Here is a 72089-nt window from a genome sequence, read left to right as displayed (position 1 = left end):
CATTTGCACCAATATAATTTATCTGCCCGTCAAATTTAAGGAACTGTGCTCACGGAGAATGGTCTGTCTCAAGTGTACAATAATTGATTAGCAAGATACGGGCATAATATCCCTCCTGAGAGATTATTGCGTGAAAGATCGCATTTCTCAGATTCTCTGATGCTTTCCGTTGGAGTTTCATACGAGATCTTAATTCTATGGACTATTTTATATGGAGTAAACTACAAAAAGCAGTTTACTACAAAACAAGAATTCGTAATATTGAACATTTCAGACAACGCCTTCTTGAATGTTGGGACCGGCTTGATCAAAGACAGATATCCAGTGCTACTGTATAATGGAGAAGACGCCTACAAATGGTTGTGCGGGCAAATAATGGTCACATAGAGCATCATTTTTAATTTTGATTATCTGAAAGATCATTAATTATTATTAACTTTACCAACATTCAGTTTCAGCATTTTGAAGTAATAAATTGTCTTCAAAAACTACATTTTTCTCATCATAGTGTATTAACCCCCTTAAGGTTTTAATTGATCCTAAAAAAACATTATAAAAATTCCTGATCAACTTTAAAGTCTACTCTTTCCAACAGTGTATTCGTTTTAAATTAATGTTGTGTATTTCCAAAAATTGAGTATGTCTAATTTTGCACCTTTTTTGGCCCACACTGAATAAAGGCTATATGAATATTATTTCAAAATAAATTGTAGAATTTGTTGAGTTCTTTCTAACTTAATTTTACAACATTCTGACTGTAGGTCATCATAAGGGGATGTTTAGGTTCTTGAGAACTTGAGTATTCATACCTGGACAATAATAAGTTTGTAATCATTTATAATTAAATTTTTGTTTAGGGAATTTGTATTTTTCTATGAACATAATCATAAAACGTTCGCACACTCCTAAATAGATAGATGTATTTATTGAGCAATATTATACATAAAATTTACTCTGTCACACGTTAAAAGTGTTAAAAAAGTTAAAAAGGTATTTACCTTCGACAGACGGCCCATTTCGACGCTATGTGTCGTCGTCTTCAGTGTCTCTTGAACCACTCAAGAGAGTGACGTTTCGCAACTGAAGACGACGACACATAGCGTCGAAACGGGCCGTCTGTCGAAGGTAAATACATTTTTAACAATTTTAACGTGTAACAGAGTAAATTTTATGTTTTTAACAAAGTGTTAACGAGAAGTTTAATCAATCAATATTATACATACAGATGTACTATATTTTCAGAATTTTCTCTTAAATGCAATGCACGGCTCTTCTGACCGTACGAGCTGTGTAAAACAAGTCTTACTTTGTAGGTTTCACCCCCCCCCACCTATGATTAGATCCAACCACTCTCCAAAAGAACACACAGATAAAAATGAAAATGGTACAAACAAAACACATTATATAATATATCCTAACCTAAAATAGGCATAAACGTGTATAACTGAGTAGTTATCATTATCCCTTCATCAGTTCGCATCACAAACTTCAACAACTGAAGTTCTAATCTGTCTCGAGTGCAAAAGGAACAATCCAGTCTTTTGTTCGCATTCTCTATTGCCCATGAGGTCAAGACATGCAAGCAAACTCCTATTCTGACTTAGCATCTTGGGTGGTAGATATTTTCTCCGAATATGTTCCGATTTCAACACACTGCAATGAAATAAGTATCCGGGAATTCTTTTCCCGCACAGTGGACAAAGGCACTCTCCTTCGTTGACAATTTTATTACCCTTTCATGCCCCCAATCTTAGCCACGCTAAACCTGCTCTACTGTCTTTGTTACAGGAATTTATGTAGTCACACCTCCCCCAGTTAAGCATGAGATCTGATTGTAAATGTAGTGAGGACTTTTCCGAACATTGGAGCTCAATCTCTTGCCTCTCGATATCAATTAAACGCATCTTCACATTACGCCATACATTCTTTTTATTATTATCTCCTTTTTCCCACACCCATCCCATTCCTATATGATCCGGCCCTTTCTGCAGTTCATAAACCTACCCCTTTTCCCACTCCTCTCTTTGTTGAACTTTGTAGCAAATCGACCGTAAAAGCGACTGATCCCCAAATATAATTTTTAACCAGTATTTTATCACCCTAACTGCCATATGAATTGCTTCGTTTTGAAGCCCAAACTCCTTTAGTACCCCGCAATTAACTGTGCTTCTGCCAACTGCAAGTATTCGTTTCAGGAAATCCGTTTGTACCTTATTTAATTTTCCCGCATTTTTCCAACCCCAAAATTCCGCCCCATTCAACATAGATGATCTGACCACAGCTCCGTATAATGTAACAGTCTCTGCAAATTATTCCTATTCTTGGAAACAATGAATTAGTGCATCGCCAATTTGGAGACTATACGTTATACATGACTGTGTTATTCTCACTTCGTAAACTCCAAGCATTTAAAATTCTGCAGTACTGTCACCACATTGTAAGATTTAAAAAAAACGATGATCATTAACGAAGAAAGAATTTTTGTAAAACAATATTGTCAAGTGATGGCAATAAGTTTCCACAACGACGAACTTCGCCCGTCATACAAATTTGTGTGCACATGCGCCCCGGAAATAAAAAGCAGGTCGTGGTGGAATGAATGCTCGCTCATATATCCTCCACGTACCACAAGCGGAGTTTCGATTTTCGCTCTTATTTTGGACAGACTCGGGCCGTATTTTATTTTAATTCTTTCTCATGACATTCGGCCCTCGGATTCGGCAATTTCACTGAAAAAAAACTTTCACGTCCCAGCAATAACAACCCACACAAGCAAGCAAGCTATCAAAACTCGCTCTGGTTAGTATGTGGCTACGCCATTTCTCACGACATCGTAGAATGTTGCATTTTGGGCCATTTCGCACATACTTAGGTCTCCAGTCGGAGAAAACAGTCATAAAATATCCTGATTACTTATCTGATAGTAATTTTATTTCTTTTTTGAGATATATTTTTCTCATCGCAGTATGTCATATAGTCCATAGATCATCTCTGAACGTATACATCTCATACCCATCGGTTTTATGTAGGACATCATAAGAGTGTTGATGACTTCTCATATCAGTACATATCCGTACAAACATAGTATTCGCAATATAGAATGCTACAGCCACCGGCGAAGCTGAGGAATAATGAGACAATCTCGTAATTCGGACATGCGTTCTATTCCCGCTTGGAGTAATTATCTACGTTGTGATTTTTCCAAGGTTTTCTTTTTTTCCAATTGTAAGGCGAATGTCTCATCAGTGTCATCTTGCTATTACCAATTTATGGACGCTACATAATACCGCAGTTGATACAGCAGCGGTAAATAAAATAAACATGGATAATTCTGCAAGACAAACTATTACAGGCCTATTTAAAATACAGGGTGTTAAAAAGTATCCAACATTTTAGGAGGTGATAGTATGCATCAGTAGCGGCCCGCGGTTACAAAGGTTGGCAGTTCTGCATGAAAAATGGTGTATTTAGCAAACGCGTGCCAGTGACAGTTAATTACTTTTATTTCAATTATTTTAAACATTTTTGTATAATATTACGTAGCCACTAGACTTTACAGAGGAGCCAGATGAAATGGGTGGGGGAAACCGTGATGCGTCGTAACCAAATGACGTAACAGTACTTGTGAGAAAATACCTATGACTCAATAAATGAATGCTCTTTCTTCATTGAACAATGCGACCATATTTATGGAACGTACTATACTCACTCGGTACTGTTTACTATGACCGTAAGGCGATTTTGACTCCATATGTGGCTTTGGTTCTGTGTGGAGGACGGGAATGAAGTGCAATTAAAAACTCGGGTACAATAAAAGATGAAGTAAAAATAAAATTATGTCCCTGTAGAAGCAGAACAAGCAAGCCAAACAGCTATATTATAAGCAACTGTCACTATTTAATGAATGGATAAAAAGGAACGCAGTGAGTGAGATGTTAAAGGAAACGATTATGTAGTCCTTTAAGTGTCTTTCTTTCTTTCTCTTAGTTTAACCTCTCCCTTTTAGGTGCATTTACACGACCCACTCCATACGGGCCTTACAGGGCCGCAACCTGTCGGGAGAGGAATTAAGCTATTGGATCACATGATCATACAAGGACATGGAGGGCCTCCCCGGATGAGGGATCAGCTCAGTGCCAGGCCACCTCCGATACAACACAAACATTTAAGACATTACACAGCATTCACTCACACATATGAAAGGATTAAGGGAAGGATCGCCGTCTATGGCCGGACTTTCATGAGGTACAATCCCGGCATTTGCCTGGAAATAACTGAGGAAACCATGGAAAACCTCAGTTAGAATTGCCGGCCCCTGGGATTGTGTAGTCCTTTAAGTGTAAACTAGAAGGTGCTAGCCCATTAAGTCGTAGTTTACTTACATTGATACACCTCTGTTAAAGAATCTTTATGATTCAAAATACCATAAATAATATTATTGCACTAGAGAGAAATGTACATCTAAAATTATCACCTAATGTTTTGAAATGAAGGTAACGGGACGAGGGGAAGAAAACGAAAGAGAGAAAGGTCGATGAGGATGATGATCGGCATAATTATGTTTATCCTTAACAGGTACTAACACTTCTTGACCTTAGCAAAGCTTTCAACTCTGTAAATTTCGACCTGCTCACCCATAAATTGAGAAATCTGCATTTGTCAGAGACTGCTGTGAGTTGGTTCGAATCCTACTTACGGGAAAGACAACAATGTGTTGTATCCGGGAATCGAAGCTCTTCCTGGCTTAACATAACATCAGGTATACCACAGGGTTCGGTACTCGGACCATTGTTGTTCACAATATATGTCAGTGATATTACATCTCATGTAAGGCATTGTAACTATCACTTGTATGCTGACGACCTTCAATGCTACATCTCTTCCCGCTTAGATCGAATAAATGACGCTATAGATAAATTGAACGAAGACATTGACTCGATTGTGATATGGACAAAGAAATTCCATCTTAATATCAATCCTGGAAAGACACAAGCAATCATATTAGGACACAAACGGCAAACCGACGCTGTAAAGCACCTCGACATTTCCCCCGTTAAAGTAAGTACAGTGCATATCCCTTTCAGTTCTTCGGTAAAAAATCTTGGCATTCACATGGATAATAATCTCAACTGGGACATGCAAATCACAGAAACCTGCAGAAAAGTATATTCTATTATTCATGTGCTAAAAAGGATAAATGTTCATCTTCCCTCTTGCTTAAAAAAGTCCCTTGTGCAGACCCTTGTATTTCCCTATTTTGACTATGCTGACATTTTACTGACTGACCTTTCCAGCGACAACAAAATGAAACTTCAACGTGCTCATAATTTGTGTGTACGTTTTGTAAGCAATGTTCGTAAATATGATCATATTACCCCATCCCTGGAAGCAATAGGTTGGCTTAAACTAGATAAGAAAAGAAATTTACATTCACTTCTCTTTCTCTTCGAAATCTTGAACTCTTCTATTCCTTCGTACCTGTCGTCTCGCTTCACTTACCTTTCTTCCCACCACAATCTGAACACACGCTCTCGCCATGAAACAATACTAACAATACCATCCCATCGCACCTCTTCATACTCATCCTCTTTCACAATAGCCCTGCCAAGACTCTGGAACTCGCTACCTGCTAGCATCAGGGACTGTCGAAATAAAATTCAATTCAAACGCAAACTTACTAGGCACTTGGTCAGTAATTGAGACTCGTTCAGACATGGTTTCTTGTAAATAGTTCTTTTAATCTACCACAAAATATCTCAATATCCGGTAATTTCATCACTATAGAATTTTGTTATTGTAGGTTTAATTTGTAATTTAGTAAATACAAAAATATTCTTTGTTCTTAACTTCTATGATAAAATGTCTAGCTTTCATTAATCAGGTATTCTTGTCGTACTTTAATTTTTATTGTAATTGTAATTGTAAATTTAATATTAATTGTAATCTTATTGTTCATGTTATAGTTGTAATCCCCTGGTAGAGGGGCAGAGAAGGCCTGACGGCCTTATCTCTACCAGGTTAAATAAATAAATCTAAAAAAAAAAAAAAAAAAAAAAAAAAAAAAAAAAAAAAAAAAAAAAAAAAAAAGTATCTATCTGGTCTTTATTTCATCGCCTTAGCAACCTAAACAATGACTTTATTCACAGAAGTGAATTAAAAGTTTTTAATTCTCTCTCTCTTTGGCAACCAGTACATTAGCAACAACAAAGTCCATGCATTAATTTATTTAGAACTTCTTTACAAACAACACATTACCCAAAGAAGGAACGTAAAATTTAAAATTAAGTTCAGGTACCAGTAATGGAAAAAATATTGTACAGCACACAACAGTAAACATATTTTATGCGCCCGTAGATATTATCTTTCTACTCGAAGATAAAAGCTAATTTTACTCTCTTAGACTGTAAATTACAATTAAGAAGAACGGAGACTATGATTTGGAAGAAGTCGAAGAAGACAATATCAATTAATGTGGTGTTAAAAAGAAGAAAAAACAATTACGGATGGTGGCGTAGAAAAAGAAGCTGAATTGGGGAACAATTAAGAAAAAAATTATGATGTAGAAGAAGGCGATAACGATGAAGTAAATTATATTACATAATAATAATAATAATAATAATAATAATAATAATAATAATAAATTACCCTCTAGAGGAAATTAAACGCGGAATGAATATGTGAAATGCTTGCTATTATTCGGTTGAGAAGATTCTGTCATTCAGTCCGCTTTCATAAAGTTGAAAGTTAGGATTTTTAAAACAGTTATTTGTATAACCGGTTGTCCTAGATGGCCGTGAAGTTTGGACTCTCACTTTTAGAGAGGAACTGAGGTTAAGGGTAGTCGGGAATAAGGTTTGGGGCTAAGAGGGATGAAGTTACAGGAGAATGGAGAAAGTTACACAATGCAGAACTGCACTCATTGTATTCTTCACCTAACATAATTAGGAACGTTAAATCCAGACGTTTGAGATGGGCAGGGCATGTAGCAAGTATGGGTTAATCCAGAAATGCATATAGTGTGTTAGTTGTGAGACCTGAGAGAAAAGACCTTTGGGGAGGCCGAGACGTAGGTAGGAGGATAATATTAAAATGGATTTGAGGTAGGTATGGTATGATGCTAGGGACTGAATTAACCTTGCTCAGGATAGGAACCGATGGAGGGCTTATATGAGGGCGGCAATGAATCTCCGGGTTCCTTACAAGTAATTTGTAAGTAGGCCTAAGTAATTTACTGCAACTAAAGTTAAAAATAAATATATTTTTTTCAATTTGTTACATATCTCCCTCACTCTTAAAATATACAGTAGGTGTAAAATACATTAAATTTAACATCTTCAGATTTCACTCCGTGCCATGGCTGCAATTTCGTCGTAATTAAGCAATTTTCATTTTAACCGATACTGGTTCTGGTTTAATTATGTAAATCCTACTTAATTATAATCTAATATTAATATGTATACTAATGTGTTTATATTTATGTTTACTGTGTACATTGTTTTATTGAATTATCGGGTTCTGTTTTTATGTGGTTCGTATTTGATTCTAACAACATTAATATGTATTCCACTACGTTTATTTTTATTTTATGAGGTAAATTTTTATGTAACTACCTCTTTTGATCTCATTATGTACCTAAATTGTATCAGTATGTAATTACTTAATTCCGATCCAGTTTTATGTTCAACTATGTAAGCAAGTTTTAATCCTGGTTGAGTGTAAGAGAAGGCCTTACGGCCTTAACTCTGCCAGGTTAAATAAAGCCATTATTATTATTATTATTATTATTATTATTATTATTATTATTATTATTATTATTAGTAATTCACGAATATCTTGTGATTTCTTCTGCAATGTCAGTTTTTCTGAGCGCGTAATAGCCATTGAGTAATACTACGATGTGCTCGTTTACTTCACGACAGTAATTAACTGGAGTAACAGACTAGTCAAAGCCTGTTTTGTAAAGCGATACACGAAGAAGGTGGGCGGCTGGAAATTCTGCTCTCCTTTCTCCTGAGTCGCCTTCCTTAAAGCTTATATGAGGTGTAGTGGCGAATAAAGCGAACAGTCACATAGCCTACATGAATAGCGCTGCGGTTTCATCCTCAGAAATGAAATGACCACTAAGATGCTCTTTCTGTATGGAAAGTTTCCTTCGTTGGCTTTTTAGTAGAAACATCGACCTTCAACCTTTTCCTCTCCGTTTGTAGTCGTTACATGGTAACCGTTGAGACGACATCTCTTCATAAACTTCGGGATTTTCACACTGGCTACTATTCGTCTTGAAAATATTGGAACTGATTAATACAGAAACGGAAAAATTACAGTAGGGAAATAGATACATAATAATCAGGGAAATGAAGTTCATGCCCTAAAAACGTGAAGAATATATATATATATATATATATATATATATATATATATATATATATGCATTTATGACGTGAAAATAGACAAATAACTTATGCTACAAAATATTCATTATCAGTCTGAGATTATTTTAACAGAATAATAAGATATAAGTAACTTACCTTTAGTCTACGGATTTTGAAGTGCTTGCCTCATTGCTGAATGCTGTTACAGTTCACAACTAAGCAGTGACGTATGTTTTCTGATGTCATTCTTCACTTGTTGTCTCTCAGCATAGCTTAGTAGCGTATAAACTTCGTTCTACGTCACAAGAAGTAAGAGGGGCTTGCACAAAAGCTGTGAGCTGTTCTACAGAAAATTTTGTTGGTTTTTGGGGTGTTTTTCCTTCGAGAATATCTTGAATTTCTTTAAGTTGATAATAACCAGGGTTTCTGGAAAGAATATTTGCTGTTTTCTCGTTCACTTTATCTCCTACATTTCTTGGAACTGATGTTAAACTGGATATTGTTCTATCGAAATCTCCTAAAGACTACAGTAAAGGAATACCAATTGCTAACTTGAGAGGCTCCCTATGAGGGCATCATTGTTACGTTCAAAATTCATAAACATAAATTAATCGTGTTTACGAGGTTACACACTTTTAAAAAATGAGGGAAAGACAAATGAACATGTACATAATATGCAGTTTCCCTGCATAAATGTTAAAATATGATGCTTTTATAAATAAAGACAAAATATACACTTTTATCCCCAATAAAAGTAATAGCATTTTATTCAGAAATTTGTGATTCATGTAGATAATCTTTCACCATTTTCACACAACGATAGAGAACAAATGCAAATGCATGAACTTCCTTTCCCTAATAATTATTACAATTATTACTTATAGCACCTAAGTAACGTTAAAGGTATCGGGAACACAACGGTAGTTCACCGCTGTGGAGTAACGGTTAGTGTTCATGGCCGGAAACGAGAGGGCCCGGGTTCAAATCCTGGTTGGGACAAATTACCTGGTTGCGGTTTTTTCTGAGGTTTTTCGTCAACCACTCGAAGGAGAATTGCTGGGTAACTTTCGGCGTTGGACCTCGGACTCATTTCGCCTTCATTAGTATAACTTCATTAATCATCTTAATAGTTACACGTTACCAGAAGGATATAGCGGACGTGGTTCCGGAATCTGTCTATAGGCGGCATCTGTCTGCGGGAGCTGCACATATCCAGCGAAGCCGCAGGAGCTTTTAAGCGGTCTGTTGGCGACCAGGGTAGTGTAGCTCCCTGGGACAGATGGCGCCTTGATGAGTAGTGGAATCGTCTTCGACAAGTTCTTCTGGTTAAGGATGCAGCAGATTGAAGCACATGAATTGGGAACAGATGCTAACAGACGCTCATTCAAGCTACTATAAATTTACCAGTCACTCACCGGCAGAGATATAATAAAAGAAAAAGAAGTCGGCCTCAGTAGTGCAGATGGTATAGCGCTGGTCTTCTGTGCTCGAGGTTGCGGGTTCGATTCTGGCCAAGGAGGATAGCATTAAAGTGTGTTTAATTGCGTCAGGCTCATGTTAGTAGATTTACTGGCATGTAAAGGAACACCTGCGAAACAAAATTCCGGCACACCGGCGACGCTGATATAACCTCTGCAGTTGCGAGCGTCGTTAAATAAACCATAATCTTAATATATAAAATTGAATGTGAGTATGTATGTATGTATGTATGTATGTATGTATGTATGTATGTATGTATGTATGTATGTATGTATGTATGCGGGTGTGTATGTTCCCTATACAAATCTACACGCTTTGACCGATATGTGCCAAAGTTTGCACATTTAACCTTCATAACCAGGAGAAGAACATAGGCTACATTAAAATTGTGCAAATGGAAATTAAATTAATTAAAATTATAAAAATAAAAATTAATAGATCAAATCTTCATGCATAATATTAAAATACAAAATCTTCTACAGTCAATTGTTTTTTATTATTGTCTGTTGTATTCAACATCGACTTTCACGAGGCCTTGGAAATTTTAACACGAAATTAAATTACATTGTTGTTACAGATCATGAAGCCTTAAACTAGATCATTCATGCAATAAGTATCTTTACGCATTCCAGGACCGTATTATGAATTCCTCGATGCAGTTTTGTAGATAGTGAGCAAACTGTTTTATGCAACTGAATTCTAGAATTCTTTGAAACTACAAGGATTGCTACCACATAATTTACTTAATATTGAATAACCAATAGTACTATTGCGAAATACTGACCCACCAAAATTATTCACGAATAAGAATTGGTGTGAAAACTCATACGAAACGTAATAGAATTGATAATATTAACTGCAAAAATAAAAGGAGATGTTTTATTCCACGTATTTCTAGGATACTCATTCAATTTTAAGCAACTGCAATTTCAATGCCACTAGCATTTCTAATGGACATATTAAAATGAAGCTCAAGGACAGTCGCTCAAAGTTGCAGACATTAACTAAAAAACTGCGTGTTTTGCACATCCTCAACTATATTTTATACAAAGAAGTGAAAAAAAAGATTTTACACATATCAATAACCAATTCAATGATACTTTCGTCATATTACTAATGTAGTTGTGAATGTACATAATCCCACTGAAAATAACATTGTATTATTCTCAAAATATTGTTGTTCACGTTGCAAATTTAATATGTTAAGCGTTGTGGAAATAAAAATCTCTTAATTTCTAAAATACCGGTAGGCCTATACGTTTCTCAGAATATTAGTCTTTGTGTTAAAGAATGACTTATTGCGAGTTAATATTGCATCAGTATTCTGTGTGTAAAATTAAAATTAATATAATACACTCAGGGACAAGAGAAAACCGGACACTTTAATATTTGCTGGTATTTTGCAAAACATTATCTTCTCATACAATATTATGGTAGCCATCTGTTGTTATGGAGACGTGTATACATTGTTGATTGTTTTTTGTTTTATAAACAAGCTATTACAACCAAATATTCCAATTTTGCTTTCGGAGTCTCAGCTATAACAATTTTGTCTCAAACATTTTGTGCTTCATTATCGTTATCATTCGTTATTTCTTTATTTTTACATTTTCTGAGTTTAAGTGGGGTTGTAACATTTGTCTTAAAACAAGATGCGACCTGAAGATATGGCTCGAGCTGCAGTCCTTTACGATGATGGATGCAGTGTACGTTACATTGCAAATGTTATGAATATGGCTAGAAGCACAACCCATGATGCCATAAAACGGTATAGAGAGACCCTAGAATATACCAGAAGACCAGGTTCGGGTCGTCCAAGAGCTACAAATCCAAATGAAGACAGGTATATGGTGTTGAGAGTTCTTAGGGAGCGCAACCTGCCAGCTACTAGTGTAGCCCAGAAATTTGTTAACATGCATGGACGCCCAATTTCGGCCAAAACAGTTAGGAGGTTGAAAGCAAGTGGACTGATATCAAGTAGACCTGCAAGTGGTCCCAGACTTCTCAGGATGCATCGAGTTGAACGACTGCGTTTTGCAAATGATCACAGGGATTGGAGAAATGGACAGTGGAGCTGTGTTCTGTTCACCGATGAGTCCCGTTTCAATCTGTGCTCACCTGATGGACGTGAAAGAGTTTGGAGAAGGAGGGGAGAACGATTTTCACAGTGTTGCATTTCCGAAAATGTGCCGTATGGAGGTGATGGAGTGATGGTTTGGGCAGGAGTGTGTACGGATGCTCGTACAGAGTTGGTTTTTGTTGAAAATGGAAGACTAACAGCTGATAGGTATATAAATGAATGTTTGGCTGAGCATGTTGTGCCATTTGGCCAATTTGTAGGCGATATTTTTGTTTTAATGCATGATAATGCACGGCCGCATATTGCCCATGCGGTCGGAGATTATCTCCAAGAAGTGGGAATCCATGTTCTTCCATGGCCAGCAAGGAGTCCAGACATGAACCCAATTGAACACGTGTGGGACATGCTGGGACGGCGTGTTAAGAATAGACGACCGAGACCAGAATCGTTACAAGAGTTGAGGCGAGCACTTGGCGAAGAATGGGAACTTATTCCTCAAGAAGACATTGCTAACCAAATTGAGAGCATGCCAAGACGTATGGATGTAGTTATTCAAGCCAGAGGGGGTAATACCCGTTACTAAAAAGAGTTTTTAATGTTTAAGGCACCATAAAATGAAAAAAACAATTAGACCAAACGATGCCATAGTTATACGCCCTTTGTAATATTTTGTAAATTTTCTCATAAGAGATTTTTTTTCAAATGTTGTCGTATAAGGTGCTAAATGAAACATTATTTTGTTTAAATGGGTTTTGTTTCATTTTGAAATAATTGGCAACAAAATACAAGCAAATATAGAAGTGTCCGTTTTTTTTTTTTTGTCCTTGAGTGTATGTTCTGAATTTATGAGATATAGTTTTAAGTTATATTAAAAAAAACTGGATATGATATAACTGGGTGTACAGCGGTCAAGAGGTATAAAAATCTTCCAATATAAATTAAATTATATATGTATAATATTGATTCGACGATGAAACTGATCAGAAAGAGGAGAAGGAATTGTATTTTCGTTGGGTTTTACTTTATTTATAGTTTGATTTTTCTATTACTTTATTTGTATTTCTGGCGGTGTGGAAGAGAAGGCCTAATGAACTTAACTTCAACAGAATAAATAAATAAAATGAATAAATAAAAACAAATAAATAAATAAATAAATTTAAAACAACAGTTTAACGTCAAGCACATGATGAAATGTTTTCTTTTCGGTGGCTGATTTACAACTATTTTAAATTGAGTTAACCCTGGCAGGCATTTGGCTAAGTTCATTAATTCATGTAAGTGACGTCAAGTAAAGATTCATCTTTATGTGCGAGGAAAGCTTAGTAAAGACAATTCGTTTTGGTTGTGTATAGTTAGGTTTCCGAGATTTCCGAAAATGTAATAACCAGTTGAATTAAAAATAGAAGCAGAAAGGAAAACCCGGGCAACGCCGGGTACTTTCAGCTAGTTTTTATAATAAAATAAAGTATTTAAACTCAAGCCCGCTCACTAGCCACTGCACTACGCTGGAGCGAAATAAAAATTTTAAGCACTAGTCTTCATCATAAAAATGATATATCTTATAGACACGTCAATTGAGATAATGGACAAAATGTGTTGAATGTTTCAAAGCATAAATTTATAATGAGATCTGGAGATCTGTTTTTTAAGTTTTCTGTATTTTCTTTTTATAACATAGTGAAACTAAAAACAATACAGGCCAAAACCATTTTGAGATGAAACGGACAGTATCTGTCTTTTCAGTATGTTGGGAGAGTAAAATTATTATGCTAGTGTGGCTGCTTCAATATATGCATGCCGTCTAAAGCACTCACACCTTCGGGCGTGTATATGTGAATACATTTTTCAACTCCATGAGTCAATTTAAAAAAATAGGAAAACAAGCTAGAAATTGGTAGGAGGCAGAAAGCCGTGAAATGAGTTACCAAATTCTGTTTATAATCTCATGCCGTATGACTGCAAAGGATGCATTTTGTGTACTGCTGGTAAGTTAAAGTTATGAAATATTTATACGTGAAAGTTCTGTCAGGACGGAGCATTGTATACATCACGTTTTCTAGCCTGATTTTAAACGTGTACTGTCTGTGTGAAGTCCAGGGGTACAGAAGTAGCTAAGTCATCTGAAAGCTTCTTATGAAAGCGACAGGGATTCGATCACTGCTACATTCAAATGCTTCTATCTCTGCCGTAATTGTTAAATCACGATTGATTTGTTACCTAGATATCGTTATTTTCTTGTCACGGAATAGTCTATGTAGTTTAAAACACAACGAAGAATAAACAGATGTCGCTAGCTATGTCTATAGAGCAGCCGTGGCGAAAATGTAATCGTGCGCCGAGCCACTGTGTAACCTGCAACGTGCATAGCACCTATGGAGGGAGGCGGACACCCGAAAGGGAAGTGAAGCAACTACCTGACTTATTAACGGATTTTCATTTTCCTTACGTCAAACACTTAAATATATTTTATATAATATAAGGTTACAAACTAATGTTTAGTATGTGTAACGAAGAAAGAAATGAATAAGAAAACATAGTCCACATTATCACAGCCTAAAATTAACTGTCTTCAGAATGTCTCTGCGACAAAGTCTCAAAATGAGGAATTATGTCACTTACTGCCAGTCGTAGTTGATCACGAAGGTAATTGTCTGTCAGTCGTGATCTAAATTTGGCTTTTACTATTTTAATTGTTGAAAATAATTTTTCACAAACGTAAGTTATAGCGAGCATGGCTTCAACAGGGCAAGCGAAAGAACGAAGCTTCGGATATTTATTTTTTGGCAAAAATTTGAAAAGTTCAACATTTGTCAAATCCTTACATCTAGCTTTCATTTAATATCACATTGTAAATCTGTGACTTTAAATTGAAGATCTAACGGCATTATTCGTACATCTGCTGAAAAAGGATCGACGTACAGAGATGATGATGATGATAATAATAATAATAATAATAATAATAATAATAATAATAATAATAATAATAAAATAATAATAATACTTCACCTTTTAATGTTTCATGAGTGACATGTAGTATAATGCTGTTTTATGTTATACAACTGTTTTCCTCGTAATACTTATGAAAAAAATCATACATTTAATATTCTCATCATATTGGCAGCAAAAAAATGCGTCCTCCCATCCTCCTTAAAACTTTCGTTTTTGTAGAGGTACATTGGTTTCGAGAGAGACATTGGACGATACACCACTCGCAGATCAGAGACAGATACAAATGGAATGGAGTTTTATTCCAGTGAGTGAGAGGGTGGGGGTTGGGGAAGGCAGGAAGTAAGAGAAATGCACAGCTATCATTGCGAGCCAGAATGTACTCGTGAGTCACATTTTCGCCACGACTGCTATAGAGTATTATGTGTATTGAAATTGTTGTTTTCCTTTTTTTATTTATTGTGTTGATTATAGATATCTTATTATATCCATTTGTTGTCTTTCTTTTATTAAGATCCATTTTACTTGTGCGCTGTACTGAAGAAAAAACGCATTTGTACTGACCAGAAATATTGACAGTAATACTAATCATATAGTGTCGTCAAAATATTGATATGCACCGTGAGTATTATTTACTCATAGTTACTGATCAGTAGTACTGACCATGTAAGAACTGGATTAGGATCTGATAATGTCGGTATTTTTGCAGCGGAGGAATGCTTCAGATAGATAAGAATTGAAATCCCAAATAAAATAACAGCCCAAGTCACCTTTTTTTGCGAAATCGAGATTTCTTCAGATATTAACTCTGCTGACGCAAAGAGACCTTCCTCTTCCGCCTCCTCCTCCTTCTTCTTTTTCTTCTTCTTCTTCTTCTTGTTCTTCAGTCCCTTCTGCTGCTAAGCGTCGGGTTAACCTCTCTCCGTCCATATCATCCATTTTTCCTGTCTCTACACATTCTCTCCATCTCTACCATTATTTTTCCTTTCTGTTGCCCTATTCTTTCTATTGTATCCTGCCATTTAATCCTTGGTCTTCCTCTTCTCTTTCTTCCTTTATCTCTTATTTCCATCACCTGTTTAACCTTCCTTTCTTCTCCCATACGATATGCATGCCCAAACCATTTCAACTGCCTTTCATTAATCACCTCTGTTACTGCTTTTCTCAGTTTAACTTCTTCTCTTGTCCTGTCATTCCTTATCCTATCTCCTCCGGTCTTTCCTACAGCTCTTCTACGATATTTCATTTCCACTGCTGTTAATTTACTTCGATGTTTATCTAAGAGTGGTAAGCTTTCGGTACTATATTGTATTATAGGTTTAATTATTGAATTATATATCTGTATTTTAGTCCTAGTGGGTATTTATTTTTTCCCAACTATTGTATTACTTATTTGATAGTATGCTGGAGTTCCTTTCTTTACCCTGTTCACTAATTCTTGATCTACTCTTCCATCACTAGTCATTATTGTTCCCAAATATTGAAAACTTTCCACTCTCTCCAGATTTTGTCCTTCACATTCAATGTTAAATTCTGTTCCCTGTCTGTCTTCCTTAGAGATCCTAATTGCTTTACTCTTGTTGACATTAGTCCGCATCTATTTTCTCAGAAACTCTTCGTTTCATTCCATCAGCATGTGTTGTAGCCTTTCAGGTGTTTCTGCTATTAATATTATATCATCCGCATAGGTTAACATTTGTAGATATACTGGTCTTAATCTCAAATTCCCCGCTTTAGTTCTATGTGTCCTACGTTTACATATTTTAATTACTTCATCCATAAATACTATGAAGAGAAGCGGGCTTAGACTGTCCCTTTGTTTAACTACTATCTCCTTTCTGAACTCTTCTGATAATTCCCCATCCATTCTTATTTTCCCACTATTTCCTCGTATGTGCTTATAATAGCGAGAGACCTTCCGCCAACAAGAAATAGCCCAAGTCCTAGTCTTTAATCATGTTTGTGACGACTTCATCGTTCCTTCATCCCAAGTCTATCACTTAGGTCACTGTTTCGTTGTCGGCAGTGTCATCTTGGAATTGTCTATTGCTGCAAAGTCGCTGGGTTGGAAAGTCTGGAAAATGGAGAGCACTCGCCAGCTGAACGAAGTTTCGATGAATCTTATAGTGAAACTCGTCTGAAAAGAAGTGCTAAGCCTGCAGAATGGAGATAAAATAATCGTAAGATAACGAAAACGTGTGACGAGGAACAAAACTATACTAACAACGTCAACCAACAAGTATGCAGAACAAAATTTTGTGTAATGGCAGGAAGCTTTAAATATTTTCTTTTCTTTTTTTCCTCCACAATAATTTCAATTTTACTTTTGACCGTCCAAAATCTTTTAAAAAGGACAAGTACTTGACATCTCGAAAAGGCAGGATATTCTTCATCAACGAAAAGCAAACTACTAGGATCATTAGAGTATTTTTAAGATGTTTTGGAATTTTCTTACAATCGATGTTTAGATGTAGGCTAATTTGCTATTTTTGTCTGAAACATGTTTTGTGCAAACAATTTTACTGTTATGTGAATTTTTATTCATTTAGTACGAGGGTCATACTGAAAGTCATGAGCAACCCATTCTTATAAATCTTAATTTTTATTTTTTAGACAAACCAGGTACATCATCTTAATCTACAGATTTTTCTGTCACTTTTCAACATAGCCTCCATTTCTTTGCACACATTTTTCCCATCGTTCTGTAAGTTCGAAAATTTCCTTTGAGTAGAAGTCCGTTCCAGTTTTCTGAAGACATTTACGTAGCGTTGGCGTCGCTTGCCCTCGCAGCTGTTCCTTTAGAGAACCGAAAAGAGGTAGTCGAAGGGTGCCAAGTTGGGACTGTAGGGAGGATGCGGAAGAGTTTCCCACCCAACTGTCCTGATTTTCTCCTTGGTGACACGAACAATGTGAGGCCGCGTGTTATCGTATTGCAGGAATATATTCTTTTCAGGTTGTTTCTCGCGCAATGCACGACGAACCTTCAAAAGTGTCTGGATTTAGCTGACAGCATTTATGGTCTCTCCAGGTTTGGGAAATTCAATCAGAATGTCTCCCAGAACTCATCAACTCATTCCTTGATACGTTCCGTGAAGGCAGTTCGAGGACGACCGCTACGAGGCTCATCTTAGATGCACTTGTTCCCAACTTCGAAATGTTTCACCCATCTCCTAACATTGCTGGCGCCCTTGCACACATCTCCGTATGCATGCTGAAGTCCGAGGTGAATTGCAGCAGAAGATTTTTTCTCTTTAATAAGTAATTCAATAACAACACGCTGTCGAAACGAATCATCGTTGTCGACCATTTTGCAAACATTGCCTGTGTTCACGTGTTAGAAGCTAATGACGTCACAAGATGTCAACGCATAGTGTAAAGTCTGTAGATTATGATCATATAGTTGTTTTTGTTACATTGTTGAAATTGGAATTATAGTAATTGGTTGCTCATGACTTTCAGTACGGCCCTTATATTTATAATGGAGCACAAAATTTAATTCCGTACAGCAAAGAAGAGCTAAAATAAAACAACGAGTCAAGTCAAGCATAAACAAGCCCTAATTATTCTGTTTAGGCCTACAAGAGGCACACGAACATTAAAACTTGATGCTATATGCAGTTTAATTATGTAAACGTATAATCTGAAACATGCAACCCAGAAATGAAGAATTGAAATAAAACCTTCTCTTGTAAAATTTAGTTCTCTAAACTTGGGCTGTTGTTTTATTGGAGACCTCAATTATAAACTTTTCATATATCATCTTTGTACACAAAAAAATACTCGCAGTATCTTTCGGTAGTCGAATCTTTGTCCTCCTACTATATTTGGGTGTAGCTGGGACTTTTACTTCATTATAAAGATGTGCTAACTATAGTAGTAATTGCTTATAAATCGTTGAGAACAGTGGGTGATAGGAATAAATAAGAGTACATAGTATATACTAGACTTTTTTTTAGTAAATACACTTGTTAGAAACAATAAAAACATTTGAGTACCTACTCATTTTTCATTACATACTCATAATATGGAAGCATAGTAGAATATACTCAAGTGTCCATCTCATCTTGTACAGAATATATACTCATATTTGGTAAGAATAAACGCCAGTGCACTCTCATTTTTATAAGTTCTTTCTCAAGTTGTACTGAGTATGGTTTGTAGCAGGCTCAGTTCTTAGTATTTGATGATTTGTGTTTAGTTTAAAGTTAAGTCTGAAAAAGTTTCAGAATTTATGAACGATGTAGGGCCTCATGGAAAAATACAGTAAAAGTACGTGAACATGTAGATTCAAAAAACTTCAATCGCCTTTAACATTTCACAAAAGTGAAGTAAACTGGTTAAATACGTATTTGTTCTTCATAAAAAACATGATCTATAAAAATATGAATGAGTATGCAATTAGAGGGTTAGATTGTATTATTATTTATAATTAATAATTACAGTTTATTTTGTAAAAATATGAATTGCAAAATGCAATTACTTGTAACTCTAAATTATATAGTCTATATACGAGTATACATAACTGCTCCATAATAAAAATACTATTAACACACCTTGAATTCTAGAAATTGATTGTAATCTCAATTCAACATGCCGTTAATGAAGGTTTCCCAGTATTATTTTTTGTTTCCTGTTTTATTAATGTCACTTTTTTTATTAACTCTCCTTTTCATGTTATTCATTTATCTATTTACGGTACTTATTTATTTAGTTACTTATTTTCTTACTTATTTATTTACTTATTTATTTACTTATTTATTCATTTATTTAATTATTAATTAATTTATTTATTTATTCATTTATTTATTTACATATTTACTTATTTATTTATTTACTTCTTTAATTACTTACTTATTTATTTATTTACTTATTTACCTATTTATTTTTTTACTTATATATTTATTTATTTATTTAGTTATTTATTGAATTACTTATTTATTTATTTACTTATTTATTTAGTTATTTATTTGTTTGTTTGTTTGTTTATAAAACTCAAAACATAAACCACAACAGTATGTCGGCAACATGTGAAAGTCTATAAAAAATTGAGCATCATGGTGCGATGTGGTCAAAGAAGAAATATAAAACGAGTATATAATAATTTTTAAATGATCAATAAGGCTGTTGAGATGAATAAATATTCTGGTTAGGTAGAATGATTTTATTCTTACGAAAATGAATATGTTCTAGTGGTTACGAGTATAAATAGTCACAGAAAATGCTCACACTCATAAGTACAAATCTTGAGAAAGTAGGCTACTTCGGTTTTATTCTTACTGCCGAGTGAAACATTGTAGAATTGACTAAAGTGATGCTCATTCTGTGAACACAAGAGTTGCTATATTACAGCCGCGCTATAAAACAAAATAATAGATTCTATTTGTCATCTCATTAATATAAGAACTTAGCAGACATTTCTCCAAGTTAAGACACTGAACGCTAATTTCCTCGTAGCCCTAATACCAAAAACGAAAAAGATGAAATGAATGAAAACTAAGCGAGACGAAGTAACGTTTGAACTGAAATGGGTTGGGGGGGGGGGTTAAAAAGCGCAGTATAAGGAAAGATATTGACTGTTTAAATTAACGCTCCAAGAATCTTTTGAAACTGAAAGTTTCGATGATTTGAAGCGACATCTTTCCCCTCGTTTCTCCTTTAGTTTCCCCCTTCCACAATCCCTATCCTCAACAATTTCACCCCTTCCTAACTCCACTTCCGTATTTACTGCTATGCTATCTATCTCAAACGCGTCACTCAAATGCCTGATGGAATGTTTCTCGTTTCTTTCGCCTTTCACTCAACTCTTGTTCCCCCACCAACTGCATTCAAACTCTCTGCTCCCCCTCCCACAAAAAAAAGTATAAAAAAGTTAAAATCCATGTGAATGAACATATAAATGGCTATGAGGAACTATTGGTGGTGAGGATTCTTTTGAAATAGGGGTTGAGGGTGACTGATGATACTTTTTGAGGGTGGTGTAAGTGTTGTCACGCGGAAAAAGGCAAAATGTCTTATGTGTTTTTAACTCAACTTTGTGTTCTCAGATACAAATCGATTTCTTCCTTTCCTTGTTTCCGTTGTTCGCATCTAGCCACGTTGGCACGGTTAAAATTAATCTCTTTCTTCCAACATGTAAACAGAACCATCTTCTCTAGGGTTGTAAAACTTAGAGGGACGCGATTTGTTTACCGGCAAGTGCAATAATAAAAAAAAATTGAGATTCAACTATTGAATCATGTTATTTGTTATACCGCGATGAAAGTAATTATGTGCTAAATTGTGATTATTGTTAACCTTGCTTACGAAAGAATAAAAAGGCAAACATACAGAAAAATCTTATATATGCAGTGAGAAAAGGACTTTCTTTAAGATAATAATAATAATATAATAATAATAATAACGATGAAAATGTTATTGAAAATATCGAAATCAAATATCTGCACCATCATAATATTTTGTGAACACTTCGCATGTTGGCATCTGTTAGACACAACGTGATCAACAGAGCTGCGATTATTTTAACCAAAACACTGAAAATACGTTAGTGGTGTCTAGACCAGGGTTACAGAACTGGTGAGAGAGGAGTGGAAAGCATGGGAAAAGCGTTGGTTCCCCGTCCACAGTCCACTGGCGTTGAATGACGTCACTGTGCCCCGTACGCAATCACATAACAGACACTGGTTACAAATCCCCTCCCCTACCAAGTTAATGACGGGGGGTAGGAGGAAGGGATACATGACGTTTCCGATGAGTGACGCAACGCCACAATTGTCGACCTGTTCTGCAAGCCTGGTCTAGGCTATAGCTGCAATCTAACGTATAGAGTTACGACCTTACACTCGCAACGCGAATACTATATCAAAAGAAGTTGTCCCGTGAAGGTTTGTTTTCCTTACTCAGGTACATGAGCATTTAATTTGTTATAACCACAAGCGCTAGTCAGAACGTAATCTTACGTTGTTCAGAAATTTGCCGAGAATAAGAGAACACAATATAGAATAAATATTGGTGAACGAATTTCGCTGTGAGTACTTTTGTGTGAAAGAGTGTAATGTATTTTGCAAAGTACCTATGTAATGTGGAAATAAGAGCGGAAAAAAATACATTTCGTTCAATCACATTGTAATTCTAAAAGACATAGTGAACATATGAAAATTCATGTTAAAACACAACAGGAAGAACTCCCGTCCACCTCACGGGGTACAAGTACCCAACAAGATTTTGCACTCGCCTGCACCTCTTTTTCTATTGATGCAATCAGAATGTATATTATAATTTACTGTCATAAAGATCAGTGAACCATATACTGGTATTTGTTGTGTATAGAAATATATTTTATTTATGTATGTCAAATTGTAATTACTAGTTTTTGTTATTCATAGAAGTATATTGTATTTATGTATTTTATTTAATTACTTTTCAAAGTTATATGAACTTTACTGTGTTAAATTCTAGTGCAAATGTTGCTCAGTAATGAAAAAATTAGTACACATGGAAACTTTGTTTCATTGACCTGCTAGAAGATTTTGACACGATTGTACCTGCATACACGCGAGCATTGCTTTCGAATGGGATCGTGTAGGTATTATCTGTCCCTTTCTTTCCTCTAAAGACATAGTCGCTGTGTCGTTTACAGCACTGGGCAAGTTAAAGGAATCTTACCACTGGTGATTGCAGCGTACTAATTCTTGAAGAACACAACAAATGTACAAAATAACATCTGCATTTTCTGTGAAAACGTATAAAATGTACAAGGCCAAAACTGAATAAAGGTACGAATGAAACTTTTGAGACTAAATAAGTGAAAAATATGCATTGATAATTCACTTTAGAAAGCGAGTAACGATAGTGTTCTAGTGTAAACAAGAAAAATAAAGAGACGTCAACTCTTCCATGTCAGAGCAGTCGAGCTGACTTCAGGGCATGAGATTATCCTAACATTTATGGTAATTTTTATTTTATTTCTGTAATAATTTTTGTCATTTTTATGATCATTTAATATAAATTTATTACAGTTTAACTGTTAAGTGTAAATTCTTAAAATAAATTATTATAAGTAACGTACAGGGAATAAATGTGACATTTCGGTACTGAGATGTGATAAAAGATTTCATAAACAAAATTATAACAATAATAATAGTAATAATAATAATAATAATAATAATAATAATAATAATAATAATAATAATAAAAGGTATATTACACAGCAAACTCACACTTTTATGTAATCAACTTACCGTCCATTTACTCATTCCATTATTTCATTATATCATTTTGTTTGTAATTTACATGTATAATATTATAAAGCTTCCATTTCTTTTTTTTTCTTATTCCTGTGTGTTGTGGTTATTCTAAAAGTGATTTTGTTAGTAATATGATTATTAGTACAGTCTTTTTTCCTAGATATTCATTGTAGTATATGTGGTGTTCATATATTTCAAGTTCAGCAAAAAACTAAAATTTATTTTCTTAGATTTATATTTTTATGATTTATCTTTAGAATATTTAAGGATTTTTATTTTATTATAAACAAATGTCTTGGAGATGTTCATGGTTGTATATATTATCACAGATTAAAGTATATATTATGTTTGAATATTTAAATTTCAACAAATACACTACCCGAAATGATTTACAGTTTCTTTTCTAATACTGTGACGTTTATTGCTTGTAGCTGCGTTTTCCACTCTCTCAAAATTATATAGCGTTGAGGAGTTTGCCGTGATATGGAAAACAGGCAAGTTTAACTTTACTGATATGTTTTCTCATAGTGTCACCAAGAACATATCTGAAGTTCATTAGTTTTGGTACACATTTTAACAAAATGGAATGGGACTTTTGAATCACCCTGTATTTTTAAAAAGTGGAAAATTATGTTATGTCTTTACATTTTATATAGGTCCATGGTCAATAATATATACATTGTTAATATTCCAAGTGTTTAACAAAGATTGGTACCATGATTTTGATGGAGGTAATTGTATTACTCCCCTTGGTAGTAGTAAGTTGCAAAATACCTTGGTGGCAGGAGGGTTAAACCGATGGTTCCTCTTACATAGAAGCATCGCCTGATACCTTGAATTTTCTCTGCCTGATTCTGTACAGTTTCTAATAATTCTATGCATGAGTTCAGATACTGAGTTCAATAGAAATTAACAAATGAAGAGTCCACTGCAACAATGATGGATGTCATTTGGAATACATTTTGCAGGAGAAGCAATTGAAAGTTTGAAATGCTTAGCACTCAAATCTTAACTGTGATTTTCCGATCATTACTGGACAATGACTATCAGTGTTAATTCCATATAACTCTGTATGTACATTCTATATGTCTTAAGCTATGCATTGACAGTCTTGATTCATTTTCGACAAGAAAGTGACATCCATCATTCTTGCAGTGGACTCTTCAAATTCGAAATTTCTTTCTCACAGTGACCACAATCGGAGTGATATAATTAATTGAAAGAAGGGTTGACAGTTAATTTGAATTCTTGAACTTTTTGATCAGAATTGATAGCTTAATTTTTAAACCCTTTTAATCACTTGTTCTGTTCGATAAACTTTTCCTACATTCTTTTTATCCTCCTAACTTTCCATGGGCAATTTTTCATTTACGAAAAACCTACTTCTCCCGAAGTTAAGTTTTGTTGGAGAATCTGTCCCAGAGACGAGATGGCGTCCAAGTTAAAACATTCCTTTCAATTCTCCTTTATTCCTAAAACACAGCGGAGCGGAATATCTGAACAAAAGAGGACGCTGACAAAGAAGACAATGGGAGGTGGATGATTTCTTTCTGTTATTTATTTATTTATAACTGCACATTCAACAGAGAAGAGGAATGTTTGTAGAAAGGTCATAAAACTTTTAATGTGAAACCAAGATACATTTCTAGGTTTTAGTTCAAGTCATTAGCATTTGTGGCAACAAATAGAATAGTAAAACTTTCAATTCCCAGCGAAACAGGATAGACCTATGTACCTTTCTCCATTTGTTTATATGTGAGTGTGTGTATATATGTTTCTATGCGTGTGTGGGTTTGTGTGTAACAATTTACCCATTATACCTTAATATAAGACATCTTTATATTCTTCATCCTATACAGTTTAAGTTGCTAGAAATTGGAACTCGCTTCCGAGTTATGTAAGGAGTTGTTGGCCAATAATTTCATTTAGGTCAAAATTAAAAGATTAATTACTGATTAATATTTGTTACAATGAAACTAACATCTGTCCATTCTTATTATTAGGTCTACTATTAATTTCTCTAAATAAAATACAAAACCTCTATTGGCAAAATCTCATTATATTAATATTATTCTCACATAAACATATTTTAGATTTATATTTTGCTCCCTAACATAGTTCTAGTAAACTTCTGTAAAACTATTGAAGCAATGAGATCAGTAACCACTGAAGTCCATTTACACAAGATTCGAGAAAAATTAAAACAACTTTTTTATTTATTACCTAATTATTATTTTTTGTTTCCGAGATCAAGACAAAGTAGTATACCAACTTTTAAACTCGTAACACTTGTGGAAATATCCAAAATTTAATTTCAAATTTGCAAAAAATGAATCGAACTATAAATGATTGGAATAACCTACCTGTTGTCGAGCTTTACTGTATCAGTAATGTCATTACTGTCATCAAAAACCAATTTAAAATATATACAAATTTTCTTGATTTTTATAAATATTCCTCATGAACACAATCAGAAATTTCCTGAATTCTCCTCTGGATATTTATTCGAGAAATTAGCAGTTTTTTTTTTCAAAATTAATTAATAATTTCATTGGACAAATTATGTGATCCACCTTGATCATTACGCTTTTATAAAACTCTCCTCCTTTGGAAAGCTTAAGAGAACGAGCTATTTCGTTCGCCACTAGATAGCTGGCTTCCTTACATTTATATCATCTTTCTTTTCATGACGATGATTGAAGGCTGATTTCAGTTCGTGGGGTTTAATAACTCGTGTCATTACTACACTAGCACGTAATATTCAATCAGTTTCTCATTATTATTATTATTATTATTATTATTATTATTATTTATTAGAATATTAGGAATAATACGGTCAATAACTTATCCTTTTTCCACGCCCGATTATCTTTTAATGCTTTACTATACATTGGTGCAACCGAAACTCTAATAACTTATGTATCTGTAGCTTGGAACTTGATTACAACTACAGACTCGGCTAAATTAGAAAATATACAAAGAAAATTTATGTCTTTATGTTCATTCAGATTTCTGCCCATTAATTCCGGGTACAGTTATGAGAGAAAATGTGAATATTTTAATTGTCAAAATCTATATGCTAGACGCCACGAGCTAGATTATCTGTTCTTTTGTAAAGTCCTCAAAGGTGATATATCCTGTGACTCTTTCTTAAACAATATTACCTTACGTATTCCAACAAAAGATATGTGAGCCCACAAACTTTTCTATATTAGAAATTAGAAATTTCTTTCACCAGTCTCCAGATGCATTAAAAATGCCAACATGCATGGCTGCGAATTCGATCCCTTCAATGTATAGACTTAGTTTGCTCTTGGCAATGATTTATCATTCATGTATTCTTTTAGGCATTATACTCCATTATCATCGTCTCATAGTATTCTTGGTTATGTATTTTTTATTCATCCATTATTTATCCATTCATCGTCATTATTGTAGTTAATTGTAATTTTATTGATGTGTAATAATTATTTTTGTATTACTTTTTTTGTTATATTCTTTGTTCTGAACTGTAATTGGACACTGGCTGTTGTACAGAACATTAAATATAAACAAATAAAGTAAGTTATTATTATTATTATTATTATTATTGTTATTATTATTCAAGAATAACTTTAAAAGTTGTGTATAATGTGTAAATTAAAATTAAGGTTACATGTATCTTTTAAGGTGACATGCATTTGCTTAGCCTGACGAGTTATTCCCTTGGTTTGAATTGTAAATTATTTAAAAATAGTTTGTAAGAGGGTCTGAGACTATAAATGTTTAGTTTAAATGTAGTTCTGCTTATAGCCTAAGTATGAATAAGGGTGTAATTGTTTGTCTTGTTTGAACTGTTGTATCAGTGAAGCGTGGTGATTCTGTGAAATTATGGTTTTACAGTGCAGTGAATACTTTCGACCAGTGATAATTTATAGTGTCAATGAAATGTGTTCTATAGTGTCAGTGAAATGTGTTATATAGTGTCAGTGAAATGTGTTCTAAAGTGTCAGTAAAATGTGTCACAATGTCAGTACAGTGAGTGAGATGAGAGTAAAGTGAAAGATTATTATCAGTAGCAATGTGAAACTTATGTGATAATAATAATAATGATAATAATAATAATAATAATAATAATTTATTTATTTAATCTGGCAGAGCTAAGGCCAGTAGGCCTTCTCGTCCTCCCAGCCAGACTCTAATTCTAATTGAATACAATTGCTTACATAGTTATTACATTAATATCTAGACCATAAAACAACATGAAATAAATAATGAAAGTTGGATAAGTAATGTTAGTTTGACAATAATAAACATTGATAAGAAATAGTAGTAACAATAATAATAATAATAATAATAATAATAATAGTAGTAATAATAATGAGATAATTTAGATATTTATATGTGATATATATTACCATTAAACATTGGGAAACCTGAAACGGCTATTACTGTTAACAAAAATTGTTAGAAAAATATTTCGTTAGTCTATTCTTAAAGTGGTTTGATGTCTGACAGTCCCTGACATTACTCGGTAGGGAATTCCAAAGCCGAGGAACAGCCACAGTGAAAGAAGATGAATATGAGGATGTTCGGTGGGAGGGAATGGATAAAATTGAGGAGTGTTGTGATCGTGTGTCTAGGTTATGGTGGGTGGATAAATTTTGAAAACGAGACGCAAGATACACAGGAGTGGAGAAATGCAATATATGTAGGGCCTATACATATGTACGTTGTAATATAAAATTAGATTCACTTATTAATTAGGCTATTTTATGTATTATTATTAATTGTAATTAATTGTAATTATTGTATATTAATTGTATCGTGTATTGTTTTTATTATGTGTACCACTGCCACCGGGTGTTTGCCCACTTGCAGTGTAAATAAATACGTAGTCTATATATTTCCATTTTCCTGTATATTTATTTTATTAATTTCTATTCTATTATCATCAAATAGTGACGTTTTATGCCAGGTTTTCGGCGCAACTTAAGTGGAAACGGCAATATCACTAGAAACCCTACAAATATTCTGCATTTGTAACCGAAATGAACCTTTCTCCCACAGTATTATGCTGTTTTATTAAAATATATATCATTTTACACAGATGGGACTATAAAAAACGAATAAAATACAAACGTAACCATGTAGGTACCATTGGTTTATACTTTTTTCAGCTAATTGCAGCGTAATTATTCCATTATACAACGACATGCCCGCCCTTGCAGGCTGTTACTTTAATATGGCCGTGTTATTTGCAGGCTGTTCATTTGTGTCACATCTGCGGCGCACATCCTTGGATACAACCTACTAATGTAACAACTCCATTCTAGTGTGCTTCTTACTTGGCTTTGTCTTTGTGCGTATAGCGGCAGTGTTCTGCAATACTATTCTGAGTTCGATTCCCTAATATGCATAGGACATGAAAAGTAGGTCTGTAACTACAAAATTAAAAGTTAGCTATACACAAACTATTGCGGGATTATCTTCCGCATAATTTCTGTGAAAAAAGACCTATCTGTGATCCAACACAGCTCACTTAATTGAGGGCGACTTAAGGGAAAAAAAGCCTTTGGAGAGGCTGAAATTTGGGTGGGAGAATAATATTAAAATGGACTTGAGGGAGGTGGAATATGATGGTAGAGATTGGATTAATCTTTCTCAGGATGGGGACCGATGGCGAGCTTATGTGAGGACGAAAATAAACCTCCGGATTCTCTAAAAGCCACTTGTAAGTAAGAAGACACTATTACCGCAAAAATAGAGCTACATTAAATATTATGGCCTTGGAGCAGATTTTAATTCTTCAGTGATTTAATAATGCATTTTTTCTGTTATGTAATGAAATTGTGGGTCAGAATAATTTAAATATATTTCAATAAGTCTCTTGGGGTGGCATTATTATACATCTGGTAAGTACTCTTTTATTGTGAATCTCGGTAAAATATAACTTGAAACAAGAAGTCCTGAGGGCCGTAAGGCTCTATCCAAATTGTTCATATTTACATTTATCTGAAAAGATACGTAGTTATCCGATATTTGGATTGAAGTGGTTGAATTGCAACTTAAGGAAAATGAGACTTTTGCAGGCCGCTAATAAAACATCGTTGATTAATGTATATATCCTTGACACGAATAAAAATTATGTCTTAAGAAGAACTTTAGTACAAATATCTTTGTTCAGATTCATACTCTCCACTGTCTTAAGTATAAGCTAATAAAAAATTTGCAATTTCTGAGTCTGTTGAAGATTAGCTCCCCTTTAAGTGGACCAAGGTAGAAATAGAAGAAGACCCCTTGATATTTTATTAAAAGGGTTCCCACAAGGTACTTTGACAATTTGCCAGCATGCTGATAACATATATTTTCCCATTAATTAGTTATTAGAGTTCAAAACCCTTTAACATATTCTAAGAGTTTATTTTAGTTACGGATGTGTTTTCTTACATTATTGAATGGCAGATATCATCTCTTTGTGTGCTATGTTTCTTTTTATCTTACACTTTAAAACCTAGTAGGAGATTTTTCGGATGAATTGTAAACGAGGTTGTAAAACGTTAAAGAAGTTATACAGAGTTAAGATCCCCACATCAATTTTGCACATTCCGTATTAGCACAGGCGGCTGGCGCGTTTTTTCTGCTGACCCGAAGTTACTAAATGTTCTAATTTTCTCAGTATTTTTTGTTTCGTAATAAATAATTAAATAATGAAGTCATATAAAATGTACCTATAGAAGGTCTGAAGAAAATATAATGTTATATCATTTTGAATATATGTTAGCTACAACTGAACCCTAATTTATTAAACTGCCTCCCTTTAGTAACTCGTATACACTGAATAGATGTTAAATTTATAATGCCCAAATACTCAGTTTTACTAAATTATTAAACTACCTCTTCCTTCAGTAACTTAAATGCATTGAATGGATGTTAAATTTGTAATGCCCAAATACTCAGTTTTACTAAATTATTAACCCACCTTCCTTAAACCATTATTTCATTCTGAGCGAATTTGAAATGGATGATGACCAGATGTGTAACAGAATTGAGAAATATTTTCATAAAATTGTGTGCTACAAAGAGATTTTGATATCAAATTAATATAATCTATTTTCAAAGGTAAGTCATTCTAAGAATACTGTATAGCAATTATTATGCAATTGTAGTTAATTATACGTAAATAATATTTGTAGCAGAGTTGAGATTGAATTAAAATACTCACCGCCTAGTTACAATTCAAGCTTGTTATAGGACACAGTTTCTACTTAAAGCCTTGGTATTTCTGAACCGACGCATGCGACGTGCGAGGTGCGAGGCTCGCTTCGCACAAATCCGGACTACACGAGAGATAGTGAGTGGTTTCTATAGCTGCGAGATGCGAGGTCTGCGTACCTCACATCTATAGAAACCACTCACTATCTCTCGTGTAGTTTGGATTTGTGCGAAACGAGCCTCGCACGTCGCATGGGTCGGTACAGAAAAACCAAGGCTTTACACTACTTGCAACTATCTTGAATATAGGCTATATTGTACAAAGAATCAGACCTTTCTTCTACTGACACTAGCACCGTCTACAACATTATTTTTTAGCTATTGTGACTACTAGCATAGTTGAGGCAAACTAGGGGAAAATTTAAAACATGTAAACATAAACAATTCCAGTTATTTATTAAATATTTTTATAAGATAATAAGAATAAATATTAAAGGATGCAATAAAGAATAAAACATAAAATAATGAATTTTATATTGAAGAAAGGTCCCCTGATTTCGGGAATAATTTTCTAATGCACATTGTCACTCTACAGTGATGTCATTTCTTTTTAAATCTTTGAACTCATATAAGGTATTTTATTTTGCTCTTGTTGGATACATGTGTTCTAAGAACAGGGTCATATGGAGATGACGTGTCTATTCCTTTAAATAATCAAAAAAGGCAAACCGTTAGAAACAGAGTTTTCTTGTGGAACTAGTAATGTATATAATACAATTTGCAAATCTATGAAAGAAGCTAGGCTCTAACTCAGTGATCGGCAGGATTCATGCTCCGTGACGTCATTCCTATGAGCAGTTTGCTTCCTTGCAAGAGAATCAGCAACTTGTGCTCTGGGTTGGCAGCATAGTACTGATTCGCATGAGATGAATACTACAGTGGCGGCCTGTATTTAATACGTTCGCGTTAATATTAATAGCACATTGAATTAATCTGAATCACAGATTATATTCTGAAGCAGAGTTTCTGTAACAAAATATGGTGACTGAAATGAACAAAACATGTGTTTCTATAATGGAGTTTAATAGAGATACATTTTGTTACTAAAAATTGTAACATTTTAACTTAAATACAGATATGTTTTTTTCATACACATGAAAATGATAAACTTCTACAATTAGGCTATAAGTCTTGTTGGTAAGTATTATGTTTCTGAGAAAGTGATAACAGAAAACATTTGTCATTTAATTCAGGCTACTCCTAATCACTAAAAAATTTTAAATTGACATGTATAGTACAATAACCATGTTACAAGAAATTTTCAACACATAATTAGCCTATGGCCACTTTAATGTGCAAGCCCACCATATTTTGTAGTTTTTATTTTACATTTTATCCATTAAAAGTTTTATTAGATTTGGGGTTATTGTTTGGCTAACACATAGGCGAAGGATGTTTTTCAATTTAAAATCTGATATTTGGTTCCTATTAGTGTCCAGCAATGTTCGAACATGAGAGAGGCAACTAAGACATTCGAAACTTCATCTTATTTTATACGAAAATCTAATCGCAAGATCTGTACTAAAATTCTTCAGTGGTTAAAGAATGAGTGGAACACAGCGAATATTTTTATAATAAGGTGAAACAAACATGATAGGACTTATTCTGTAGCGCGACCATCGGCGAATATTGATCTTCGCCATACTCGACAAACTTGAACCGAACATAGCGCCTACAATACACGACGCTAGTTCCTATGCTAGGGTTTTCAGAACTTTATTCATGAAAAGAACTGTCCAAGTCCCCGAACACGAGCTTTGCTCTTTCGGGGTATTTTAATGTAACGTTTTATGTAAATAAATTGAATATTAATCGCTAAAAAAAATAGACTCATATACACACAGCATCGTAGCTGCAAATCTATGCAAGGTGGGGGGGGCACTTGCCTGGAGAAAGTTTCTATAGAAGTTAGTAAGATTTTTTTATTTTGGAATGTATCTTCCATGTCTATACATACTTCAGCATACAGACAATAATTCTATCGAACAATAATGTACATGCCGCCACTGAACAGCACTTGTTTGGCGCTGCGAGAGTGTAACTCAACTGTTCCACTTCACTTGCTCACCAAGAGTGAACATGCTCTAACGTCACAAACTCATAACCTGCCGAACACTGCTCTGAATAAAATCACTATGAGACTTGTCATTTCCTCGGAGGATTTAGCCAGGGACACCAGACCCTTCATTTAAAAAAAAGAGGCACTTAAGCCTTTTTTATTTTCAGTTTATACAGGGATATCATTTCATTTTACTTCAATTTTTATTGTACCTGAATTTTTTTATGTACTTCACTCCCACCCCCACTACTATTAAACTTCCAATCCTCCTCCATACAGAACTAAGGCCGCGTATGCAGTCAAAGTCGCCTTACGGTCATAGTATGGATAAACAGTACCGAGTTAGTGAGTATAGTACGTTCCAAAAATATGAACGCCTTTTCCATTGACGAAAGAACTTTCTATATTGAATCATATTTTCGCACAGGTACTGTCGTCCGTTTGTCTACGTTGCATCGCAGTTTCTCCCACCCGCTTCTGCTCGCTCCTCTGTAAAGGCTAGTGGCTGGGCTGTCTTAGCTCTTTTCTGAAGACATTAATTTCTGTTAGGAATTGAACATCTACGTAATATTATACAATTGTTTAAAACTACTTAAAAAAGGGCCTCGTTAAGTAATTAACTGTCACGTGGTTTCCCCTTTCCACGACCTTGCGACAAAACCACTTGGATGGACAGTAGATAGCATGTATGAATAATTTTTTCTTTTCGGATCGGGCAAAAATGAAGATTGAATTTACAATACGTAAGATACTCTTTTATAGAGTAGGTACAGTATTATTTCAACATGAGTCACTAGTACGAAGGACGAAACTGGTAACTGGAATTAGGTACAGTAATCTATAGTGCGATAATATGCACAAAAGAACTGAAGCCTGTGGCGAAAGGAACGGCCACCATTTTGAAAAATGTGTTTAAATATCCATATTATGATTATTTTTCAATATAACTTCATTCTCTATATTGTACGCTAATGTGCTGTAGACATTAAAATATACACTGCATAGTGATACGTCCGAATGGATTGCTTAGTTCGTGAATAAAAACACTTATTGTTAATACTGTATTTTATTAAACAAAAACCTAATGAAATTTATCAAACTGAAAATCGCTATATTTCCTAGTTTACTTAAATGGATGAACTACTTTTCTTCCATCCTATACCTAGTAAAGTGATTTGTTTGTATTTTACCCCGTTATCATCGAACTCCAGTCGTGAAAGGGGGTAACAAATGATGTTTCCGGTTCTCAACCGTTAATCCAAAGGTATAGCCAGGTTAATATTAGAAATGTTAGCAAAAATAAAATTATGTCTCTGCATATATTTACTCACTCTCGATTATGTTTGGAAGCAAGTTAACATAATTATAATGTTCTAACAACATAAAAAATGTGTGCAGTAATGGATTTACATTTATTACGCCCTTCACTGAGTAACATATGTAAAGGTTTATTCATTTTCCATGTGCTATACATACGTCAAGCAAGTTGATTTTAGCGAATGATTATAATTGTAGGCGTATTGTAATTGTATTGCAGTTATGCGTTGATTTTGCAAGTAGACAGCGAAGTACATTCTATTTATGCCAGGAGGCATAACAGTTACAAGCTCAATCTGCCATTACTCGTACTTTTTATATGACAACATATTCTTTCATGCAGAAACTGAATAACTCTCACCATTCCTCACGATCCGATCGCCTCACTGCGTGACGTCATTGCTCTGTATACAGGATGTAGGCTATATAAGTGCCATTATTTTAACTGATGATAATTCATGTCATAAGGAAGAAAAAATGCTCTTACAATTTTATTCTAATTGCAATATTTTTAACACATTATTAAAGTTTACAATAATAGACGCTTTGCAACATTGCTGGATTGGGAGGAGGGAGTTTAGAAGTACAAAGTACAGCTCAAGCGGAGAGGAGAGGGTTTAGACGTACACAGTACAGCTCAAGCGGATACAGACAAAACGGGTACAAAACTGATGCTCTGTTCTAATGCAGGAGCGACCATGACAGTACTGTTGTTTACATAAAACGAGCAGCAAATACAAACTTTCAATCTCATTAAAAGAACATTATGGTAAATTTACATTTTATGTAACAATATTACACAATTTTTTAATTGTACGTCTAAATAATGATTTTCTGCACAAAATCGCACGAACATTTTTTCTAATGCAACATTTTAATCTCTCTCGCTTCCGTAAAACAGTATCATTTTTAAACAAATTTCTGGTTGTGTGATTGTCGAAACGTGGTAAGAGACTTCTAGTTTCTAATAATCGTTGAGAAACTGCTACAAAATTTCGCCGAATAGGTAACCTTCTTTGAGGAAAAGGTTGACCGTACATCATTCTTGCCTCACTTGAATTACAACGACTTCTCCATAAATTAATAACATATGATATTCCTAAACTGTGAATGACATTGTAAGTTGTTTATTGAATACCCAGTACTGAACTGTCATCCGCTCGGCAGTAGAGCTATAGACAGGGAGCTTGAACTCAGCTGGTTCGTACTTACGTCTGTGCAGAATATTGTCTGGTGAACGTTGCCACGTCTCTCACGCCAGAAAATTAACAAATTTAAGCATGTATTTTTATTTAATTTCACGGAAACGTAATACAACACACAAATATTTATTTAAACTAACATTAACTCTTTCCTAGATATAGCTACTGATGTAATTGTTTTCGTAATTTTACTCACAATATAAGCAGTATAACGCAAAAAATAACACAATACATTTTTTTTCTGGGAAAACTATCAAGTTTTGATCCTACGTTGTATGGACATTTTTTGATCCTGTAGACCGTCCCCGACGACTATGAAAATGACGGCACTTATACCCCTTACACCCTTTATACTGTACTTACACCTTCAAGCCTTCTACATATTGTAACTAGGGCGTCCCGTTTTTACTAACCTCGGAACAACAGCAACAATGTTGAATGTCCAGAAACCCAACTCTACATGAAGCGATCTTGAAAAAGTTGAAGCGACATATCACATCTCATCTTTTTTAAGTCAAACGGATACACAAAAATATAGCAATAAGAAAATAAACCCTTTGACATCCATCGTCTAATTGTTAATTAATTAACTTCGTTCGTTGATAGCTGCGTTCAGTGCTGCCTGCGATATTGGTTACTGGTTCATATGAATTTTGAAATCCTACACTGTTATTCACTTTCAAAACAACATTTACATAAATTGCTGATGATATGGTGTTGTTAACAGAAGAGGAGATGACATTAAAGGATATGCTACAGTAGTTAAATGAAGCTGTGAGCAATATGGGATGAAGATAAATGTAAAGAAGACGAAGACCATAGTTATAGGAAGAAAAACAAAGGAGGTTAACTTGCGAATTCTAAATGAAGTGATAGAGCAAGTGGATAGCTTCAAATACTTGGGGTGTACAATAAGCAGTAACATGAGCTGCTGCCAGGAAATCAAAAGAAGGATAGCAATGACAAAGGAAGCTTTTAATAACAAAAGGAGTATCTTCTGTGATTCATTCATTCATTCATTCATTTATTTTATTCCATAGATCTTACATGAGCAATGAAGCTTTAAGATGTGGAACATGTCAACATTTTACAATATTACAATTACAATTTTTACAAATTTTTATAGTTTTACAATTTAGTAATTTTCTGCAATTTTTACCTCTGAAAAAACTAAGAAAGAGAGTAGTGAAGTGCTTTCTACAGATTGTGGCACGGTATAGGGGCAGAAACATTAACATTACGACGAGATGAAGACAAGCGACTAGAAGCATTTGAAATGTGGATATGGAGAAGAATGGAAAGTGTGAAATGGACAGACAGAATAAGAAATTAAGCTGTGTTCCAAAGAATGGGTGAAAAAGAAATTGACCAGGAAGAGAAAAAGGAATTGGTTGGGTCAATGGCTGAGAAGAAACTACCTGCTGAAGGACGCACTAGAAGGATGGTGAACGGAAGAAAGTTCGGAGAGAAGAAGATAATGATGATAGACGACATTAAGTTAAATGGATTGTATGCGGAGAATAAGAGGAAGCAGAAAATAAGAATGATTGATTAATGCTGGGTTTGCACTGAAAAACCTGTTTTTGCAGAAAACTATGAATTAATTAATTTTCCACTTTCAACAATTTTCTTTAGTGGATTTGATTATGATTGCTAGGAAACTAATGCATCGTTTACTCCAAATAGTTGAAACTTGAGGTGATTTCATTATAAATGGAAATTGTGCTTCGTAGATTGGTTTAGAATATTGAATGTCATGCAGTTCCTCCTGGAGGGAGCTATCTTGAAATTAGTCCTAAATATGATGAATATTGCTTGATACTATTTACTGAATGTATTCTGGTTTGTTAAATACCACTTGGATTTTGCAAATCGAATAGTATTAAGCATTTCTTCCTTATCTTATACACACATAGTGATTTTTATTACAATTTGCTTATGGCTAAGTCCATATGAGGAACAAACTTTCAAAACCGGAGATGTCCATTTTCAGAAAATAAACTTAGATGAAAAATCTTACATATCTTGGAAGAAAACATATTTTCTGTGATGAAATATTAAAGATAATTTTTTAATAGATTCTTGATTTTTTTTTTCAGAGACATATTTATAGCATTTTCTGCAAATGGACATTTCAAGCTTTCAGTGTTTCTCTTCGCATAGTTTTCAGAACGTGCCGGAGATGGGTACAACATTGTTTCGATACTAGCTTTTAGCTTACTAGTTATTTGACCTGTGTTTTTCTTTTTTTTTGGTTCATAATTCAGTAATTATTTCTATCATTATTATCATTTTTATCACCTTCATAGGCTAGCTACCGAACTAATTTTTGTTCATAAGTAGGGTGACCAGATTCACATCGATAGAAAAGAGGACACAAAGCTTCAAAAGGGAGGACATTGTTCGAAAAAAGAAGACAAGAAATATTAACTTAGATTTAGGTTTAGGTCTGTATTATACTATAAATTATGTCAAATCTATTTTCTTACAAAATATTTACAGTACAGATTTAGGCTTATATCATACTTAAAAGTATATTAATATTACAGAAATAATTATGATAAAACTTAATAATAATAATTTTATAGTTAGCAACATCTGAAAGTTAAGGGAACTATAATTATTAAAGAGGACAGAACATATATATATATATATATATATATATATATTTAGATTTAGGGTTAGGCCAATATTATACTTAAAATTATGTCAATATCTATTATATTACAGCTTACTTATGATAAAACTTGATAATATAATAGTAATATGCGTTACAAGAGCGGTATGTTGATATTTTCATGTTCGAGGAAAATATTAAAAAAGCGAAACGTAGTTGAGCTTTTTTAATTTCCGAGAACATGAAAACAAACATACCGTTCGCGTATCGTACATTATTTTGTGCGAAGATCGTTTATTACATACCTGAAAGAGGAATTTCTAATTAATTGCAATGAAATCTCCATCTTGGTTTCTGTTCAATGACGGCAACTTTTAAAAACTAAAATATCTATCTTCAACATTGTTGCTATAAAATGTTTTCTGTGTTTACTATATTCCAGCAGGCCGTGATATACGTCTGTCTTTTTTTCCCCCAGTCTATAAATGCGAACTTAAAACAAACGGTAAGGTTATGTAATGCTTTATTTTTCATTTTAATATTTTAACAATATTATTTATATAACATATTGCAGTAATAACATCGGCATCTGGAATCTTGTTGATTTTTTCACGGCTTCCTTAATGTTACTTGCATTACAAGTGCAGTACCTTTTGTAGTGTTGTAGAGTTTACTTAATTTTTGCAAATATTTAAAAACAATAATTAACAATGCAATTTAGGTGAAATTGCAGTAGTAAGTTTCCAATTTATAATTATTACTATGTTAAACGTCTCTAAAAATAATATGTTAAATGCCTAAAGCAGTAAAATGAATATGGCGCTTAAGCGGTACGAAGAGGGAAATTGTTATGTATGTTACGTTGGGAATACTGAATGTGGTATTTCACACTTACCGCGTATTGGTTTTGTGCGGAAAGCAAGCAAATACGCACGATCTCGCACAAAATTATTTCATAGTTAACTACATGTGAAAGCCAAGAGAACTATAATTATTTTCAAAATACTGTACATATAAAGACCGCACAAAATGTGAATTTTAATATTACTATGTAAGCAAAGACAGTTATGATCTTACGCAAAGAGTGTATTCCGTCAATGCTGCTGTCACCTACAGGCAAATTACTTGAAAAAGGTATCAAATGAGATAATTTAAAAAATCAGGCATACAAGTTATGAAAAGGAGGACATTTCTTGATTCTTTTAAAATCCATCCGGACCCCGGACAAAGGCCTAAAAAGGAGGACATATCCGGACAAAAGAGGACGTCTGGTCATCCTTTCTTAAGTAATTTTCATGAATGATTAACAACTGCCAGAAAATTGCCGAAATATATAAAATTCAAAGCAGGTTGAACGCTTATGAGCACGACGCACACAATTCCCTGTGGTGCCAATGTCAGGAACCTTCCCCTCCCCATCCTCTTACCGACACTTGGAACCTTTATTTGACTACTCATCCGTGTCGCCTCTATCGGATGATGGAGTGACTAAAACGTTCGATTACCCAATGGGGATGAAGATACCATCTCTTGTTTGCGCGGGTCACAGTGACCTGATTTTTAACCCCCATGCCACCATTCGTGATAATCAACCTTTCCTCCCCTGTCTATACCTTAACAGGGTTATCTCAGTGGGATTAGATGAGGTCCTGGGGTTGATCATCCCCTAGCCAACGAACCAAATGGAGTTGAAGAGGGGCAGATGAAAAGAGTAGGAAAAAGGTGGGGGGGGGGGAGATGCGTGTAGGCTCGGCCATGACACCTACCGAATCAGGCTAACTAACCTATCAGCGCAGTTAAGCTAACCTATTCCACCCCAACCCTCCACCTCTATCTAACGTTATAAAACCCTCTCACACATACATACACATATACCAAGCCCTTCACCCCTCATTCTATCATCTCTCCTCCACCTTCTCTATCGTAGCCATAGGCAAGCGTACAGGGTCGATGAATAGTCGATTTATATGCAACTATCGATCTCTCGACTTCGTTTCGATATGCTGCCGGCAAAACTGCTATAAATATAACAGCGAGCCTTTTGCAACACCGTCCACATCCACCCTCTCTCAATACTGTGTTCTGGCCCCCTACTCCGCCCATTCTCTTTTTCATTCCACCCTCATAGCATTTCACTGGTCCCCACAGTCTGATCGAACGTAAAGTTTGGAAGCTTTACCTTGGTTTTCATTGTTATTAGACAAAGTCTCGACGATTCAAGTTCTGCCGTGAGGAGAAAGATATCATTCTACTTCAAATTGGTTCACTAATACGTACCTATCCCTAAACCAAATACGTTTCCATCACTCTTCTTCTTACTTCATATTCTATCATATAGCAATAAATTGAAGAGTTTGATTTCAAAACGCGTTGTCATTTTTAGGAAAGGAATGGTCCGGTTCTTTATCCACCGACCGGTCTACGGACTGAGCAAGTTTTCAAGTAACATGCACAGTAACAGAAACTTTTAGGCAACGATTGGCGTTGTTTTGGAAGAAAGCACGCTTACCATATAATGATAAATGTTTCAAACATAATCATATATGTGTATAAATCGTAAAAAAGGCAAAATGCACTGAGCGAATTTTAAGATTACATTCTTCTGTTATATACAATTATTACAACCAACCTAATAGTCTTTAGAATCCCAGTCACATTTGTACAGATATGGAGCTCATCCGTGTTCATTTCTGTGTTAATATCTGTCTGTCTACTTGTCTGTCTGCTAATAATAATAATAATAATAATAATAATAATAATAATAATAATAATGATAATAATAATAATGGCTTTATTTAACCTGGCAGAGTTAAGGCCGTAAGGCCTTCTCTTACACTCAACCAGGATTAAAACTTGCTTACATAGTTGAACATGCAACTGGATCGGAATTAAGTAATTACATACTGATACAATTTAGATACATAATGAGATCAAAGGAGGTAATTACATAAAATTTACCTCATAAAATAAAATTAAACATAGTGGAATACATATTAATGTTGTTAGAATCAAATACGAACCACAAAAAATAGAAGCCGATAATTCAATTAAAAATGTAAGCAGTAAAAATAAAAATAAACACATTAGTATACATATTAGTGTTAGATTACAAGCAAGTAACTAGGATTCACAAAATTAAACCAGAAACCAACAACTGAATAAAATGTACACAATAAAAATAGATTAATAATAAAAAAAACAACACAGTGGGATACATACTGGTGTTAAGTGATAAATAAACACGATTTATATGATTACACAATAAAAATAAGGAACAAAAAAATAAAAATAAATGCAGTGGAACACATTCCATTAAATATTTGCAACGCGTTAGATCTGGCAACTCATCATAAGATATTTTATCCATCCATCCGTCCATCAGCCCGTACATTTGTCTGTCTACCTACCTGTCTAACTACCTATAGAACTATACCTGGCTGGTTTTTACTCCCATGTTTTCCACAACTGTAAGACGAATGTCAGGTAATTAATGACGAATCCTCGGCTTCATTTCGTCAAATGCCATCTCGCTACTCCAATTTCATCGATGCTAAATAACGTAACAATTTTACTGCGTCGGTTAGTAACCGAGTACACAATACCTATCTAGACCTACATATATCTGTCTTGCTCCCTGCTTATCCAACCATCTATTCACTTATTCACCCTTCCATCCACCTGTTTACCTAACTACACATCTATCCACCTACCTATTTTCCTCTAGGACAGCGGTGACCAAATTGGGTATCGTGATTACATTGTGTATTCAAAGACATTCATACTGTAAGGGGAGTTTCCTGTACATTGCTCTCTGTCTCGCTCACGTACTGAAGGTAAGCAGTGTCGGTGCCACGTCGCTCTACAAACCCTCTGTCTCTACGAGCAGGAACAGAAGGTTTCGTACAGAATGGGAAGAGGAATTTATTCGCTGTTCTGTCGGAGAAAATGTAATATTTGCTTTGTTCAACAGTTCAATTAGTAGTAGTATATAGAAGTGACATTACAGAGCATTACGCTGAATACACAGGCATAACAGGTATTATTATTATTATTATTATTATTATTATTATTATTATTATTATTATTATTATTATTATCATCAGCGTTATTTTAGTAGGTTATTTACGACGTTTTATCAACATCTTTGGTTATTTAGCGTCTGAATGAAATGAAGGTGATAATGCCGGTGAAATGAGTCCGGAGTCCAGCATTTGCTCATATTGGGTTGAGGGAAACCCCGAAAAAACCTCAACCAGGTAACTTGCCCCGTCCGGAAATCGAACCCGGGCCACCAGGTTTCGGGCAGACCCGCTAACCGTTACTCTACAAATGTGGACTATTGTTATTATTATTATTATTATTATTATTATTATTATTATTATTATTAATCAGCATGTGTTACCATAATTATTTTATACGTGCCTCAATATATAGGCTTAAATCATCCTTTGAATGATGAAACAATTACTACGCTATATCTACAATTGAATTTCTTTTTTTAATCTATGAATGACTATTATCAGTTTTTTACTAGTTATTTATTTAATAATAATAATAATAATAATAATAATAATAATAATAATGACAATACTGATAGCTTTATCATTAGCATCAGTAATAATAATAATAATAATAATAATAATAATAATAGTAATGGTAATAATAATAATAATAATAATAATAATCTTAATATAGAGAAACTGATTGAATATTACGTGCTAGTTTAGTAATGAAGTGAGCTATTTAACTCAAGAACTGAAATCAGCCTTCAATCATCGTCGTGAAGAGAAAGATGACATGAATAAATGCAAGGAAGCCAGCTATCTATTGGCGAACTAAATAACTCGTTCTCTTGAGCCTTCCAACGAAGGAGAGTTTTATAAAATCAAGGTGGCTGAAATTATTTGTCCACTGAAAGTTGTTAATTAATTTTGTAAAACTGCGCATTTCTCGACTAAATATCCAGAAGAGAATTCAGGAAATTTCTGATTGTGTTCATTGAGGAATATTAAAAAAAAAGCGAGAAAATTTCTGTATATTTTTTATTGGTTCTTGATGACAGTAGTGACATTACTGATACAGCAAAACTTGCTAATTTTATTCGCGGGTTTGATGAAGAAATCAATGTCAGTGCACGAAGCACCACTGGTTGTAGTTTTCATGTCATATAATAATAATAATAATAATAATAATAATAATAATAATAATAATAATAATGGATTTATTTAACCTCGCAGAGTTAAGGCCGTAAGGCCTTCTCTTACACTCAACCAGGATTAAAACTTGCTTACATATTTGAACATACAACTGGATGGGAATTAAGTAATTACATACTGATACAATTTAGGTACATAATGAGATCAAAAGAGGTAGTTACATAAAAATTTACCTCATAAAATAAAAATTAACATAGTGGAATACATATTAATGTTGTTAGAATCAAATACGAATCACATAAAAACAGAAGACGATAATTCGATAAAAAATGTACACAGTAAAAATAAAAATAAACACATTAGTATACATATTAATTTTAGATTACAATTAAATACTATTCACATAATTAAACCAGAAACCGACAATTGAATAAAATGCACACAAAAAAATTGACCTCTCCCCCGTCTCCTTACTTTTAGACTGTCTGTCGCGTGTAATCACTGCCGTTCGAGTTTTGGTCACCGCTGTTCTAGGGTCACACACACACACACACACACACACACACACACACACACACACACACACACACACACACATATATATATATATATATATATATATATCTGCCTATCTACCTCTTTTTCCATATAGTTATCTGTGTATGCGTTCATCTACTTATTTACGTAATCCTTCATTGTGTAATAAGTAAGTCATTCATCTTTCTGTTCTCCTTTCTAGGTTTTCATTTTTTATATCCCCTTCTGAACTTCTCTGTTCCTTGTACAGTATCTGCTATCGTATTTTTAATTATTTACTTATTTTGTCGTTCTTGTTTATATTATCTTCTTTTCTTCATGCACCTCCTCCTCTTTAAATTACCTTTTTAGGTTCCTCAGTAATAAAACCCTTTCGCTTCACATTCGCCTTCTGGTCAAGAAACTTAATCCTCCAATTTTAAATTCCTCATCTATTACGGGACGGAAGTAGGTAGTGAAGTTGAAGAAGAGAAAATACAATGAACTATTTTGGGAAGACATTCCTTTTCGAGTAAGAAGTAAAACTTTTTGATAAGAGAAACTTTTGTGCATAGGCTGAACATCTTAATGCTTCCTTAAATTCAAGGACCACGTTTTTAACGACCCTACAAGATGACGGACTCACTGCTTCTTCTTACTGTCTTCTAAAGGTTGGTTTTTGTGGTTGGGCGTTTTTGGTAGGTTTTTTTTTCTTTTTTTTTTGAGGTTCCTGGAGGAGACGTTGGTTTTAGGAAGTGTCGTAACTTGGTACAATGATCTCTGGAGATACACCGTCACATCTCTAGCGCTTAGGTGAGCAAAGCAAACTTCGTGTGTATAACTGGGAAGAGAAAGTTCAGTGGTAGAAGAAAGTAAAAGGGGAAAAGATTAAACAATGCAGAACAAAGGGAGAAAAAACAAATAGAGTTTTGACTTTAGTCATTAACCTTTTGTCTAAGTCGTTAGCATACTCCGGGGACCGGAGAAATTATCTTCAGCTGTTGTGGAAGGTATTTACTGCATCTGAGGTTGGTAATAACATAAACAATAAACAAGCGAATTATTATTCTGCTATTAGAAGTTACCACTAATACTTCATAGGGCTTTTAACATTAATTTTACATAATGCATACTTAACTACCCCTAATGTTCATCTACGCATTTGTTTTTGTTGAGTTAAAGCTGATAGTCTGTTTCGACTTTGTTCTGGAAATTTACCCTACAATTTCCAGCGTTTTCTTTTCGTAATTTCTACGACATTCTCTTCAATATAATACATTTTGTATTAACATGAAGTGTTATTCAAAAGTCAGAAAAAATTTCAAATAGTTTAATCTTCGTTAAACTCATGTTTCATATAAAAATGAATCTGTAATTTCCCTCACAAAATAATTTGATATTCCGCCGTGGAACTAGTTTTAGTTGTTTAATTTATATTGCTCTTCGCAAATGTTTATCAAAATATATGAAATCGAAATTATGGTAGCCGTTCTACTGTTACAGTGAGTTCCTGCCTGAAACTTATTACTAGAAGTTTTTTTTTTATTCATCCGCTTAATTATGTTACTGAGTTTAATAGACAACTTCTGACTTCCTGATAGTGTTTAGAACTTTCATCGGTTTGAGATGTTGTATCTGCAACTTGGAAGCTTATTGCAAACATTCAAGAGCTCCTGAGAATGACATTCTAGAAGAATATTTAAACGTTGCGATGGTCCTACACCAAGTGGTGAAAATTTCAAATGTGGAAGATAGACTGTAATGGGAGTTACCTAACATTTTCTTTTACCAGAAACACCAGAACAAATATTTGTGTTAATATTATTATCTAAAGTGAATAATATTTCCTTCTCCATCTTGTAAACTGAAAAATATTTGAATAACTTACACAGGATACCTTAACAATTTCGAAAGATTTTTTTTATATTGTACAATATCTGGAATAATTTTTTTTATAATGTACAATATCTGGAAAGCTGGATATACTCGCTGGGATCACAAAATAATGAGGACATACTGCAAGAACTTCAAATAGAACTCCTCATGCAGTTAATCAGCAAAAATCAACTGCAGTGGCAGGGTCATCTCGAACGAATGGATCGATGCAGAATTCCAAAAGCACTGTCTCATTACCATCCGCATAGAAAAATATCTCTAGTCCGTCCGAAGAAGAGATGGACTGAAAATTCTAGTTTGAGACCGTAACAGGCCACTCGGCCTAATATTTGTTAGGAAGACAGCAATATCTGGAAGAGAGGGTATTAGAAATTTAACGGGAAATTGGGTCTCATATGTTAAGTAAAATATCTTTCATAAAATTTAAAACCTTTTGTTTTCATTTTCATGTACGGTAGATCTAATTTTCAACACCTATAGCTAACCCGATAAGTTTATTATTTATTGAGCACCTTTAGGCCAGCACTTTGAAGCAAACATTCTGATGGGGGCAGATAAAAAAGTTATTTTTTTTTTCCACATGTTAATAATGTGAAAAGAAGTACTTATACAAATTTTGGTCACTCGACTGCAATTACGAGGCCGTCAGAAGTGATTTTCCCTGAGGCCGTTTTCAGAAAAAAAAAAAGCACAATTGCATGGAAAGATTTATTGAAACATATACAGCAATTGTTGCGCTATTGTCAACATATCCTCCACCGGAATTGAGACATTTGTCATACCATGGAATCAATTTTTGTATCCTTGTGTCATAGCAGTCATCCGCCTGGGATCAGAACCAAACTTTGACAGCCGTCTGCACCTCAGTGTCGATCCCATGATATGATAGATGTTTCAATTACGGTGGGGAATATGTTGAAAAATAGCTCAACATTCGCTGTGTCTGTCCTAATAAATTTTTCCTATTAACTGTGTTTTCTTTCTGTTAACGGCCCCTGGCGTACTTCTTATTTTACGGCCTTCGTAATTGCAGTCGAGTGGCCAAAATTTGTATAAGCACTTCTTTTGACATTATTAACATGATGGAAGAAAAATATTTAACTTTTTTATCTGCCCCATCAGAATGTTTGCTTGTGAGCCGCATGCTGGCCTCTCGTCCACTTTCCTTAGCGTAGGTAAAAGATCGTCCAACCAGTACGGGAATAACTTGTGGTTAGCACTATGATGTATGATGTATGTAGTGTATTTTTTCTGTTTATTTCTATTATTGTATTTGTATTCCTGGTGTTGAGGAAAAGAAAGGCCTGATGGCCTTAACTACACCAGAATAAATAAATAAATAAATAAATAATAAATAAATACATAAATGATTCCTCAACCGCTTGAAGTGTTTTAGTTAATTTGTTCCACCCTGATGTATTTATCCCTTAAGGCAGTGGTTCCGAAACATTTCGAAGGCGCGACCCACTTTTGGATGAGACTTTCGGTTGCAACCCCCCATTACTCTAGCGGCACTTAATTAGACTAATTCGAAAAATAAAAATTCTTGTAAACTCGAAAATAACGATAATTATTTTACCAAAACTATTGGACACCGCCCAAATAACGACAAAAAAAAGAAGCATATGGTATGACAATGACATGAAATATCAAGTAAACATAATTTCTAATACCTCAAAGTATTACCACCATGGCGCTGTGGTAACAGTTCAATACAAAGTGGTAAATTTCATAAAAGGAAGAGCTTCGAAAACTCGTATATTCAGAAAAATTTGCGAAAATAACTTTTCGTTATGTGAAAATTTTCTTATCATGCAACAGTAAGGTGGACCTGGTTGGCGAGTTGGTATAGCGCTGGCCTTCTATGCCCAAGGTTGCGGGTTCGATCCCGGGACAAGTCGATGGCATTTAAGTGTGCTTAAATGCGACAGGCTGATGTCAGTAGATTTACTGGCATGTAAAAGAATTCCTGCGGGACAAAATTCCGGCACATCCGGCGACGCTGATATAACCTGTGCAGTTGCGAGCGTCGTTAAATAAAACATAACATTAACATTACAACAGTAAGAAGACCTCTATGGAGTAATTTGAAAAACGTTTTACAGTTAAGAGCAGAACTTTTATTGTACCTACCGGTAATTGTGTAAAACAAGAAATCAGAAAAGTTTGCAAACCTATTTCCCAATTCTCTTTGATTTCTTAGATTGGTCTTCCTTGCTCTTATTGTCGAACGCAAACACTTTGAAAAGTATATGATAAGAAATAATTATGTTACAATTTCAGTCAACAACTTATCAGATTGGTACAAAAGCAAGTTTTGTCACAATGATCACATTATAATTCTTGGTAATATCCTAGATCATATATACCCAGATACGTCGGCCTTATAGGCTTTGACGTTAAAAACTTTTGCCAGGTTTACTACGCTGTCATCTAGTTGTTACATAAGGAGTCACGTCATAATTCCCATTTGAAATGCATTAGCGACTGTACTGCCATCTCGTGTTCGTTTACGGCGGACGGGTGGCGATCCTGGCGGTTGTTCTCTTCAAACTGCTGTCGATTTTAACATAACGATGAGTTATCTGTTACATATATGATCTAGGGTAGTATCCACGAATATTATCGATTTTACAAAAAATCATCATCAGGTGGAAGCAATAATATATTAAACAAGTTGAACACAAGTGAAACACAAAATATAAAATGCATACATAATGAATAAAACAGTATAGGAAACATTATTATATGTCAAACATTAAGAACAGCGTATAAAAATTCAATAATGACATGTATTCAAGAAGTAATGCATATGCATGTATGTCTCTTGGACTGTTAATAATTGCTAGAGTGTAAACATCAAATATGTGTATGCTAGAAGTTAAAATTTAATGATTTCATAATTTTATGGTAGCCTAGTTGATAACTGAAGTTCTATTAAATACTTTTTCACTCGAATAGTAGTTTGCAAGGCCGTGATGTTAGTGTAACTGCTAGGGATAAAATCAACAGATTTATATAGAAGTTTGATTTCTAGTCAATATCACTTGACAAAAAGAAATTAGATTCATTCCTGTGTATTAAAAAACTCGTAGAAAATTCAGCTACATACAGTATGATACACAAATACTGTGTTATTTTTGCTGACAAACAATTAAGTTTCCACAATTTTAAACAACAGCTTTTTTTTAGTATTTTTAGATAAATAAAAGCTTAAAACATCTACAACAGTGATAGATGGACAGTGAATTTGTTTTTAGACATTTTGGTTCAGTTGGCTGAAATTCCAGATAATATGAACGAAAAAGTGATTGAAATATGTTCCCGCTGATGGAAAGTTCAAAACAGAATTTTTTTCGAAGACTGTACATCAGTATAGGATCAATAGAATGCAAGAATACCTCGAGTATAAAGTTATTACATTTTTGTAATATTTGCAACATCATATTTATGGAAAATAAATTTCTTGTCTATAATTATCATGATCAAAACAAAAGCGAGAAATTTCCTTGAATTTGAAAATGATATCATTCTGTGTATGAAATATGGAGTCCATATTTGAGAAGCTGTTTTCTGGAAAACAGAGACATTTGTTAACTTACATTAATTATTTTTTAATTTATAACTACTGTAACATTTTTTACTCTTATGTTCAACATTGTTTAAGTTTATCTTTATAAATACAAACTAAATGAATATTGGTAAAACTTTTTTGTATTATTTTGTAAATCATCTCGCGACCTCCCCCAGCTCCTTACACGACCTCCGGGGGTGGCGACCCACACTTTGGGAAACACTTCCTTAAGGAATAAGAAGTTTGGCCACCTTATTTGCTACTCAGTCTCTCTGTAGAGATTGGAAAATTTGTCCCATCGCATCTCCAACGTCTCTATCGTCTGCTGTAAGAAATTTTCTCGAACCTCTGCAAACCACTCATTCACAGCTTTCATCACTCATCATTCACAGAATATCTCTTTCCAAGAAGGCTGTGTTCTTTGAGCTTTTGAAGGAGTTTGAAGTCAATTAGGGCTAGATCTGATGAGTAGGGTGAGTGAGGTTGATGTAGTATCAATTAAATTGAAATTCTTGATTGGCTGTAGAAAGGGATGCGATTGGGTGCGTTCCTGGTGAAAGAGAATTTCATTGCTCAAATTTCCACGCCGTAACAGTGGGCAGGATCTCAATTTAGTTGGAAAAAATTTATTTTTCAAGTCACTGAAGTTGGTATTTCAATTCTGTAAACTCTAACCACATGTCTGCAGTTCAGAATTCCGCAACGCAAAAAAGGATTCGAAAAGATTAACAACAGTAAGTATTACTCGGCCAAGGCCAGTGGAGTCCTGCAACCCGGAGCCGTGGCGCTACTGCTCCTGCGTTCGTAATACCGCATCACGTTAGTTCACATTACGCCCGCGGCTCCACTCGCCTCGGTCAAGTAATACATAGCGGAAGTTGTTGATTGATAAACACTCAGGCGGTCTGCACCAAATTGCGAGTTGGAGCGATGCAAGCGAAGATCGTTCTGTGTTGTGCTTAACTAAAATATTTTTTTTCTAATTCCACTTAGAAATCTGCCCAAAAATATGAAGTTTTGGTTTATATAAACTTTAATTAATTTATTCTATGATAATAGTTTAACAACAAGTTCGAAATTACTGAATGGAAAATTAAAGTTTCGCTCATGAAGTTTATTTTTACTGAGATTAAAAAAAAAGGTGCACTTACTCGCACGGAATTTTTTGACCAAAATACTAAACAAGATTTGGGTTTTTTTTATACCATATTGCAGTTTATCTGCAAACGCACGTGTTTTTAAAAGTATATATATATATATATATATATATATATATATATATATATATATATATATATATATATATATATATATATATATATATATTTTAATTATTTTACAACGCATTTTCAACTGCTATTGTTGCATAGTGTCTGAATGAGATGAAGGTGATAATGCCAGCGAAATGAGTCCAGCATCCTACGCTGAAAGTTATCTAGGATTAGCTCTTATTGGGTTGAGGCAAACCCCCCAGAAAAACCTCAACCAGGCAACTTGTCTCAACCAGGATTTTCAAAGTAGATAATATAAAAGATGATTCAGGACCTTTGTAACAAACTCTGGGGATCGCTTGATCTCGCAATGAGGATCATTTTTCGTAAAACAACACATGTTCTCCGATGTCAATGTTTAGGAGTTAAGCGACATCGAAACAAAGACAGGTTTTAGTGACATTAACAATTAATAAATTAATTATTTTTCAAGTATGTTTGCTGACAAGTTACAGCTGTATAAAGTGTGTGCCCTGAACCTGATTTATAACCTACTATCCATCCTGTTAAATAAAAGAAATTATTTCATTTTAATACTACACATTATCGTCATATATGATAGGTTCATTTTGTCGAATATGGCGAAGTTCGATATTTGCTTGTGTTCGCTTTGCAGGAGTTTTATAAAGCCGTGGCAATCCCTGCATTCTTGTACAGTTGTGAATGCTTGACTGTAACAAAAGATCATGAACGAAGAATCGAAGCAGGAGAAATGAATTTTTGTGATACGTAGCTGGCTATACATTGTTGAGTAGTAATAGGAGTAAAGATATAAGTAAAGCACTAAATATACAAAGTGTAATAGAAATAAGAACAGAACAATAGGACTAGAAAGAACACATGCATAGGATGCCAACAACACGTATTGCTAGGACAGTCATGGATTATAATAATCCAAGAGGAAGGAGGTCACTAGGAAGACCAGTTAAAAGATGGTGAGACCAATTTTGATGGAGGCGGAATAGGTCGAAAGGCCTAAGCCTTAAGGAGATGAATAATAATAATAATAATAATAATAATAATAATAATAATAATAATAATAATAGGCTAATAATAATACTAATAATAATAATACTAATAATATATTATTTTATTATTATTAACATTTTATTATTATTATTATTATTATTTTTTTTATTATTATTATTATTATTATTATTATTATTATTATTATTTTGGTTTATTTAATCTGACAGAGTTAACGCTGTACGGACTTCTCTAACATTCGACTAGAAGTAAAACTGCGATACACAAAACACCACAAAAGTTACAAAATACAGTACACAAAAAAATTGAGGGAGATAATCATAATAAAACGTGAATAGTAAGTCAAATAAGTCTGGATTTAGGGGATTTCATCACAATTTTTTCGTCATAGTTACAATTCAACCACGTTTATAAAAAAAACTATGTTAAGAGGTGTTTTTATTGTTTGCTTTTAACTCTTGTTTTTAATTTTGTTATATTGTTAATACGTATGTTTTTAATATTTGTTGTAAAATGCTGCGTGTTCAGTTCAAAATGTGTCATGGCTCGCCGTATGCCGTCATGTGGCCTAGAGAAGTCAATCTTCCTACACTTTCGCAGAGGCGTATTACTTAAGTGCCAGAGATGTTGCCTAGCAAGTACGCGTTCATTCTGAAAAGTACGTACTGATACGTGCGATAACGCCTGTAGTGGCAGGAACGTGAACTGTTTGGAAACACGTACTAAGGTGAGTTTTTTCCTTACTGTGGGGGATATGGCGAGAGGGTTAAGACGATTACTTACGTATTTGTTGACATTAACTTGGACGGTCAACATAGACACGGAGCATTTGATTTGTGTTGTGGAATGTTTCGGTACGCAACCGATGATAACAAATACCCTGCGTGCGACTTTCCCGCGCAAAACACAGTTCGAAAGAGGTTATGGTAGCACACAGACCGTACAGACCACCATCTGTTGCTACGACGTTCAAGTTATACCGTACACGTTCTCAAGTTCAGATTGAACGCCTTGATTAATAGGCAACTTCTCTTATGTAAAAGCTGAAACTCACTTCAAATCGCACACTTTGAAATAAACAGCCAGTAGTGTCTTTCTTCAACCATGTGTACCATACTTCACTGGATTTTGTGTTCATGTATTTCTTCTTAACAACCTGAAGATGACCTAATATGGTCGAAAACGTTTGTTAATTAAAAAAAAAAAACATAATGTAAATGGTCATTAACATATCATTTATTTGATAAGTTATTACACGGAATCTTCCTTGGATTTAATCGTTCGTAATATTTGACTTATCTGAAAACAAGACTATGAAGTTTAAATTTACATAGTTCGAAAATTTTATGTGGAATGAATATTCCGTTTAAATATTATTCATAAATTAAGCTTTGGAAAGCTATCCACACAATTCAGCTTCAAATATGTCATAGGCCCTGTCTAACTGGTTTATAATAAACTTCTCAAGAGTCAACCTTTTATCCTACGTATGCCTTTCAGAGAAAAATAAATGTGTATTGTTAAATAACAAGGCTTCTTTGTACTTAATATATACCTATTTATGTTTGTGTCTAAGTAGTTTTCTTTAATCTTTTGAAAACAATACGCGTTTGTTGGAAGTGGAAAATATTTTAAGTTCAAAGGGGAAGAGTGAAAGAGGTTGAGTTAGGTATTTAAAACGGCTCGTAAAACAGGGGAGACAGGGTGTGCATTTTATATGAAAACATTAGGAAATGTCTTTTTTTAAGTGTAGCTAGCCAAGGGGTTAACGGACGAAAAGTAAAATATAAATGCCCCTCATAACTTCTAACACGACATACGCAAATTATATATTTTTTTAAATGGCCTATTTTGCATGCATAGCCAAAGCTCGCTGAAGCATTTTATAGCTAGTTGTTTCTCTCTTCCCCCCAATTGTACTTACATTTTGCATACAATTTCCACAAGTTTTCTTTTATAATTACTTTGTTTCCAAGTAATTAAGTGTGAATTTAAAAAGGGTAAGTTAAGAAAAATAAGTTTACTTAACGTTAAAATTGGAAAGTGAAATGTAATGCACATTTAATTACCTATTTTAATATTTAAGTATTTAAGAAGCAGATATTATAGACGCATCTGCAAATAATTTTCGATATTCTTAAAGAATCTTAACAAATGTACTTATATTAATTCATCGTAGAATGAAGAATTTGATACAGGTTAATCACTTTACGTAGTAGCCTATTCACCTTCTGAAATAGAACAAATTCGTCATTCGAGAACAGTATCACTAAAAATGTAAATTCTTTAATGTATGTTTTATTATTTTTATATGTGCTCTGAAATGTATACTCCTATGAAGAAATGTAGAAAATTTAACTGTGTTAATGGTAGTGTTAAATGGAATAAAATTATATGACCCATACAAAATACAGGCCTATTTGTCTCTCGTTTAATATTAGTGGGAAAATTTGATGACTAAGGACAATCGATAAAAGCGATAAAGGGAAAGTATTAATAAGCTACATGTTCTTTCCGCCGTGAAATGAAGGCAAGGCTCCGTGGTGTAAAATATCACAAGATCGTGTAACACAGTTTATGCAATTCTAGCATTAAAACACGCTTAGTACGCTATAAATCGTGCACAATTATTGACCTAATTCTCATACTGGTGCCAGAAAAGTTTACCTAGCAACTAGTATTTCATGACGTCATCACCGTCTTCACAATACAATTTTGTACAACGTATAGCCAAATACCTTACTATAATAATACCGGACAGCTGTATACCAACAGCATTGACGTGAGTGCGAAACATCGCGGACTTGACATCTAGCGGAGCGGCGTGGAATTAAGTCCACAAATACAAATATTAATATAGCGGAAATCGGACTATTGTTTAAAACGTGAGATACTAATGTGGAATAATATACGAAACACTTAAGAAATGTTGAATAGTACCATATTTAATGTAACATTATTTTATATCAAAGCTGCATATTATGAAAAATATAGCATGCTTCATATTATTTTCAATTAATTGTTGCGTATTTTTTCTTTGCTTTAGTGATACAAACTTAATAATGACATTAAGAATGAATTTACAGTAACGCTTTATATACCCATTGCTGATAACTGCAAAGATAAAAATGGCAGTAATCTGATGCTTGTAATAATTAGTAAAGGCATGTAGACAACAATAAAACTTAATTTGCTAAAACATTAAAATTTCCAATATATTTTGACTTATATTAATTTATTAGGCCTAAATAAAAAAAAAACTAATTTTTATTATTCTATGAACACAGAGACAAAGGCATTAGGCCTAATAAAGAATTTTGTTGACTGACGTTTTATGAACTGTCGGAAATCGAAAGTACGATTTGGAGCGGTTTGTAATACTGTAATTGTAGCAATTACAAAGCGTTTGCCTACGGGTGAGGCCAGGAAAGCGGCATGTACTGATACGCCGCTTTGTGCGCGCAGTTGTTGAGACACGCTCGACAATCAAGGTCGACAACGTCGACAAGTTATCAGTTGTGAGCCAGCTGTTGCAGTATTTAACACGTACAGTGCAGTTTCTTGACACAGTTGCTTAAATATTCAGCGTGTGTGTAAAATTTAACAATGCAAAACGCAAAATTCACGCTTGAACAGAGACGTTTTATGTATGATGCATAATTATGTGAAAACAGAGTCATGTAGAGAGGCGCGTAGGCAATTTGAAGTGAAATATTCGGGTGCTCCAATTCAGGGTAGAGAAACTGTTAGACGTCTTGTTAACAAATTAAGGACAACAGGGTCGATAAATGCTACAATTCCTAAGCGAAAACAGAGTATTGACGGGAGAAAAAATTGATGCAATCAGTAAATAATTTACACTCTCTCCTAATAAATCTCTAAGACGTGTTTCACAGGAAGTTAGTGTTTAAAAAACATCAGTCTTTACTGATGCTAAAATTTTAAAATTAAAACCCTACAGAGTATAGTATAGAAAGCGGAAGCTTACGGATAGACGATTCCCGCAAGCGACACCGCAGGCAGGCCGCTTTCCTGGCCCCAACCGTAGGCGAACGATCTATATATACAGTACACATACACCCTGACATTTTAAAACGGCACGAATTAATAAAACTATTCACTAGGCCAGCAACAATATACCACGGCCGACTTGATGCTCCCTTAGCTTCTTTGTATAAATATACATTGCAGTTGATTGCAGCTTGTTTCGCGAGTCTCTCCACACCGGCCGCCTAGGTAGCAAGACCAGCGTCGTTCGCGCGCAGAATTGCTAGCTGTCCGTTATTATTATAGTAAGGTACTTGGTATAGCTGTAAGAAAAAGCTTCAAAACAACAACAAGATAATATCTTGGAAATGGTTACCAAGCAACCATGCAATGTATTATTTATATCCAGTACTCTTGTCTCTGTTACGTTATAACATTACATTTTATAAATTTATAATAGTTTTTTTTACATATTTCAATTCTAGAATAGCATAAAACATTGTGTATAACACGTGTATAATCTTCAATATAAACACTCGTGAAAATTAACTTCGTGCCATAATTACCAAGATTATACACTAGTTACATAAATTACTATTGTTAAACTTTACTCCCATCTCCTCTTCGTCATGATTACGTCTGTTACCAGTGGCAAAGACACTGGGGCTTTGTGTATGGTTAAGGGGACTATGCGGCAGCAGGATCATTCTAATGAGGAACAGGTTGCTGCCTTAATTGGGGAATGGTTCCCGAACGGTGAACCCTTTGTTTTTATTCAAGATGGAGGTTCTTGCCACATTGTCCGATTAGTAAAAGGAGTTTTGTAGGTAGAATATGTCCCTTTGCACGTCTTGGTCAGGAAATTCGGCAGATATCGACCTGAATGAAAATGTTTGGCAGCTCATGAAGACAGAAGAGGCTAAGGAAGTGATAAGAACAAAATGTGTATTTGTGTGTCTAATGCCATCCTCTCACTTTGCGTGATTCGGGTTCTGCTTACTGCGGATAGATGACAGGACTGTGACCTATTTTCAAATTGCACACCACTTCGGCGGGCCACATTATGCATGATTTAAATTTGTGAAGAGTCATGTCGTGTACTAGGGTAAGTGTATGTTAAGTGTTCGTGTAAGTGTAGTGCAGGGAATGGGTGAGGATGATGAGGAAGGGTGAAGGGGAAACCTGGTGCCGGCACGTAGCCTACTCCTGTCGAATAGCACCAAGGGGGCCGCCAGGCTTACTGTCTCCATCCGACTGACGAATCACTATCAACAGTAACATATGTCTTCCCTTCATATGCACTGCGGAGAGATTTGGGATTTAACCACCCCGGAATATTGGTGCACAATTTAATGATTAGAAGTTGTACACCGCCATCTCTCCTAGTCCCTGAAAATTTCTGACCCCGCCGGGAAACGAACTCGGAACGGCTAGTCTGGAGGCAGACACGCTACCACAAAGCTAACTCGGCGGAAAGGAACGTGAAGAGCACAAAATGTCGGTGAGTGCCTGGGCTGATCTAAAAAGTCGAAGTTCAATGCAGTTATCAGTAGTGTCTCCGTCATTTTCTGAACATCCGAAAGAACAAAATGTCGACTGATTGGAAAGATTACTGAAATCTTCTGTCAACGCCCATTCATACAGTGCAAACAAGCATTAATATTAAACCAAAGTTATTTAATGCTCTACTATCCGCGAAAGGTGGTTTGAGAAAATATTAAAGGGGATGTGTAATATAATTTCATTGCTTATATATTATTGTATTATAGTATATAAATATATACAGTTCATGATTTTTTTTAAACAAAACTGTGTATTGGTAGACATCAAAATTCAAAGAAATCAACTATCTTCTTTTATGTATGTGAAAATAAAAGAGCCTAACTTGTTCTAGCCTTCCGATGTGAATTCTTATTAAAAGTAAATAATATGGCCAAGAACTGTAGTAATCGAAAACATCGAGAATTGGACGGAGTTACGCAATAATAGACCTACCGACAATTTGAAAAAAAAAAAAAAAAAAAAAAAAAGATATTTGCACAAATCTGTTGATGGCAGGCTAATTTAACTCGGGAAAAAATCAAGAATGCGATATCTGAATGTTTCCGCTATTTATAACCAAAAATTTGTTTATTGCATAAAATGCATTTATTTATTTTGCTTTGAAATATTAATTCAACAGCTAGTCTCTTATTAAAAATTGGTTAGCCGTTTTTGGTATTATTTGTAATAGTATGAATGTTATAATACGTCTTGCATAAAATGTTTTATAAAACAAAACAGATTTATTTCAATGTCCAATATCTCGAAACAGGTTTTTGGCGCTTGGTCTATTATTGCGTAGCTCCGTCCAATTGATCCATGACACAGCTTATATGTTTCGTGCTATTTGAAGAAACCCTGAGATTTGTCTCATCCGATCTGAAGCAAAGGAAAGCGTAGGAGACAGAAATAGAAATTGTTAAAGAAACAGACCGAAGGATATGAAGACATGGAATGAATTAAAGTGGACGAGAATTGAGGTGATTAAAGAGGGTAAATGGAAGGGAACTGAATAAAACACGTTACATAAGGCGAAAAGAAAGTATGAAAAGTGAAGAAATTCTACAAGGAGAAAGAAGATGAACACTTGACGGTAGTGGATGAAGTGAGGAAGGGATATAGTAAATTTAATTTTCGAATTTAAGAAGAATGTGGCCATAAGGAGATTGAATAAAGGTAAAAAGAAAGACAATTATGGTATACAAAGTAGCTGAAAACGAAGAGAAAGGCGTAGATGCCAAGTCTCCAGTAGCTTGTTTAGTTGCTTTTTGTTTTAATTTCCGCCCAGTGTAAGTTTACGGGCTGGAAGTAAATGGCACTGTATGCCAGCTTAATGAGAGAAGATGTGAGAACCATACAATGTCTGTCGGGAGCTCGGGTTTTGGATTTACATGATTGGATAATCAGTCTCCAGGCATCAACAAGGGGCGCCAGTACAGTCGGTGACTAGAGAAAATAATACGTAGTAGAGGCCACACATTAGTTACCATGAGTGAAGAGATCAGAAGGAAGAAAGAGGACTAAAGGGAGAAAGGGCGAATCGAAGGCAGTGATGGAAACTTAGTCATTTTATGGCTAAATCAAGCTGACACTAGTTTCCTAAAACAGCTACTAGTGGCAATCCTAATGGCAAGATAATTAAACTAGTTGATTTTTTTATATAATTATGAAGTTTATTACTTTAACCTTTCCCTTCCTCAACGATCCAATAAATTACCACATATGACATAAGTCACTTATTGTCACCTCCAAATGCCAAACTTCTTCTAGCCTCTGCACGTGACTCCAGTACTATGAAGTGGGGATATCGGGGGAATTACTGCATCATTATTTTAATTCGAGCTGCAAATTGCAGTCAGTGATCACTCATCACTCTACAAAATGTATGCGAAGTATGAAAGAAACTTTGAAATCACTTAAACAATCCATCAATAATTAAGTGGATTTTGAAGAAAATATCGACAAAATTGAAAACCAGTGGCGAGATATCAGCTACCTCAGATGGACGGATAAGACATCCGCTCCTGAACTCTGGCAAGAAGTTAATGAGTACAGTGATGCTGGAGGCCAAAATCCTTTTTCGGAGTTGAGTTGATTTAACTAGCATTTTTCGTCTTAACGCTACTGCATTCTAACGCGGAATTCGAGCGGATCTTCAGCCAGGTAAACATAGTGAAAAACAGACTTAAAGCAAATGCTCTCACTGCTGATCTGAACATAAGTTTCGACTTGAGACGTCTATATAAATGTTGTTTTTCGTATCAAGTCCCAGAAGAAATATTGAAGTTCGTTGAAACAAATGCTGCATATATGTGTGAGAGAGGAGGGTAAAATGTTTGCAGACCCAACAGAAGAAATGAGGCAGAGGTGGAGGGTAATATTTATTATTACTAGGTGAGATATTTTTTTACTCATGCAATTTGTTAATTTTTATTTGAATGTTAAGGATGAGTAATTTAGCCATTTCTGGAATTTTTGATAAGCCGATTTAGTTTAGCGATGGACCGTATACGGACGAAGAATTTATTGAAAAATACCTAATTAAAGAAGCACAACGTGTATGCCTCAAGAAAATAAGGATTTTGAAAAGGTCAAAATTGTGATGATAATGATATACTAACGTTTCTGGTGAGCTTATTTTAGAAAGTAATTTTTTCTTGAATAAATTTGAGTTTTTAATTCCTATTGTTCGTAATAAATAAACTAGTTCTGTTTTTATTAGGAAGAGAAGTAAGTTTGTACTGTTGTATATACGAGCCGCCACTGAGCAGTAGCAAGGAGGGTTTGAAAGAAAATAATGAATGAGCTAGGTGGGTTTGCTTCGCTACAGCTTCACCTACGCCGATGGCTTACAACACAGTGATAATCGAATTTGTAAATACAGTAGCATCCATGGTATTGTAACTTCTCAGATTTGAAAAATAATGAAACGACGACGTATGTAAACCAGCAGTTAGAAGTATCATTAAGTAAACTAGGACATTGGAAGAATATGGAAACGTGCTGCATTTGTAATGGTACGCAAAATAACAGTAATATGACAATGAGACTAAAATACTAACAAAAATAATAAAAAAATAATACAAAACGTATCCCAGTCACACGCCATGAAGGCACTTGCGGGGCATGGATGTAGAGTCCCATGCTTTCCATGACCTCGGCACTAGAATGAGGTGGTGTGGTCGGCACTACTCTCTGACCACCTTTTACTCCCGGGAAAGACCCGGTACTCAATTTTTGTAGGAGACTGAGTGAACCTCGGGGCGTTCTGGAAGTTTGGCAACGTCACCACTTGGGATCGAACCCCAGACCTTCCAGTCCGTAGCCAGCTGCTCTACCAACTGAGCTACCCGGCCGCCCAATAATAATAATAATAATAATAATAATAATAATAATAATAATAATAATAATAAGTAATAACAAGGGAAATAAACAAAACTATATCCAAATGATAATACAGGGTTAGTAGAAAAGAAATAGACACTTTGAACGTTTTGTAAATACAAAACCGGAATCAATGTACAATGTTTTATAAAGTAATTCTTCACGTTTTCACACAAGTGTTCAATATGTGCTCCTTGTGTCACACGGCACACATCAAGGAGCTAGTGTAATTCATCCCAAACCCTGTGTAACATATCTGCATCAACACTAGGTACAGAAATCGTGATGCGTTTTTTCAGCTTATCTAAATCACTAGGGAAAGTGAACATTATGTTTCACAAATCCCCAAAGAAAAAAAGTCGCAGGGTGTGAGATCGGGGCTCCTTGGTGGTCATCAAGCAAGAGCGTGGTTGTCGTCTGTTGCACGGCCTATCCAGCGCTGTGGAAATGTTTCGTCAGATAATTTATAACAAAGTTCCTCAACCTAATAGCGCAAAATATCTATCGACATCACAGATAGTCATCTTAGCTATTTTGCTTGCACCAGCTTGCAATCAACGCAGTAATACCGAAGTGTGTCTTATCGAAACTTCTACAGTTCCTCAACCTAACAGCTGAAAATGTATGTCGACATCACATAGTTTTTATTTAATGCAACATTGAAAGTTTTTATTTATTTTGTACCTACCCGGTATAGCTGAATCGTTATATGAAACTAGCTGAAAGCACCCGGCGTCGGCCGGGTTTTTCTTTCTTCTTCTATTTTTAATTAAACTGGTTGTTAAATTTTCGGAAATCTCGGAAACTCAACCATACAGTAGACAAGCAAAACCAATTGTCTCTACTAAGCTTTCCTCGCCCATAAAGATGAACCTTTACTTAACGTCACTTATATGAATTAATGAACTCCTTAGCCTAGTGCCTGTCAGGGTTAACTCAATTTAAGGGTATATGTACGTGAACGACCACACATATTATTAGAAAATGCAAGCTCTAAATGTCTAAAATTTTATAAGAAAATGAACTCACAATTGGACAAAAATTACAAGGTACCAAAGCAAGACTTGTTAGAACTTACATGTCTGATAAAAATATAAATAAGGTTACTAATAATATTTTTCAAACCAGTTTTATCAAAGTATAAAAAAAATATGTTTTTACATCATTTGGTAACCATAACATTGTCATGGTCTCTCTGACTTCTTTAATATTTTTCTTGCATGTAATAAACACTCATTTTTGAAAAGTGGACTACACTCTAACATGTAGAGTTGTTTATTTTAATACAATTAATTTTTTATTTGTCCTATATAAAATATATTAAAGTTTACATAATGTTCTGTGACCTAATTTTTCTATTGTCAAAGAAATGAGCATTATTATAGTCTACCTTTTGCATAAATGCATGTTAAATCAGTGTAAAATTTTTCAGGATTCTATCTCTAATGGTTGTGGAGTTATGAAATAATGTGTGTGAAAATTGTCAAATTTTGGAAAATTTAATTTAAAGTAAAAAGTGAATTCTAAATAATATTATTAGTAACTGTTTTACACTTTTATCGAGTATTTAATTTCTAATATGTCTTGTTGTGGTACCTTGTAATTTTTGTCCAATTGTGAGTTCATTTCCTTATAAAATTTTAGAAATTTAGAGCCTGCATTTGCTGATAATATTTGTGGTCGTTCACGTACATATACCCTTAAAACAGTTGTAAATCAAGCACCGAAAAGAAAACATTCATCAAGTTAAGCCTTCTCTTCCACACCACCAGAAATACAAATAAAATAATAGAAAAATCAAACTATAACAATGTAAAACCCAACGAAAATATATACAGGCTACAATCACATAACCTGTAAATGAGTTATCATTGTCTTGAAGTTCAGCAAAACAAAAACACACCCTTCAGTCTCTATACTCTTACTTAGTATTGACTCAATGTTCTACAGCTCTTACATTTTATCTCTGCCAGTCAGTGACCGTTTAATTTCCTCTGTTTATTTTAGTCGTGGCTGTCAGCGTTTTAAATAGGTTTAATTTTTCTGCCGTCTTCTTTCCTCCCCACCACAAATGTGACGTTGTACAGAGGTAGAGATAAAATAAGTATAAGATCTGTATTTTAGGACATGGGCAATAATATTTTCAGAGATATATATTTTAGAATTAATATGGTGTTATTATCAGTGGGCTTACATATATTCACATACTACATTAGGAACATGACAAAAGTATCATTGATATGCATACAATTCGTTTTCCCATCAATTGCATAAATGTGTATATATGTTTAGGTGTGCTCACTCGACAGCAAGTTACGTAATTATTGAGAATGTGAAAAACACGGAGTTTTAAGTGAATGTCCGCAACTTTGAGCGACTATCCTTGACCTTTATTTTACTACAGTCATTACGAATGCTAGTCGCACTGAAATGGCAATTTCTTAAAATCGAATGGCATGTTACTGGCTTTCATAGGAATATGTGGGATAAAAACCTCTTCTCCTTTTGAGAGTTAATACTGTCGCTGCTATTACGTTCGGCATGAGTTTTTTCACACCAATTCCTCTCTATTGCATAATTTTGGTGGGTCAATATTTCGCAATAGTACTATTGGTGATTCAATATGAAGTATTAAATTATGTGTTGGCAATCCTTGTGATTTCAAAGAATTCAGTCTGGTAAAACACAGTCTGCTCACTATCTACAACTGTCTCGAGAAACACGTAATACGGTTCTGGACTGCATAAAGATACTTATTGCATAAATTTTCTAGATTTTGGCCTTCATGATGTATCAACAATGTTATTTTATGTTGTGTCACTTTTTCCAGCCTCAGGAAAGTCGATGTTGAATAGAACAGACAATAATAAACAATTGACTGTAGAAAATTGCATTTAATATTATACATTAATATTTGATCATATTAATTTTTATTTTTTACCTTTTTAATTAATTTAACGTCTATTTGTCCGATTTTAATGTAGCCTATGTTTTTCTCCTGGTTATGAAGGTTAAATGTGCAAACTTTGGCACATATCGGTAAAGCGTGTAGATTTGTATAGAGAACATACACATACATACATACACACATTCACTTTTATATATATTAAGATATTAAAATGGCGACTTATCTAAAGTGACAATTATGAGTATTATACGGTACGTAATGTTAGGGCCTAAGTGAAAGAAGAGAATACGAGAAAAATGTGAACGCAGTTCATTTGCTGTGAAGAAAAATGTAAAGTAGTAACTAATTGACAATTGTAAGTATTGTGAAAGATATTACAATAACTTACACATAAATTTAAGAACAAACTTAAATTTTTATGTCAAACTACAGTCGAAGTTTATTCGTGTTTTTTTTTTTTTGTGCTGAATGCTATATTTTTGGACTCGTTTCGTTCCACAATAGTTAATGTCGATGCACAACATTATATTACAGCAAATAGACATCAGAGACAATAATTTAATTCTGTGCCATATGTTTGAATTTTTATGTGTACCGTACACCTTTTGATGTTTTAAATAGCGTAAAATAAATTTGATATATCAAAAACACCTCATTGGCTTTGTTGTTATAATGGAAAATAGGTGGAAAATATGATGCTGCAAAGTGAATTTTAATGTATGAAACTGTACATACGGATTGTCGTGTGAAAGGTACATGCATTTACCATTCACTATTTCTTCTGTTTAAATAATATGGAACGTTTGATTGACATTTGAAATTCGAGCTGCAGCATTTCCCGTTTGTTTATTAACGTATTGGTTTATGTAAGACATGAAAGACTGTGTATATTTGGTTATTCTTTCGCTACTTCGGGTTGTTTGGCAGTGATTTCTGTTTCTAGTGTATTTATTCTGCTACGAGTCCGAAACGTGAGGGATTTGTTGACATACCCGATAATAGTCAGCCTATCGGTACTTTCCTTTGATATCAAGGGGTGATATAGTCGTGTATATGCAACACACCGAGTACGCATGGCTGAATTCTGTATTGACCCTATATACCATTACACAATGCATATACGACCAGGAAGCCAAATGTAACATGCGTGTGTCCCCATCTGGTGGCTGGTTGCAAAGTGATGCTTGAGGGAGATTTACTATTTGAGTGTTGCTTATATTGCTTGTCTCCGGTTTGAATTGGTATAGCCTATCCAGAAACGAATTATTATAATTTACACACGTGACGTCTCTTGCCTAAGTAATAAATCTCCCATTAAAATATAATGCGAAACTTATATATTTCTTAGTATTTGTTTCGGGTGTATTCGCTCCTCGGTTCCCACCTGAATTTTTACTTTGTCCCGTGCTTCGATTGCTAGAATTCTATATGGTCTAACAAGACTATGATAAACTTCAGATACATCTGCAGTTTTAATCGGGATACAATGTCTATCCGGGAATCGAGCAAATAGAACAGCGAGGAAGAAACGTCACTAAACTTTGCTTGTCATTATAATTTTTCATTAATAATCTTCCTCGTATGTAATCGTGAAAACTTTGTAACTAATTCAATAGAACAGCGCGGAAGAAACGTCATTAAACTTTGCTTGTCATTACAATTTTTCAATAATAATCTTCCTCGTATGTAACCGTGAAAACTTTGTAACTAATTCAATAGAACAGCGAGGAAGAAACGTCACTAAACTTTGCTTGTCAGTATAATTTTTCATTAATAATCTTCCTCGTATGTAATCGTGAAAACTTTGTAACTAATCCCATAGAACAGCGAGGAAGAAACGTCACTAAACTTTGCTTGTCAGTATCATTTTTCATTAATAATCTTCCTCGTATGTAATCGTGAAAACTTTGTTACTAATTCAATAGAACAGCGAGGAAGAAACGTCACTAACTTTGCTTGTCATTATAATTTTTCATTAATAATCTTCCTCTTATGTAATCGTGAAAACTTTGTAACTAATTCAATAGAACAGCGAGGAAGAAACGTCACTAAACTTTGCTTGTCATTATAATTTTTCATTAATAATCATCCTCTTATGTAATGGTGAAAACTTTGTAACTAATTCAATAGAACAGCGAGGAAGAAACTTATCTAAACTTTGCTTGTCATTATAATTTTTCATTAATAATCATCCTATTATGTATTCGTGAAAACTTTGTAACTAATTCCATAGAACAGCGAGGAAGAAACGTCACTAAACTTTGCTTGTCATTACAATTTTTCATTAACAATCATCCTCTTATGTAATCGTGAAAACTTTGTAACTAATTCCATAGAACAGCGAGGAAGAAACGTCACTAAACTTTGCTTGTCAGTATAATTTTTCATTAATAATCTTCCTCGTATGTAATCGTGAAAACTTTGTAACTAATTCAATAGAACAGCGAGGAAGAAACGTCACTAAACTTTGCTTGTCATTATAATTTTTCATTAATAATCTTCCTCGTATGTAATCGTGAAAACTTTGTAACTAATCCCATAGAACAGCGAGGAAGAAACGTCACTAAACTTTGCTTGTCAGTATCATTTTTCATTAATAATCTTCCTCGTATGTAATCGTGAAAACTTTGTTACTAATTCAATAGAACAGCGAGGAAGAAACGTCACTAACTTTGCTTGTCATTATAATTTTTCATTAATAATCTTCCTCTTATGTAATCGTGAAAACTTTGTAACTAATTCAATAGAACAGCGAGGAAGAAACGTCACTAAACTTTGCTTGTCATTATAATTTTTCATTAATAATCATCCTCTTATGTAATGGTGAAAACTTTGTAACTAATTCAATAGAACAGCGAGGAAGAAACTTATCTAAACTTTGCTTGTCATTATAATTTTTCATTAATAATCATCCTATTATGTATTCGTGAAAACTTTGTAACTAATTCCATAGAACAGCGAGGAAGAAACGTCACTAAACTTTGCTTGTCAGTATCATTTTTCATTAATAATCATCCTCTTATGTAATCGTGAAAACTTTGTTACTAATTCAATAGAACAGCGAGGAAGAAACGTCACTAATCTTTGCTTGTCAGTATAATTTTTCATTAATAATCTTCCTCGTATGTAATCGTGAAAACTTTGTAACTAATTCAATAGAACAACGAGGAAGAAACGTCACTAAACTATGCTTGTCAGTATAATTTTTCATTAATAATCTTCCTCGTATATAATCGTGAAAACTTTGTAACTAATTCCATAGAACAGCGAGGAAGAAACGTCACTAAACTTTGCTTGTCAGTATAATTTTTCATTAATAATCTTCCTCGTATGTAATCGTGAAAAATTTGTAACTAATTCAATAGAACAGCGAGGAAGAAACGTAACTCAACTTTGCTTGTCAGTATAATTTTTTATTAATAATCTTCCTCGTATGTAATCGTGAAAACTTTGTAACTAATTACATAGATCAGTGAGGAAGAAACGTCACTAAACTTTGCTTGTCAGTATAATTTTTATTAATAATCTTCCTCGTATATAATCGTGAAAACTTTGTAACTAATTCAGCAGTTCATGGCATAAATACTCGTCAAAAATGACTTTCATACTCCATCAGCAAGTCTATCGTGCTATCAAAAAGGAGTGCGTTATATTGCTGTAAAAATTTTTAATAGGCTCCCTATCGATATAAAAAATGAAACTCAAAATGTGAGTTTATTTAGGGCCAAATGAAAGAAGTATGTAATTTCTGACGCCTTCTATTCTGTAGATGAATTGATGACATTCAACAACGCTTCATGAAATTAATACTAAAACTTTGTGTTGTACTAATGGACTATATTGTAAACCTCGTCTGTATATATTTCATCTAGGCTATGACTATAAATTAAGACTTTATAATAGTATTAAGTTTTTGACTTGTTCCAAATTCTAGCTATGAAGGAATATATGAATACCATGGAATGTTAATAAATACAGTACAATACAATGCAACCCTCTTAATCGGAGACAGAAATTTTTTAAGTTGCCTTGAACCTACAATATTGTGTTTTTGAGTTTCCTTCAGAAGAAATTCATGCCAAGCATTTTTATCGTCTGATAAAGAATTCATCACCCTCGGTGGGATGTGGTTTGGATCCACTAGACCAGTGGTTCCCTAACTGAATCGCTGATTGCAAAAACACCCTAAGTCACAGAATATACATTTCGTGAAAACTTGAAAAAACATTAAATCGGGTTAATATATTGCTATACAGAGTTACAAACTTAATTGATAATAGAATATCTTGTTCCTGAACATATCCCAACAGTTGAGATTGAAAATCAGACTACTAATGTGTTAAAAAATAATTTATAGCGTAGACTTACGTACGTTGTTTTTGTAATAATTTTAAAATAATTGTTATTTGTACTGTAAATTTGCTTCAGACACTTTAAATTTTTAACAAACTTTAATTAAATCGTTGAAAACAAATTGGTGAACGTTTTCATTGTACTAACTACAACTTATATATTCTAATAGTATGCACATTTGTTTATGTTATTTATTGTTCTAGCAACTGGACACTGTTATTGTATAGTCAACTGTCCGAAGAAGTTTGAGCCTCATAAGTGACACAAATAAGGCATCACTCATGCGACAACTGTGACAGGAGATACCGGGTTAGAATGAACATTGACACACCAGTTTTTTCTGTTCCAAATCCTTAAAATATACATAGGCCTAATACAACATTTACATTATGCTTATTATACGAGAACATATTATGTCTTGCCATATTCTGACTTTTAAACAGCATTTATTCTACATTCCCAATAATGTTTTGATTTATTTTTGTAATGCACACCAATTAGCTCCTCCATTGTGAACACACATCTATGCAGCATGGAGCTCAGTGAAGATCTTTTCTCTAGTAGAGACTACAGAAACAACTGGAATCTTGCACTTCGGATATTTTTACACTGAACATAATATCGATGCTTTGTGCTAGACAGTACTTACTTATCATTTCTGTTATTTTTTTGCCCAGACTGATGTATGTATGTACGATGTGGCCACTATAATGCTGAACTCATTTTAAATTAAAATGTGACTTACATCGTTCTTGCAATCAGCGATTCAACTGTGATCCGCAAATCCTTACTAGATTCATAGAATCTTCCAAGGGATCCGCTCAAATAGTACCTTAAAGACGAAATTTTGAAATTATTATTATTATTATTATTATTATTATTATTATTATTATTATTATTTCACAGATATCAGACTCATATCTCGCCATTTATCAATTCTGTTATCCAATAATGGGATACAGGGTAATGCACGACCTGTTAATGTTTCTTTTTAAATTTATAATTCCGACCTGTTAAAAAGATTTGCAGACTTAAGTAGTACTTATAATGGCCATGAAAAGTACTGAATTGTATTTTGAGCTAAACTCAACAAAAAATACTTCTGCATGAATGAAGACCTGAATGGACAAACATTCCAAGTCCATAGTATACTTAATTTCACTTCTTACTTGGCATAAGTTGTGTTTTGCATAGGCCACCATCCTATGAAAAAGAAATACCAAGTTATATTCTAGCCTGTGTTTTTGAATCACACAAATATTGATTTCACTACCCTTATATTGCAAACCTGCATGGTTTCTTTGCTCTCCTGAAAAATGTACTTCAATGGCCTCGGGATATTTCTCAATTCAGGCCTTCAATTTGTGAACTTATGCCTCTCCCTTGGGAATAATTACGCTTCGGCTAAGGATATGCTATGCCATGTTTCATTTAATTATAGTATAGTCCACCGTTGTGGATTAATGGTTAGCGCATCTGAGCGTGAAACGAGGGGCTCGGGTTCAAACATGATTTAGGTTTTTCCGAGAGTTTCCCTCAACCAACTAAAGCAGAATTTCTGGATATCTTTCGGCGTTGAACCTCTAATTCATTTCGCCATCATAATTACATTTCCCTTCATAATAATAATCTCCGTTTCTTTCCTAGTCTGGGGCTTGCTTCGATTGTAGAGTCGGCTGCGGACCACCGTCGAACTTGGATCCCCGTCAACAGCATAGAGTAGCATAAATCGCACCGCTTCCTAAATGGCACCACTGCTAGTTTAAAAAAAGTTACTGTAGTAGTGTAGCATCTAGTGGTATTGTTAAAATCTACCATATGAACTACCACCATGTCACTTGATTTCCGCCACTTCTTTGTGCTAGCAACGTGGTGATAGAGTATTTAATATAATCGCTCAGGTGGATGTATATTTAGCTAACATTTTCTAACTAAATAACGGATTTGTTTGCAAAGGAATCCATAATCTTAAGATGTTATTGGTTAAAAGAAATATTATAGTAATATACGTTACAAGAGCGGTATGTTGACGTTTTCATGTTCGAGGAAAAGATTGAAAAAGCGAAGCGTAGTTGAGCTTTTTTAATTTCCGAGAACATGAAAACAAACATACCGCTCGTGTATCGTACATTATTTTGTGCGGAGATCGTTTATTACATACCTGAAAGACGAATTTCTAATTAGTTGCAATGAAATTTCCATCTTGGTTTCTGTTTAATGACGGCAACTTCGGAAAACCAAAATATTTTTCTTCTACATTGTTGCTATAAAATATTTTCTGTGTTTACTATACTCCAGCAGGCCGTGATATACGTCTGTCTTTTTTTCCCCCCCGTCTATAAATGCGAACTTAAAACAAACGGTAAGGTTATGTAATGATTTATTTTTCATTTTAATATTTTAATAATATTATTTATATAACATATTGCAGCAATAACATCGGCATCTGGAATCTTGTTGATTTTTTCACGGCTTCCTTAATGTTACTTGTATCAGGAATGCAATAAGTTTCGTGCAGTAGTAGACTTTACTTAATTTTTGTAAATATTTAAAAACAATAATTAACATTGCAATTTAGGTGAAATTGCAGTGGTAAGTTTCCAATTTATAATTATTACTATGTTAAACTTCTCTAAAAATAATATTTTAAAAGCCTAAAGCAGTAAAATGAATGTCGCGCTTAAGCGGTAAGAAGAGGGAAATAGTTATGTGTGTTACGTTGGGAATACTGAATGTGGTATTTCACACTTACCGCGTATTGGTTCTGTGCGGAAAGCAAGCAAATACGCACGATCTCGCACAAAAGAACATATAACTTAGTACGATTTTCGAACATGTGGTGATTATAGGCTATAATGAAGGAAATTATTACTTATAACGTAGTTTCTTAATTCGCACCACTTTATAGGTACCTAATTCGGACCGGATGTGATATGAGCGACTGTAGCAATTCTAGTCGTACAAAAGAAGGCCAAAAATTTTAACTGAACGAGGAATGCATCAGGTGGGTGCAATATCAGGTGGTGAAAAGGGCGTTAATACAACAAGTGTGTGTTGTACAAGCGCACCAGATATTCTGTGCCACTTATGAAAATTTTTAAACGCCAAACAGTGCATCCTACAATATCAGCTGGTTGCTTCCAGGATCGTTATTTGTTTGCTCTGATTCAGGTTACATCAACAGTGAACTATTTGTCGAATAGCTCAAACATTTTGTCACTGAAACCTGCCATAGAAAAAAGTGCTGCTTCTGTATGTCCACTTATACGAACCATTCCAAAAATTTAGAAGCTAGATTATCTCCGGAAAATGATGTGCTCCTATTTCAGCTTCCTCGTCATAATACTCAAAGATGTTTCTATCTTCAAATCATTTATAAAACTGCTAAATCATGAAGCAGTTCTTAGGTGGCTTCGAGATAATCGTGGAGAAAAGGTGACGCAGTTTACAGCCTGAACTGCCTGGTGAAGCACATGGCAAATGTGCAACAATAAAAAACGCATTCAGGAATTTTAAATGTTAGGTAATTTATGCTCTATTTTTTCAACTTCATTTGAAGTTGCATTACCCTCTTTTATTAATTTCAATAAACTTGTAATTTGCATTTATTACATTATTCATATTAAATACTGTTCAATATGTTCAATATTAAAAGTTTTCCTTAATCCTGTTCCCTGCAGTTAAAGAGGTGCGATTTAAGAAACCGCAGGTGCTATTTAGGAAACTAGTTGCCTAAATGACCCCACTGACAAGTGTTTCGAAAATGTCATTTTACTTCAAAAATATTAAATCAAATTCAAGGATTCCTTTTTACATGAAAGTAAATGTTCTGGGGCCTGTTTCTCAAAAATACTAGTTTAGTAGTTCACCAGTTACTAGTTACCAGAGTATATTTCACCAGCTCTAGTAGATTCTGTTTCTCAAACTATTTTACCAGTCTAGTAACTTGTGACAATTTTTCCCTAGTCACATGATCTGTTTCACTAGTCAGCTGATTGAGTTCTTTTGTTTATAGTCATTGGTAGATATTGTTATTTGAGGTTAGAAAGCTAAGTTGTTTATTTTGGATTTGATTTCTCTTTTCGGTTGAAATTCCATCAATTAAAAGCAAATTAACTATACTCAATATGATTAATGAATCAAAGGATATATTATTCGGTGCTTTTTCAAGCATTTAAACAAAAAATGATAAAGTAAACGAAATGACAAGAAATTTTGTAATGTGTGAGGCTAGGGAACTGATACCTCAGAACAAAGATTATGCATACGTTAGGGACACTTACTGGTCCAACATTAAGAAAGCAACTTCGATAAGTACCAATTCAAGTTCACAGCATATTATGTAGCTAGTGGGTCTACTTCCGACATGAATGTCACTTATGGCCTGATGAAAAATTTGCTAATTTTTCTTTTAGTTTTAAATTTGATATATTCATAAATTATTGTCGTTTTATATTTAATTTGTAGGCTAAAGTTGACAATGTCAGAAGAACTGGCAGTGGAGGAGGAAAGTCAGCAAAAATTACTGGAGTTGATGAATTGGTATTAGATTATTAGTAAAGAATTCTGCAAGTGTTTCTGGTCTAAGACACAAAGCTGATGGCATTGGAAAATAATCAACATCCCGATTTGTAGAGCAATTTGTATTTTAAGCTTTGCTGATAATGTATGACTTCTATTTGCTTGTCTTGTTATGGCAGGTCTCACTATATTTAACAACTCTTCAAGCTTTTCAGCACTTTACCTAAATTGTTCATTATATTTAAACAATGCTCCCTTAAAGGAATAATATTTGTTCTTTCTCGATATAGTTTTAGCTCTTCTCACAACAACTTCTTCATCACTTCAATCAGAATCACGAAGCCACATAACTACAATATTTTGCTTTATTATCTGAGAAAGGTTGTCACTGGTAACTAATAATATAAAAATGATCAGTCTTTAGA

This window comes from Periplaneta americana, chromosome 14, assembly GCF_040183065.1.
Source record: "Periplaneta americana isolate PAMFEO1 chromosome 14, P.americana_PAMFEO1_priV1, whole genome shotgun sequence".
NCBI lineage: Eukaryota > Metazoa > Arthropoda > Insecta > Blattodea > Blattidae > Periplaneta > Periplaneta americana.
Note: the sequence above shows the minus strand (reverse complement) of the source record.